This window comes from Passer domesticus, chromosome 21 (genome assembly GCF_036417665.1).
Source record: "Passer domesticus isolate bPasDom1 chromosome 21, bPasDom1.hap1, whole genome shotgun sequence".
In the NCBI taxonomy this organism is placed as follows: Eukaryota; Metazoa; Chordata; class Aves; order Passeriformes; family Passeridae; genus Passer; species Passer domesticus.
Window position 1 is genome coordinate 8,075,680 of NC_087494.1, and position 61,320 is coordinate 8,136,999.

The 61,320-nt window shown below is 48.0% G+C and overlaps 1 protein-coding gene and 1 long non-coding RNA gene across 2 annotated transcripts; both read right to left on the reverse strand.

Annotated features, from left to right (window-relative positions):
* Positions 1-22,990: 22,990 nt before the first annotated feature.
* Positions 22,991-24,063, reverse strand: LOC135284869 (uncharacterized). The gene is made up of 2 exons (XR_010349984.1): positions 23,770-24,063; positions 22,991-23,313 (listed from the first exon to the last, which is right to left on the reverse strand). It is a non-coding gene; the product is annotated as an uncharacterized LOC135284869 (long non-coding RNA).
* Positions 24,064-31,710, reverse strand: LOC135284536 (TOG array regulator of axonemal microtubules protein 2-like). Its single transcript, XM_064396090.1, has 7 exons — positions 31,605-31,710; positions 30,519-30,622; positions 28,943-29,147; positions 27,552-27,768; positions 26,381-26,467; positions 24,153-24,219; positions 24,064-24,067 (listed from the first exon to the last, which is right to left on the reverse strand). The coding sequence occupies exons 1-7, from the start codon at positions 31,704-31,706 to the stop codon at positions 24,064-24,066; spliced, it is 786 nt and encodes a 261-aa protein (XP_064252160.1). The 5' UTR covers positions 31,707-31,710.
* Positions 31,711-61,320: the final 29,610 nt, after the last annotated feature.

The window sequence follows — 61,320 nt, forward strand, 5'->3', positions numbered from 1 at the left end:
GCCATCCGTGTCCTCCTGGCCGTGTGCTGCTGGCTGCATTGCTGAGGGCTCCCAGGTGCCTCTGGCTGGGGCTCCTCTGGAGCTCCTGTGGGGCTGCGGCGCTGCTGCCGGGCAGCTTGGCCGGGCTGGGGGAGAGCCTGAGGGTCTGGGGCACTGGGAAGCCCTGAGCAATTGGGTGTCAGAGGCCATGAGCAGCCCCCTGGCAGCCGCCTTGTTCCTGACAGCCGGCTGCTCTGGCGCTTCCTCAGTGGGCGTTTGGAGGGAACCCCTGGCATCAGGTGTGGAACCCTGGTCCCGGCCTTTCAGGGCGGTGAGGCCAGGAGTTGTGGGGCTGGGCGTGTGCCCTCCCTGTGCTCGAGACTGGAGCCCACGGCCCCTCAGCCTTAGGCACTGAGCTCCAGTGCCTGCTTGCCGAGTCTTGTTCCTGTTGCCGTGGGGGAGGCCGAGCTCTCTGGCTTTAGGCAGGATTGAGCCAGAAGAGCAGCAACTCTGAGCCCAGAGGGGCTGAAGAAAGGCAAATAGAACAATTTTGGTGCCGACACTAAGGAAGCCTCTCCAAGTCCCGGGGAGATGGGTAGCCCTCGGGAAAGGAGCTCCCCACCACCAGACTTTTAAGTGGTCCTGAGACTAGACCAGTCTCCCTTGGAAAAGAGAGCCTTAATTCCAATAACGCATAAGCAAATTAGTTATTATGAGCGCGCAAATGAGTCTCCTATCAGAGTGGCGGCTTAGAGGAGAAAGGGAGTAGCCATATAAAACTTCTTTGTGCACCAAGACCCTCGTGAGGAAAGGAGGCTGTGAGTATCACGAGGTTTTGGGTCTGGGGGGCTGCTGTGTGCATGTGTGAGTGTGTGTGGAGTATCTGAGACGGAGGCTGGGCAGCCTTGGACCCCCAAAGTGAGTGGGAGCTGCCAGTACCGCGTTTGCGAGATCTCCGCCAGGAGACCGGCCGAGAAAGGAAGAAAGCAAGAAGAAGTGAACAAGGGAGGCCCCTGAGAGGGATTGACCAAGGAAGGAAGGGAGTCCCTGGTCCAAGAACCTGTGGGAAGGTCCTTGAGCAGGAGAGAGTGACTCAGTAAGGAGACTAAGAAGAAGAGTGATTGAATTAGTTCAATTTCCTTTGAAGAGTTGATAGCTAGAGGTTTAGTGTGTGATTAAATAGTGAGAAGAGGTAACCAGAAAAGTGTAAAATAAATGAAGAAAGGAAGGTAGAAATAGATTGAGAAAGAAGGAGAAAATTAAAAAAGAGAAGTTGAAATAGATTGAGAAAGAGAGAAAAATAAATAGGTGTAGAACAAGTAGTTTGAGAAGGTAGTGTGACAGAGGAATAAGTGAGGCAGTGGAACCATGGGGTGAGTGTGAGAAACCAAGATTCTCCTGCTACTGGAGTTTGGTGCCGCAAGGGTTAAGTCAGGGAAAAAGTAAGTGCCTAAACCCAGGGGTTGCGGATTGTGTGAAAAATTCGCAGGAATTTGGAGGATCTGAGGACAGTGAAGGAAATTCTCAAGAAGAGAGCATTCCTCAAGACAGCCCGCTGGGGATGATGATACAGTTTTAAGATGAATGAGAATCCCGAAGGGGAAAAAGTAAGCAGAAAATGATTAAGTATTGTATGTTTGAATAGACAAAGGAAATGATCCAGAAAAGTAATTTCTATTGGCCTAAGTTTGGATTATTTGAGGACTGGATTTTCCAGGCTCTAAATATATATGTGAATTCCAAAGAGCCTGTTAATCAGGAAGAGAGTGAGTATGCTGCCTTACAGATCCCTGAGGGGAGAAGTGGGTTTGTTGTTCAGAAGCAAGAAGGTAAGGGTTACCCGTTGTATCCTTTATTAAGCAAAGAGCAAGCGGTCAAAAGGAACAGGCAGGAGCCGTGAGACCCATTGAATCATCTCCCACCCCCCTATGGACAACCTAAGCAGCTAGCTCAGCCTCAAGTCCCTGAGGGTCCCCCTGTGAATCCACAGGCACCTCTTATTCAAGAGGAACCAGTGGCACACAGCACCAGAGGCAGGGGGAGGCAAGGGGAGGAGAATGATGGAGATGAGGGGGAAGAAAGGGAAAATCGATTATTACCCACATAGAGGCGTTCCAATGGCAAATGCAGGACAGGGACCACCTATTAGTTATGTGAGTGCTCCCCTAAATACAGGGGATGTCAGGGAGTCTAAGAAGGAGATGGGCGAGATGCAGAGGACCCCGTTGGAGTGGCAAAATAGTTGGATGAGGTTTTGGCACCAAACACATATACCCGGGTGGAGTTGCAGTCTATCCTAGGAATTTTGTTTACCAGAGAAGAAAGAGAGATGATCTGACAGACAGGGATGAGGATTTGGGACAGAGAACATCAGGGACCAGAGCGGGGTGATCAGAAATGGCCTGTGCAGGATCCAAATTGGAATAATCAGGATGTGGGGCATAAGCAGAATATGAGTGATCTTCGGTGGACAATTATTCGAGGAATTTGGGAGGCAGTGCCCAGGGGGCAAAATATGGGAAAAGCTTTGAGTGAGCATCAAAGAAAGGATGAGTCCCCGGCAGCATGGTTAGAGAGATGAAAGGAGGACTTGCAATTATATTCAGGTATAGATGCTGATTCTGCAGCTGGGCAGGTTCTTTTCAAACCTCGGTTTGTAGCGAAATCTTGGGGAGACATCAGAAAGAAGCTGGAGAAACGAGAAGATTGGCGGGACAGGGGGCTTCAGGAGTTCCTGAGAGAAGCACAAAAGGTGTATGTAAAGAGGGATGAGGAGAAGCAGAGGGCAGATGCAAGAACCTTGGTGGCAGCAGTTAAAGAAATGCAGGCAGCTTTGAATAGAGAAAAACCCTCAGGAAAGAACAAACAGCAGACGTCAGGTCCTCTTTTTAGAAACCCAGGACCCACGTGCTTTTTCTGCCACAAGAAGGGACACTTCCAAAATTCTTGCCCTGCCTTTATGTGTACAGGACCCACCTGTTTTTATTGTCATAAAAAGGGACACTCACAAAAAAGTTTTAGGAAACAGCAGCAAGATAAGGAAAATTTTCAGGAAGATTAGGGTGGTCAGGGGCTCTATTTAATGAAGGGGACTGAAACACAACCAGAAGAGCCCTTGATAAAGTTAAAAATAGGTCCCCAGAGTGAAGAAATTATATTTCTGGTGGACACGGGAGATTCTAGGTCAACAGTAAGGAAATTACCACAGGGATGTAAGATAAGTCAGGAGAAAATTCCAGTAATTGGAGTTAAGGGAGAGGCTTTTGCAGTTCCTGTATTTAAAGGGGTGCAAATAGAGACAGATGAGAGATTTGGAGCGAGTGACTTATTGTTGCTCCCGGAGGCTGAGAATAATTTGTTGGGCAGAGATTCAACAATAGCCTTGGGAATACAGATAAACCCCTGTGAAGGAAAACTCAAAATCTATTCTTTAAATGAAGAGGATAATCTGGAAATTAATAATACCTTTTGGCATTCAGGTGAAGTAGGGAGGTTGAACATTCCGCCCATTCAAGTTGAAATACAAAATCCAGAAATACCAATCTGAGTGAAGCAATATTCAATATCACTGGAGGAGCGGAGGGGATTAAAGCAAGTAACTGAAAATTTAATACGGCAAGGAATATTAGAACCTTGCATGCCACCCCATAATACTCCCATTTTACCGGTAAAGAAATCTGACGGGAGCTACAGACTGGTTCAAGATTTAAGGGCAATAAATCAAAGAACTATTCCTCATTTTCCCATAGTTGCTAACCCATATCCTTTGTTGAGTCAATTGCCCCCTAATTACACCTGGTACGGTGTAGTGGATTTGAAAGATGCCTTTTGGACTTGCCCTTTGGATGAGGGCAGTAGAGATTATTTTGCCTTTGAGTGGGAAGATCCGGATACAGGTAGAAGGGAACAGCTTGGGTGGACGGTGCTACCGCAAGGTTTCATGGAGTCACCCAATCTTTTTGGGAGAGCATTAGAAAATCTCTTGAAATCTTTTGAGTTGCCCAAAGGTATCTTCTTAGTCAGTGGGAATGGCCTAGAAGGGGGGGGCGGCCGATTCGTGGCCAGCTGATCCAGTTGACACCCCCTCTCTTGTGGCCATGGCCAGAGCTGGGTGGGATGGCCCTGGCAGGACGGTCTCCTAGGATTCCCACCGATCCAGGCTCTGACCATGGCTCTGTTCCTCTCCCTTCCAGCCCTTCAAGCCCTGAGGAGAGATGACAGCCCTTCCCCGGCATACATGTTAGTTCAACAGATAGTCAGTGGGAGACCTGCAGAACTGGCACAGAAGAACCAGAGTTTGTAGAAGACCTGCAAATGCCATGGAAGATGAGACTGCCTTGAGACCAGAAGAGACCAGCTGGAGCTCCAGGCACCGCTGATGATTGGCACAGCTGAGCCAATGGGAAACTTGCATGGCTTCAGCCCTCTCCCTGCTTATAGATAGCTCCCTCCCTCCAGCCCTCAGACTCTGCCCATCCCTTCTTTTTCCCTCCATTCTCCCTCCCTGTTCACGGCTCTTTCCCTCTAGTCCTCAGATCCTGCCCTTCCCCTTTTCCCCACCCAGCTCAACCCTTTGCTTCGCCTTCCATGAATAAACAGTTTGGCTTCTTCACTTTGCCTGCATCCCTGTGGAGCTGCAGCAGAACAAATCCAGGGCCCTGGGACACACAGGCCCCTGCTGCCGTTCTCTGCCACGCCGTGTTTTGTGCACAGACCCAGAGGAACGAGGGCAGCTCAGGCTGGCACGGTCCCTGTGCTGAAGGTGCAGTTCCACAACCCTGTGCAGGTACGGATCCTGCTGAGCACACGGAAGGCCAGCAGTGGCACAAGGAGCCTGTGTGTCAGGAGTGAAGTCGTGTCTAAGGCCCTGCCACATTTGATCCGCTGCTGTGCACGTCAGCAAGACAATGAAGAACAGACAGTGAAGGAAACCTTATGGTTGAACTGGTGGGAATGTGACCCTTGAGAGAAACAATGGATTGGTCAATTGATGGGAAGTTAACCTGTGAAAGAGGAACAGCACACAGTGGAGCTGTGGTTGGCATGGAGGTGGTATCAGAAGCCATTGCGGCCTCATCTGATGCACTGGCCAAGCGTGAGATGACGTCCTAAGTGGAAAAACTGCAGAGGAGGAGATGTCAGGCCTGGTTCTGGTGTGGAGGGATGAAAAGGCCAAAATGCACGCCCTGTTGATGCAGGGGATGCCCTGAAGGTGGGTGGCCTGCCTGCCCCTCCCACTGGAGCACCACGCTGAGATCCCCTGAGAGGAGCCCAGTGCTCCTTCCTCCTCTCTGCTGACACGTGAGCCTTTGTCTGGTTTCGGGGTGGCCCTAACTGTGTGAGGGGGGCTCCGTGGACACGAGACAGCCTGTCCTGTCCCGCTGGGTCCCAGCAGTGCCTGGCAGTTGTCCTGCATCCACGTCAGGATGCTGGCCAAGAGCAGTCCAGGAAGCTGAGGCACTGGTCAGGGCCCATGGTGTTCCCTCAGGATACAGCAGTCCCGAGGGGTCTCCCTAATTCAAAGAAATCTGCAGACAAATGCATTGTCCACGAAAAGCCCTTTTATTGAGCTGACGGGAGGGCAGGGGTCTGCACCCCACCAAAATGCTTCTCTGCCATGTATAAATTTCAGTGGGTTGATGTAGGAATTGTGTGAAAAATACCATCCATCTTTACCATGCTGAGGTGATTGCATAGGCAGGGGGTTAGAAATACATTCTGTCAGATTCCTGTACTTGAAGCTGATGTGCAGGCGCTGGCCAGAGCGGTCTCCATGCCCTAAAGCAGCACTTCTTCCTCATGGCTTCCCTGCACAGGGCTCATTGCCTACTTGCTCTTCCTTCTTCTGCTAGAATGTGTCTAAAGCTTTTTTCAAGTCCCTCTCCTGTCAAGTTAGGCCCGCCAGGTTTTTCTTATGCTAACTGCTGCTAAGTACTTCCCTGTGTCTGTGCTAAGTACTTGTTTGCTTATGTGAATTGCTTGTGCTTATGTCAAACAAAGGCCTTGTTTCATCCTCCCCTTCTCTTTACCCTGATGCAAATTCTTTTGCAAGATTCCCTCCACAGTCCACAGGACATATGTACTGTTATGCTGCTCTTTTAATTTTCTACCACATCCATAGGTTCATGATGGTTTAGAGGAGGGTTAATTTTTTTAAAAAGTAGAACGGGTTTTCTGAGGAAGCTAAAAATCTGAGGAGCTCTTGGTGATTGCAGATTTGTCCATCACAAGAAGACATCTGACTCATGATGTTCTATATCTTTCCCTATTTTGGTGATGATTTTGGTAACTTCTTTGATACCAATTTCAGTGTCCATAAGGCTCTGTGAGATGCATTTTTGACTTCTGCCACTGGCCATTCTATATTAGGCTGGTGCAGCATTTGTTTTAGAACATCAATGATCCTTCCAGTTTGGAATTTGGGTGCTTCATGATACACATCGTACACATTCTGCATAATCTCAAGAGAAGTTATTGTGTGGTGCAGCTCAAGTCACATCCACTTTTGGTTGTGAATTACAAATAGAGAAGGTAGTACCATTAGCAGTTTCATTTAATGAATCTGTTGTAATAGTTGTGCTAGCAGATCTCACACAGGCCAAAATTGGAATGACACAGTATTTTGTTGCATTCTTAATGGTTAATGTAAAAGACTGCAGGGTTCTGTTCATTCTATGTGAAACTGACCAATTGCCACCAAGTGTGGAAGTCTTTTTCAAACTCCTTTGTGGTTTCATTTTTAGGCATGATTTAGTTAATTCTCATGGTAATTTCCCCCAGCTCTCCTTTTTTTAAGTTTTCCTGAGATTACAGACTGTAGCCACAGCTGAGCTGGTCTACACTGAAATGCTAAAGAAATGTTACCCTGTAGTTTCCCCATAAAGCCAACAACTGCTGGAAACAATCCTGCTGTGTATTGTTGGCCAGGGTGGTTAATAGGTTAGCTGCCAGGCTGTGGGTTTGGGCAAGTGTTAGCAGGGCTGATCTGAGAGGAGTTTGTGTCTGTCCAATATAAGAACTCACAGTGCTTCATTTATTAAGACTTCTTGATCAATAGAATTTCATATTCCCAGTTCAGACCCAAACCGTCCCCTTAAGCCTTTTTTAGACCTATGATTTGGTATCTGGGAATGCATCCATGACTCCCAGCCTTTTAGGCTTTGCTGTATGAATGGGTAGTATTGCTGTTTAATTTTGGATCTATTAGCCTGTATCTTTACCTCCAGCATTTTCAGAGAGTACCTTGGATTTAGAAGCAACAATTGTTCATTTATTTTTCTTACCACAGAGTGAAAGACTATATTATTTCACACATGGGTCCCGTGCTATGCCATTGTTTGCTCATGTAAAGTTGTTTGTTTTAATTTTAAATGCCTGTTGTGTGACCCGTTCTGTTTCGCTCCTTGTCCAGTACCCAAGGCATGGTAACAGGTTTCTTCAGATACATTGCCTGCCTTTAGGCAAGCGTTTCAGAAACCTTCAGAAACCTTACACTGGCCCCTGGTAGTATTACAAAGGACACTTACTTTACTAAATTTCCCAGTACAAATGGCTGAGTATTCTGATAACCTCAGCCCATAAGAGGATGTAGTTGTGCTGTCAGGATTCCATTCATATCTGGGTTGCCATCCCACGGTCATGACATTGGGCATGATATACCCTAACAGGATGATTGTGCTTCCAGCTTCCCCTCCAACTTGATTGGTAACTATTTCTGATGGCCTGGAATAAGCCAAGAATGAAATTCAGTTCTCAAAAGCAGATCCTCTATGAGACCTGTTCCATGTACTAAGCATACCAACAGGACGATTTATTATTCTAGTGGCACAAGAGCTGCCTGCTGGAAACAATATTTGTTGGGTCGCATTCCTGGCAGGCTCAATTCCTGTATCTCTGTGTGATGATGGTCCTCCCAACCCACCTGTGCCCTGCAGAAGAAGGGAACTATCTTGTGCTAGGTTATAGTCTCCCATTTTAATTTGCATAGCACAAAAATCCTGATAGGAATCACATGAGAATGGATTCACATGCTGCTTTTTAGAAAGGTCATGGATGCGCATGGTCACTGTAGTAATCTCGTCTAAAAGAGGTTTGTGAGTTTCAAATTCACACGCCATAGAGGTCCTGCTTTCAGGTGGGACAAGAAAGGCTGGCATGGAGTCAGGTTTCCCTCAATCTTCAACTGCTCGGTCATTAATCCTTAAAATAGCATAAAGTGTTTTTACCTTATTATTCCCTTTTAGCCAATTAGGTCCCAAATATTTTTGAATGTTCCATCTAGCAGGATCTCGCAGGCCAAGGAGATCATGATGTCATGACAGTCACCTACTGTGGCTTGGATTCTGATCAGAAATATCGGGAAGATGATGATGGTGTGAAGCGCATCTTGGTTTCTTCTGTTCTTTCTGAGGTCCAGTTGGGGACTCCTCTTGCCTTTTGCAGAAGTCTTTTAATTCTGGAACAGTGTAGCAAGAGGTGAACGCTTCAAGCTTTAAAGGCTGTATAAGTGATTAAAAGTACCAAATAGAATCCTTTCCATTTTGGGATAAGAGGCTTTCCCCCAGGGGATTTGACATATACCTGGTCCCCAGGCTGGATTTGTGGAGAGGAGCATCCTCTTGCTCCTCTGCTCAAAATGTGTTGATTTATTTGATGCAGTGTCCTGGTTTAGGGCAAGTTTGGGAGATAACCCCCAAAGGGGCTTCTCTACAAAAGCAGATTCAATTGCCCCTCCCCCCTCCAACCGGTTTGGGAGAAAATATCTCCTTGGAGAAAAGTGGAAAGAAACCTGTTTATTAAACAATAGAAACCAAACAATATTAAACAATAAAACTTCTCACTGATCCAAGGAAAGCAAACTCAGAACAGTCCCCTCCCCGGGTTGCAGCTCGGCTCACTCAGTCTCTGATCAGTCTCTCTGTTGCTGGAAATGCTGCTGCCCAGGCCCAGCCAGGGGGGCCACAGGTGGAGCTGCCGGTGCTTTTCTGGGTGTTCAGTGCAGAGCAGGCTTGAACAGGTCCAAGAAAAAAGGACAAAATCACAATCCGGAGAACTTCTTTGCCTCAGCTAGCTAAAACTAACTAAAAGCAAGAAAAAGGGAAAAAAGGAGCTCTGTCCGTCTGTCTGTCCATCCGCAGACAACACAGTCCAGGAGCAGGAATGTGGAGGAGTGAGAGCAGTCTGAAAACAAACTGCCCGCTTCTTCCCTCCGCTCTTCACTCTCTGGAAGAGAGTCTTAAAGGTGTAAAACTTATTATTCAGTATAAACAGAACAAGACGATTGGGGATAAAAGCATTATATAGTCAACCCAGGACATTCCACCCCTTATCCCCATATCGTCACCTTACTACTAAAACTAATATATATATTCTAACTCTACAAACACATACATTATACATCTAATATACAGCTATACACAGACAATGGTGGCAACATTCAGCAAACAGTGATATTTATACATGGTTCTCACCCAACAATCAGATCTCCCTGAGGTACACATCGTGTTCTTCCATCTTTTTGCATTATCCACCATGTGCAACCTGGTCCCTGAGCAAAAACAACCCCGCAAATGGGTTTGTCTGTACTCGAGGCAGGATTGATCCAAACTGTCTTCCCTAACAAACCCCTGACATGTACCACTGGGACTTTGTCTCCATCTACTCTGTGCAAAGGCTCTGATTGGGCAGGGCCCACTTGGTTAGTAGAGCCTCGGGTATTAACTAACCAGGTGGCCTTTGCCAGATGCTGCTTCCAATTTTTGAAAGATCCCTCACCTAAGGCTTTTAAGGTGCTTTTTAGCAGCCCATTGTACCTTTCCACTTTGCCCGCAGCTGGTGCATGGTAGGGGATATGGTACACCCACTCAATGCCATGTTCTCTGGCCCAGGTGCTGATAAGGCTGTTCTTGAAATGAGTCCCGTTGTCTGACTCAATCCTCTCAGGGGTACCATGTCTCCACAGGACTTGCTTTTCAAGACACAGGATGGTGTTCTGGGCAGTAGCATGAGGCACAGGGTAGGTCTCCAACCACCCTGTGGTGGCTTCTACCATTGTGAGCACGTAGCGCTTGCCTTGGCGTGTCTGGGGCAGTGTGATGTAGTCAATCTGCCAGGCCTCGCCATACTTGTACTTGGACCACCGCCCACCATACCATAGGGGCTTCACCCTCTTGGCCTGTTTGATGGCAGCACACGTCTCACAGTCGTGGATAACCTGAGAAATACTGTCCATGGTTAAATCCACCCCTCGGTCTCGTGCCCACTTATAGGTGGCATCTCTACCCTGATGACCTGAGGCATCATGGGCCCCTCGAGCTAGGAATAACTCTCCCTTGTGCTCCCAATCTAGCTCTATCTTGGACACCCCTATCTTTGCAGCCTGGTCTACCTGCTCATTGTTTTGGTGCTCCTCATTGGCTCTAATCTTGGGGACATGGGCATCTACATGGCGGACCTTCACAGGTAGCCTCCCTACCCTGGTAGCGATGTCTTTCCACTCTTCAACAGCCCAAACTGGTTTTCCTCTACGCTGCCAATTAGCCTCTTTCCACCTCTCCAGCCATCCCCACAGAGCGTTGGCTGCCATCCATGAATCAGTGTAGAGGTAGAGCTTTGGCCACCTCTCTCTTTCAGCAATGTCCAAGGCCAGTTGAACAGCTTTGAGTTCAGCAAGTTGACTTGATCCACCTTCTCCTTCAGTGGCCTCTGCAACCTGCCGTGTGGGGCTCCATACAGCTGCTTTCCACTTCCGATTCATTCCTACCATGCGACAGGAACCATCAGTAAAAAGAGCATATTGTGTTTCTTCTGCTGGCAATTGGTTATATGGTGGAGCTTCTTCAGCACGTGTCACTTCTTGTTCCTCTTCATCAGTGAGACTGAAGTTTTCACCTTCTGGCCAGTTTGTAATTATTTCCAGAATCCCAGGACGACTCAGCTTTCCAATACGGGCGCGCTGTGTTATGAGAGCAATCCACTTACTCCATGTAGCACTGGTGGCATGGTGGGTAGAGGGAACCTTTGCTTTGAACATCCACCCCAGTACTTGTAGTCGGGGTGCCAGGAGGAGTTGTGCTTCGGTGCCTATTACCTCTGAGGCAGCTTGGACTCCTTCATAGGCTGCTAAAATTTCCTTCCTTGTTGGAATATGGTTGGCTTCAGACCCTCTATAGCTTTGACTCCAAAATCCCAGTGGTCATCCTTGAGTCTCCCCAGGCACCTTCTGCCACAGGCTCCAGGACAAACCATGGTTCCCGGCTGCAGAATAGAGCACATTCTTCACATCTGGTCCTGTCCTGACTGGGCCAAGGGCTACCGCGTGAGCGATCTCCTGCTTAATCTGGACGAAGGCTTGCTGCTGTTCAGGGCCCCAGTGGAAAGTGTTCATCTTACAGGTGACTAGATAGAGAGGGCTCACGATCTGACTGTACTCAGGAATGTGCATTCTCCGAAAACCAATGGCACCTAGGAAAGCTTGTGTTTCCTTCTTGTTGGATGGTGGAGACATTGCTGTGATCTTGTTGATGACACCAGTGGGAATTTGACGTCGTCCGTCTTGCCACTTCACTCCCAGAAACTGGATCTCTTGAACAGGTCCCTTGACTTTCCTCTTCTTGATGGCAAAGCCGACTTTCAGGAGAATCTGGATTATTTTCTCTCCTTTCTCAAACACTTCTGCTGCCGTCTTCCCCCATACAATGATGTCATCAATATATTGCAGATGTTCTGGAGCTTCATCCTTTTCTAGTGTATTCTGGATCAGTCCATGGCAGATGGTAGGACTGTGCTTCCACCCCTGGGGCAGCCGGTTCCAAGTGTACTGCACACCTCTCCAGGTGAAGGCAAACTGAGGCCTGCATTCTGCTGCCAGCGGAATGGAGAAAAATGCATTGGCAATATCAATAGTGGCATACCACTTCGCTGCCTTGGACTCAAGCTCGTACTGGAGCTCTAATATGTCTGGCACAGCAGCGCTCAGTGGTGGAGTCACTTCATTCAATGCACGGTAGTCCACCGTCAATCTCCTTTCTCCTTCAGATTTACGCACAGGCCAGATGGGGCTGTTGAAGGGTGAGTGGGTTTTGCTGACTACCCCTTGGCTCTCCAGCTTTCGGATCATCTTATGGATGGGAATCACAGCATCTCGAGTGGTTCTATACTGTCGACGATGCACTGTGGAAGTGGCAATTGGTATCTGTCGCTCTTTTCTCTTCAGAAGCTCTATTGTAGATGGATTCTCAGACAGTCTAGGCAAGGTATTCAATTGCTGGACGCCCTCTGTCACTACAGCTACTATCTTAAATGCCTACTTCAGTCTTTTTGGGTCTTTGAAATACCTACTTTGGAGATAATTTATACCCAAAATACATGGGGCTTCTGGGCCAGTCACAATAGGATGTTTCTTCTACTCATTTCTAGTCAAGCTCACATCAGCTTCCACCAAAGTGAAGTCTTGTGATCTCCCTGTTACACCAGCGATAGAAACGGATTCTGTCCTTACATGTCTTGACGGAATTAAGGTACACTGTGCACTAGTGTGGACTAAAGCTTTATACTCTTGTGGTTCTGATGTGCTAGGCTAACGAATCTACACTATCCAGAAAACACGATTTTCCTTAGCCTCTACCTGGTTAGAGGCAGGGCTCTTCTAAGCCTGGTTATCTTTCTTTTCTTGGGCATATATCTTAGAGGTTCTTTCAAGGGGATTGGACATGTCATCATCATTATTATACCTGGCAGTTCGGCTACGGGCAACTGGAGTTGCTTTTCTTGCGGTGGAACTTCTTCTCTGAGCTCTGTCTTCTTTCAATTCATGCACCTTTCGGGCCAGAGCAGCCGTGGATTTTCCATTCCACAGCCTCAAGTTTTTTCTATAATCGCGCAGGAAAAACCACAGCTCAGCTGGTGGGGTGTACTTTCTCTCTCTATCTGGGGAACGTCTGCGTTGGGTACCAGAACCTCTGATCTGTACTGCCGAGATTTGGAGAAGGTCTTCTTTAATCTCCTCTCTGAGCTTCTTATGATTCCCCTCTATCTTATCTTCTAATCTCTGCAGACGTGGTTCCACTGCTGCGATTCTGGCATGTGCTGGGCTATGTACAGCATCTGCATAAGCTCGGAGCTTCTTTGCCATGTCAAGCACGGTCTCATCCCTGTCATCCCACTTCATGACAGCTAAAGCAGAAGCATATTCATGTGGCCCAAGTCGTACCAGTTTTCGCCACATCACAGATGTGCATGGTACCAAGTCTGGATTCCTAGTTATTATGTCATCTGAGAAGATAATCTCAGCCACTGCCATTTCTCTCAGGCGTTGAATCCCTTGTTCTATGGTCTTCCAGTGTGTTTGCTGCATGTAGAGATCATCGGCACACAGGTATCTTTGTGCTACACTGTCCAAGACCCGTGCTCAGAGGCTGTGAGGGTTAGCCCCCCTCATCATGCCTTGGTCGATGACAGGATCATGTGACAGGGATCCCAAATGCCTCGCTTCAGTGCCATCCAGAATTGTAGCCTCGCCTGCAGCATCCCAAAGACAGACTAACCAGCTAATTATGGATTCATCAGATGGTCGGGTGTAATCCTTCCTTAGGCCACGCAGGTCCTTCAGGGAGAAGGACTCAATATTGGCTTCTGATCTTGTGCCAGTTGCTTTGACTCCTGATTTTATGTCAGGAAATGTTGATGGTCCTTCTCCTGCATCATCATCATCATCATCATCCACTGGTCGATCGGTCTTGTCTGTGCACTTCCCACTTCTAGTGCTAGTAGCAACAGCCATTGCTTGAGGCTTATTGTCTGGTTTAACTGCTGGCTTAGGCTCACTATGTGGTTTAGCTGCTGGCTTTGAGCCTGGGGTGTTGGCTGCAGCCTGAGTGACTACGATAGCTCTTGATGTATCTCCCTGCCCTCTTTCTTCTGTCTGCTGCCCTAGAGTATCTAGCAGTGTGCCATAAGCATATGCTAGGGCTTAGCTCACTGCAATGATCTTTTTCTCCTTAGGGTCATGATGATATTTCTCTTTCAGATATTTCTTCACCGTAGCTGGGTTCTGAATTTGTTCATGGGGAAAGTCCTAGACTATAGGGTCAGAGAATTCTTTCAGGATTTGGCCCATATTATCCCATTCTCTACCTTACTCAGGATTTTCTACAGTGGGTCAGGGGTCTCAGTAGCTCTTCTAGACATCTCAGCCTTCATTCTAGAGAAGCTGCAGACCATATAGAGGAAGCCTACTAGATTAAATACTAGAAAGATGGTGTCTTTAACATTCAGGGGAAACGGAACACTCTCTAAAAGTGACGTAACAGATTCAAAGGAGAAGAAGGAAAGGAAAGGCTGGAAAGCCTCATTCCCCGCTCCTCCTCTAACTAGCTGGGTGTAATTACTAATAAATTCTCAAAACATACTGTTAGAACTGGGATGCAGAGTAGGACAAAGAAACCATAAACCATAGAAATTATAAACAGACACCAGTATCTTTGTAAACGCCCTATAAATCATTTTCACCAAGGCCAGCACAATAGCTAATCTAATCCGTGTCTTTTTACTGCAAACACTACATGATAGGGACAATAATTTTAGTGACCAGAAAGGTATTGAAACGTCAAAAAGGTCTAGAGACCAGAGCCACATAAAGGCCTCCCCAAGAGACATTACAAATTCAAACAACATGGCTACTGGGTACTTTAACTTACTATGCAGCAAGCATAACCAACCTGCGATCAATAAAGGGTTTTTTTCTACTTTCTCAAGCCGCACGTTGGGCGCCACTAACTGTATTTGTCTTGGTTTAGGGCAAGTTTGGGAGATAACTCTTAAAGGGGCTTCTCTACAAAAGCAGATTCAATTGCCTTTCTTTTTTCTAACTGGTTCGGGAGAAAATATTTCTTTGGAGAAAAAGTGGAAAGAAACCTGTTTATTAAACAATAGAACCCAAACAATATTAAACAATAAAACTTCTCACTGATCCAAGGAAAGCAAACTCAGAACAGTCCCCTCCCCGGGTTGCAGCTCGGCTCACTCAGTCTTTGATCAGTCTCTCTGGTGCTGGAAACGCCGCGGCCCAGGCCCGACCAGGGGGGCCACAGGTGGAGCTGTTGGTGTTCTTTTGGGTGTTCAGTCTAGAGCAGGCTTGAACAGGTCCAAGAAAAAAGGAAAAAAAAAATACAGTCTAGGGAACTTCTTTGCCTCAGCTATCTAAAACTAACTAAAAGTAAAAAAAAAAAAAAAAAAAAAGGAAAAAGGAGTTCTGTCTGGTTGTTTGTCCATCTGGCGAAAACACAGTCCAGGAGCAGGAATGTGGAGGAGTGAGAGCAGTCTGAAAACAAACTGCGCGCTTCCTCCCTCCCCTCTTCACTGTCTGGGAGAGTCTTAAAGGTGTAAAACTTATTATTTGGTATAAACAGAACAAGATGATTGGGGATAAAAGCATTATATAGTCAACTCAGGACATGTAGTTAAAAACATTTTGTGGATTTTAATTGTAATTTTTTTTTGTTTTGCTTACATTTTCATGGTTTTTACGCTGTTGTAAAAAAGCCATGGGAGAAGCCTTTTTAATGAATAAAGGTAGTGGAGTTGTGAAGGCCAGTGGGCCAACAGGGAAAAGTCTACAACTGTCCCCTGGATGGAAAACCCCTCAAGCAATAACCACTCTTGTCAAGGTGAGAAGAAAGGCTTCTTCCAGCATGCCTTGCTGTGATATGCAGATTTAATGTATCCCATTGGCCCTTCCCACTCTCTCCACCCCTGTGCCCTCATCCCATTGGCCCTGGTGTACTGTCCCGCCCCTCAAGAACCCTATATAAAGCTGTGCTTTCCCTGCCTGAGTGGCTCCTAGTCCCCAGACTTTCCCGAAGAAGAAGCTGAATGAAGGCTCTCCTTGGAACCCCACACAAAGACCCCATCTCTCTCTGCGTCGCCTGGATCTCAGAAGAGCAGAAATCACCCTGCATGAGCGCAGTCGTGCCTTGTGCTCCTGAGGAGTCTTTTCCAAGACACTTCTTTGGGAAGGTACTCTAGACAGCCACCCACCACGACAAGTGGTGCCCAACCTGAGGCAGCAATGCTAAGGGCCCTGAGGCCCTGATGATCATTGATTGCCAGGGTACCAGACACGCTCCCCTTGGTAAGAAAGGAGAAGAGCTGAGCATCAGAGGCAGCAGAGAGCGGGTCAAGACCAACAGCCCCGTAAGTCTTTTTTTTTAAAGTGCTGTCAAGCTAGGACAATTTTATAAAGAAGACCCAGGTCTCATCCCCAAGAGCTTTCAGGCCAAGATTGCAGGAACCCCCAGTCCTAGTGTTGCGTGGGGGAAAGTTTACAGGGACAAAGATAAAGATGGGAACAATAATTACAAAGGAAGAACAGGTCATTTATAAACATTTTAATTTATTTTTAGATTCTTAAGGGACAGAGTTTTCTAAATGGGATCTGAAAAGAATTGTTTGGTGGCTTTACAACACTTTTCCTGGTGCATCTGCAAGACTCCATATTTACCATCAACTTTTGGGACCTAGTTTGTGTGAAGAACACTCACTATGGCACCTGAATTGCTGCCCATATCCTCTGCCATCCAAGAGACCTTACACCATCATGCAGCACATGGAGGCCTCCTGCCTTTGGTCACGTCTCCCATAAAACCCCTTCTAGCTTCTGTGAAGCTCCCCTTATTCTGCCCCTCTCTTATTTTCCCATACCCTCCCCAGTCCCTGATCTTGAGTAGTGTTGGCCATGCCATCCCAGACCCTCCTTTTCAAGATGGTAATGGTCACACCACCTTGAAACTGTTTTCCAGCTCTTCACCTTCTCTTCCTGGCTCTGATCTCGCCTCTGGCTCTGCCTCTTCTCCCGAATGCACCACCTCTGGAGGCTCTGACCGTTCCATCATAGGGCACGTCTCTTCTAGGGAAGATGGAACCAGAGACCCCGCTCCGGAAACCATTCTTTTTTTTACTCTGCCAAAATGGTGGCGCCCATAACCCCCCTACTGGACCCCCAGACAACTTGCTAGTTACCCAACATACAACATCAGGGCTTCTACTCCCTCTCCTGAGAGGGTCTCCCCCTTAGTTGCCTCCACCAGCACCATACAGCCCCTGTAAAGCCAGGCTGATCCATCAGACAGTTTGGGACATGTGTTCCAGTGTCGAGAGCCTCCTTTAAATGCAGCCATTGCCATCTGGACTCCCCAAAGAAACTTCATATTCAATGAATTTGTGCCTGCGCCAGTGATCACCGCCATGGATTGCAGTGGCAGGCATCTCCAGCATGCTGTGGCAAACTGCATTCAACAAAGTTTGACACCTAGAGCTCCCAAGCGCCGCCAGCAGAGGAGAAATCATCACCAAGCCTGCTCCAGACAGCAAATTAATGTAACTGTACAAGTTTTCTATAGAAATCATAACACTTCCCCTTTTATTCCTCCTTCCTGGTAAATATATTTTCAGTTGTATTTAGATAATTTTAAGTTTAACCAAGTTCTAGATCACCTTGAAGATATGTTTGTTTGATTAACCTTTTACAGCTCCCCAGTCTTCATTAAAAAGGAGTAACTTGATTTAATAGTATTAATTGAAGTGATGTAAGCTATTCAATACCAGTACTATTATTTTGTTGGTTAAAGTTGATTTAGTTTTTAGAGACTGTTATTATCTCTTTCAATTTTAATATATACAAAAATGTAAATAGTTCTCAACTAAAGTTACAAGAATTTAATATGACAGAAACAATCCTAACTCCCATTATTCATGTTAAATCTTTAAATGCCTCTATTTTAATTAATTGGAAAAATCGAGTTTTTAGAATGCACTCTTTATACCCTGTCTATTGTCCTTTCTGCAAGGAACCCCGCAGAAAGACAATATCATATTGTAAAAGTATGTGTCTGTCATAGGTTAAGAAGGAAGTGAGTTTTTTTGGGAAGCTGTGATTAAAGCAATCAGTGCTTAGATTTGAATATTGGCACTTAGTTTGGCCACTGAAGGTATGGAGTGCCTTTGAGAACACCAGGGGTGAAAAGAGCAGAGAACTCCTAAGAGAACTTTCTTGGTCCCAGTCCGTGAAGCAAGTCAGACCTTCCCTACCCAGCCAGGGCTGGGTGGGGGAGGCGAAGCCTTGCGGCTGGGTGAAGTAGGCCGGAGCTTCAGGCAAAGGAGGGGAGGTGAAGGCCTTGTAAGATGAAAAAGTGGAACAGCCCTGAAAAGCATTGAGCCACCCCCTACTCCCCAGGAGAGAGAGAGAGCCAGTGCCTGTGCTGCCTTAAAATTCAATATCACAGCCTGACAGCACAGCCAGCCAGAAGGAGAAGTAAGGGATGTGGCACAAAAATAGTGCTCAGCAGCCATGGGAGTTCTGATTGTAAGACAAGGAGTGATAGTATAGAGTACTTGAAAGACTGTAAAAGGGAAAAGAAAGAGGAAAAAAAGGAAAAAGAAAAGAGAGACAGTGAGAGTGAGAAAAAAGGACTAGTTTACTTAGATTAACGGCATTAAGTTGAGAACAAAGAAATGAAAGAAAAGACTTTCCTTAAGTGTTACTTTGATTATTACGTTAAACTTATTTTCTTACCTATACCTTTCAATCTTTACATATGTCAAAATTATTTTCTTGTATGTACCCCTTTCATGTTTAATCTTTCCATTAAGATTCTTTATTGTCTGAAGTTTAGCTAAAATTATCAGTTCTATAATTGTTATTGTCTTGTTAATAGTGTTTCACTGTTCATTATTATGTCCCCGGGAATCCCTTTATGAGTTGTCCTATTGCCTCTAGAAGTTACCCCATAAGTATGAAGGAATTTAAGTTGAAGAGTATTCTGGGGCCATAACTTAAAGATTGTTCTCCTGTTTCTAAAAGAAATAAAAAAGGGGGAGTTGTTTTGTGCCCCCGCCCCAGGTGGCAGGGATTCTACCCAGACAGACAGCATCGGTTGAGGGGTGTGATTTAAAGAAGATTCCACCCCTCCACCCTGTGGGGCATGTCCCTGGAAGTCCGGAAAAAGGCATTCCACTCCATCTTGTCAAAGAAGGAATGGCTCCAGAATGTTCTTCCTTTCCTGTACCCCCATTGGTTTCAATTCTACTGCAATGTCCTCACCTTAGTTTTTTCCATTGGCTGTCCTCCTCGATCCACCCATTTGCAGTCCCCTGCTCCTTCTGCTATTGGACCCTGACCCTAAATGCCACCCCTAGCCTGTCATATAAAACCCATGACTACCCCCTTGTTTCTTGTCTTGGTCGCTGGCACAATAAAGGATCGAGGCTTTTGCTAAAGCAAGAAGCATCCTGTTGTCTGCCTTTCCCTGTTGGTCATCGGTGCCTGCCTGAGGTCTGAGACTCCAGGGCCCAGGGGAGTTGTTGCAGCACAGTCCCCATCCCACTCAATTTGGAATTTTAGGAGGTGGCAGGCCATGGGGGGCCACAGGCCCCTGGGCTGGATGCAGGTCCCTGGACACGAACGCCAGCCGTTTTTCATGGGAAACAAAACTGACCAGGCCAGTTTCCTGATGTCCTTTCCAGGAGGTGCTTCCCACTGCCAGGGCAACCTGAGCTTTAGGTGGTACCAGGTTGCCTCTGGGAGACATCCTGCGCTGTCTGGGATTTCAGGAGGCAGCAGACTAGTTGGGGTCACAGGCCCCTTGGCTGAATGCAGGCCATTTTCCATTGGAAACAAAACTCACCACCCCAGTTTCATGGTGTCACTTTGCAAGAGGCACTTGGCACTGCCAGGGCAGCCCGAGTTGGAGGTGCTGGCAGCTTGGGTCTGGGAGACATCCTGTGGCATTTGGGATTTTAGGAGGCAGCAGCCCACTTGGGGTCACAGGCCTCTGGACATGAATGCCAGTGGAGGAAAGATATAATGTTAAAAGCATGGCCCAGGCAATGCTCCTTTGACAAGTTCTGCCCTGAGCTTTCCTCAGGAAGATCTGAAATGTTCAATGTCACCAGCAAAAGCTCCTGCAATGGCTGCTCGCCATCAGAGCAGGGCTGTCAGCTGTGAAACAAGTCCTGCCACAAGCAGCAGCTTACCCAGGGCAGCAAATCAAGAGCTAGGAAGGAGCTGATCTGAAGGCCAAACCTCCTTAGCTCCTTCTAAAAGAGCTGGAACAGTTCCTCATTCCAGTGCGGTGGAATGCTGAGCACCACAGCTCTAGGTGAGAACTGGGCACAAGTTTTCTCTCACTGAGTGCTGTGATGTTTTCTGCAGGAGCTCTGGGCTTCTGTGCGTGCTGGCCACAATGAGGAGAGAAGGAATCAAGTGCACTGACACACCTTTGCCTTGAGCATAACCCAGCCTGGACCAAACACACAGAAAGGTTTCCCCCTGTCTCCAAATGGCAGGTCCACTGTTTGACAACTCAGGTTGATTTGGTGTCAAGGAATTTCCCTGAGAAATACTCAGTTTGTCTTCCTCTGTGCCTTTCCCTCAGCAGCCTTGGGGATGCTCCTATGTGAAGCCATCTGTCTCACAGAGTTTGAGACAACTTAAAACAGGATACTGTGCAATAAGTCGTCTCCTCTAAACTGTTGCAACAATCCCTTTCCTGCAATAGGAAATTATTACTAATAGATGAAAGTGGAAAAAAACCCCAACATTTTATTAACAAACAGATCCCCCTATGACACGTGTTACCAGGAGCCGGGATCTCTCTCAGGAAGAACAGGAGCTGTCATGGAGTAGTTCTAGCAGCTGATGAAAGCTCGGTGGCTTGTCTGGCATAAACTTTCTGCCAGTGGCAGAGCTCCATGGAACAGTCACAGCAGGTGAAGCAGCTGGGCTGGAGCCCCTCAGTGCCTTTTCTCCCTGGCGTGGCTCAGCTCACAGACTCTTGGGCTGGGAGCGGGGCTGTTCCACTTCTGCCAGCACCATGTCCCTGGGCTTGGACAAACAGTTTTCTGCTAGGAGAGCCCTGCACTCTGTTCCACATCTCTTTCATAAAGGCCCACACCATCTCCAAACACTCAGTCTACAGCAGCTTTTCACAATGCGCTGCAGAAATCCAGGACTGCTGCAAGTGTTGGAAGGCTCTTGTCTTGTTCCTGCCAGCAGAATTCTCTGTGATTTTATGCAATTTTATTCAGATGCAACAGGAGAACTGAGGTTTTTTATTAAAATATTCCATAATGAGTAACAAGCCTCGGGAGCATGAGGTGCAGAACTGACATGTGAAAGCATGAGCATATCCTCCAAAGTGGTCAGTTTAATTGTCCATTTTATTACTCTTCTATTTACTCCACACTAATAAGGAGATGCAAGCTTTGCTTGGAGGCAAAGCAGGCATGGGATACACTAGGATCCCTCGCAGGCTCACCAGGGCTGGCAGTGACAAAGCAGACAGACTGCTTCACTGAGAACCACTACAGAGCTACATCCCTATGTGCTTTTAAGTAGCATGGTATTATTAAGAGCTCCTTTTCTGCATGAGATGCAAAAAGGAGGTACCAAATGATCTTCATGCAAGCATGCAGTAAAGACCTGATCCTGCTATCCTAATGAGGCTTTTGCTTTGGCAATTACACCCTTCCCATTCATCTTTTGAGGCAGACACTTGCGGTTTTCCCCTACACCCTTGCAAGGCTGGCAGTTGCTGCTTCCCATTTCCTGTTCTTCCCTAGAGACAGTACAGTGGCTGCTTTGAAACAAAAAGCCCTGAGATCTGGGTAGCTTGAAGGAGCATGAAATGCTAATTGAGTGTTCATGGTGGTAATACCCAGGTCTGCACTTCCCAGTGCTCTGAAGCAGCAGCAGGAGGACCGTGCATCATTCCTGTTGGTGGATGTTCATGTTTCTGGTGTGCAAGAGCAATGACTTGAGGAGGGACAAAAATGCCCCAATTCAAACAGTGGCTGTGCAAGGAGATGTGAAGTTTCACTGCCTTTTCTAGGATATTTTAGAAAGATGTAAGAGAATATTGAGGCATGGAGTAGGTACCTAATTTTGTCTCCAGAGAAATCCCCAAAGGCCACATTCACTCTGCTGGTGATGGCAACCCCAGAAGCTCACGGGCTAGTTTTCCCTGCAACATGCCACCCTGCCTGGGCTTTACTAGGCCAGGACTAGACCCATAGCTAAGCAAACACATGCAGCCAGGTGACATAGAATTTTTCTTTCAGAAGGCCTAATTAACACAGTCCCATGCCGTTTCTTCTGTAACATCAGAAGCTGGCAACCATGAGAACTTTGCTGGCAAAAGGTTACATTTTGCACTGGGCCTAGAAGTGTTTTTCCCTAAGGCAAAGCAAAGTGAAATGTGAAGTTCAAAAGCTTCAAATGCCTATAAAAGGAAACTGCGGAATAATTTCTGGAAAGGCAGCGTTGTCAATGATCATGCAGACCACCCACAGCTGGAGCTGCATCCAGAATTGCTTCTTCCACCTGTGCAGGAATTCATTTCAGTGGCAAACACTGTTCCATGATGAACAAATTGTCCCCTAGCTCTGGGCTGAATGGCACCCAGGCTGCAGTACAGATTTGAGGAACCCTTGTCACTTGTTATTGGCCTCCCAGTGCACTCATCCTTCTGCAAACAAGGTGCAAACAACACAGCTGGGCTGCTGTCCTGGGTAAATATACATACAGACGGTTTTTCCAAATCAGTGCATCTTTTCCCAGTGAAAGACACGAATTCTTCTTACCTATGAAATTGTGATTGAAGACACCTGTGAGCCAGATCTGTGTGAGACTGCAAAGGAGCAAAACTTTGGGGTTTGGACACACTTCTCTTTGTTTCTTTTCTCTGGCCTTTTCTGAGCACAGAACACACCTATGTAGAAAGCTTTTGACTATACAGGATCTTTTGGATCCATTGTCCCCCAAACAAGTCAACAGGTGGCCCTGTCGTAATGCCAAGTAGCAAAGAGCAGCACAAATGACAGCAAGAAAACATGGCCAAAGAGGAAGAGGAGAGGCCCAGTGAGGAGGAAAGGATGTGGTGAGACACCGGCTCATTGAGTGAGCTGCACTCCCATAATCTCTAGGCTAGCAGGACCTGGTCTCACATTCTTCTCCTGGTTTATTTAAATTTGATTTATTTATTTACTTTTTTTTCATCATCAGTATAAAATCTATACAATTAAAAATATGTAATCAAGATTTAAAGATACAATCAAAACACATTTATTCAAAACTACATCTAAGAATCAGAACATATATGCATCTGTAACTACGAAACCTAACACATAAATCCTATTCTTCAAACAATCTTCATACAGGCAGCAGCTTCTTCCTGAACTTGGAGAAAAGAGATCTCTGTACAGCAGGCAAGGACTTTGTGGGTAAGGCACCATGGGAATTGTCCAGAGGAACCTTCTCGGTAAGACTGTAACCAGTCCGATCTGCAAAATGGAGACACAAAATTTAACAGGGGCCACAATGCAAACCTAAAGCAGCTAAAGCTCCATATCTCATGGGACAGACTTCCTGCAAACTTCTAAACAGCTGCACAGGGAAACATGCTCCTGCTGGCAGATACTTGAGGCAGGCCAAGGGAAAACCCTGGCCCACTTCCACAGGGCTGCCACAGGAGCACCCTGGCCTCTGGGCTGCCCTGGGACAGCAGGGAGCCCAGAGCCCTGTGCTCTCCAGCAATGGCTCAGCTGCACATGCACCTTCCTGCTCCTCTGCCTGCCCCACAGCTGAGCAGCCCTCCAGCTCCACGGGGCACTGGCAGCAGCACAGCTCATTGCAGGGCCACATGCAGGGCACAGCTGTTCATTGGCAATGTGCACAGGCTTGCTGGGCTGCCACAAGACCCTTCCTCCCACCAGAGATTGGCCCAGTTCCCCCCTCACCTCTGTGTGAGGCTGAGCCATGATCAGCCTTCACCTTGTCCTCAGTCTGGAGTTGCTTCAGGCCCCCCATGCCATGACTAGGAAGGGCGATGGAGAGAGAGGGGGTAGGTGCACACCCTTCCTTAGCATTTGGTCTCTTTTGGCACAGCTAACAAGGCAGATCTGGAGGTGTCCAACTCAGCACGTTGTCATCTCTCTGGAGAACATCATGCCTTCACCAGCCCAACATTTTGGAGAGGTTTTCCCGCACATGTGGAGGTTGGTTGGCAGCACATCTCTTCAGCTTGGTGCCCATCACCTTGTGGAGGGCAGAGGCAAGCTTGGTGGCCACAGTGCAGACATTGGCGCTTCGCACCGGCAGCGCCTTGTTCTCCAGGAAGGACCAGAGCACGGGCAGGGCGTCGTGCTGGACCACTTCAGGGCTCCTGGCATAAACCCACTCCACAAGCACTGCCAGGAGAGAGACACAGCTTCTCAACCACCAGCCTCAATGCAAACAGGGATCTACCTCTGCTCTTGCTAACTGGAAGCCTTCTGGCTAAGATCAGCAAAATAGCACAGAGCCCCATGATCCAGAAACGGGCAAAGCAGCTGATCATCCTGGAAACAGAACCACCAACCCCTCAGGACTAATTTCTCCAACCACAGCCTTGTCCCTGTGGCAGACTTTGTCCCTTTACTAAATTATTTCACATTATCTTTCTGCATGAGCAATGAATGAAATGTCCAGTTGCTTTTTATTTCCATTAAGAAGTTGTCTAAACCCACACTGAAGATTCGGAAATGCACCGTGGACAGAAAATTGAGAGATTTCTAATAAAAGGGATGATTCCATTTTCATAACTTTGATGTCAAGTGCCAAACGTTTAATCTGGCTCTTCCCTTTGCTCAATGGCACACAGCAAAGGGCAGGATTAGAACACACCTCAAAACTCCTGCCCACCAGAGACGGCTGCTGCTTGGCAGTTGGATTGGAAACATCAGTGACTAGCTGGTGTCTTTGGCAGAATGCTTCTGGGGCTTCCAACAAGCAGCTGTTTCAAACCTCAGGGCGTCTTAGAGAATTAGCTAGACCCCATTGCTGTGGCATTTGAGCATCTCCACATTTTTAAGCCATTTCCCCTCCCAATCTTAATGGCATTTTTTCTTATAATGTCCACTGAAGTAGGGGCATAGAGAGAGCAAAATGCTACACAAGGGACTGAAATTCATCCAAAACACGAGTGTTTTCTCATATTGTCTCTGAAATCTGCTCTCTGCTCATTTTCTGAACCAAACTATATCACAGACAAAAATTTACTACCAACAGGCTCCTTGCATGGCAGATTTGGCTGAAAGATCAAATCCTGAAAAGCTCTGGAGACCATTCTTATTTTCTGATCAGGCAAAATGTTATCTAGTAGCCATTTATTACTCTGTGGTGGAAGAGACTTCATTTTCTCTAAGCTTTTAATCCACTGGCAGTCATCAATATTAAAACAGCTCCTGAAAGTACCCAAACCCCAATTGTGCTAAGCAGGAAAAGGGTTATGGTACCCATTTTAACATGGGAATTCACTTGAGTTTAAATACAATTAAAGATATTGGTGACTATTGAAGGTAAGGAACAGCTGTCTCTTCCTACTAAATCTCAGAGAGAACATCTACTTTTTCTAAAGTAGTCCTAATTTATGTTTCATTCCTTTATTTGAAAAAGAGATCAAAAGATCTGTAAAACTAAATTCCCTGTTGCTGGAGATCTACTTTTTTCAAAGCTCTTTAAAAGGCCTTTGACATTCCCAATTGCTGAACATGCCCTTTTGAGATTCCCAATGAAGACACAAAGTGTATTAAACCTTGCATTCAAAGATGTTGGCCTAATTAGCAGTGGCTTTAGCCCCAGATAAAGCAAGACTATCAATCGTCTGTTCTAGTATATATTGGGATTATAATTTTCCCATTCTTTGGCTATTGCTGACATAGCAAGCCCCTCTGAGGAATCAATTATCAGCTGCATTTGTAACATTTTGGACAGTGCTGACACAGGCAGACACTGTTTGCACACCCTGAAATGCTCAGTCCAGTGCCACTTTGATGGCACAGGCAGGGAGCCTCAGCACTCTGCTTCTGCCCCTCTGCCACCAAAGGCTGCCTTGCACTAAATCCCTGCCTCTAATACGTCTGTTGACTTTTGACCTAAGCTGTGACCCCAGGCTCTGCACAGTTCAGCCTCAAAGCTTTCCAAGAGAAAAACAAGAGTTCTGTGAGGACAAAACAAACTGGTCCCCTGAAACAGCATTTGCCACCATTTTCCCTAAAAGATGACAGATGTCCCTGAGCTTCCAAGAGAGGGGCCAGCTGGGGTATTTTGAGTCCCTCCCTTTCCTGGAGCTGGGTTCTGAGATGACCCAGTGGGAGCTCAGCCCCGAGGCCGAGCTCTGCCCCCATCTCAGATGCTGCACAGCTCTGCAGCAGCCAGGGAAACCTGCCAAATACACCTGCCTTGGGCACTGGGCAGGAGGGACAAGCTCAGCACCTCCTGGTTTGGAGGAGCTACTCTGCTGTCTGTTCACAGGCATTGCCTGTAAATACTCCCTGGGAAGACCTCTTGGCCTAGAAGGGGAGGCCATACCTGTGATACACTCCGTGACATCCAGCAGAGCTTGGCCACTCAGGTGATTCCACTGGTAGCTGAACTCTTTCAGCAGTGATACTTTATCTACAAGTGAAACACATGTTTCTGCTCACTTTTCTGAGACCATAGGAGAAAGGACAGTGCAGAGGGAAAGGGCAGGGGCAACCCCATTCTATAAAATAAAGTACATTTCTGCTGGTTTTTGAATCCTTTTCTTCATTCCTTCCAGCCTGCTTGGCAGGGTTTTAAATTGCAAAAGAAAAGCTCTCCTTTCACATTTGTAAATGCAAAGTTGTCTTCTGTATCAGGAGCTATGTTAAAACATTTCCCATCAGGGACCTCCAGAGTTCAGTCACATGTAAGTAGTGAAATGGTTTTGCATCCCAGAGCAAAAAGGAAGAACCCCATACTTGGGACACAGAAAGGCACCGAGTCAGGCAGTTCCTGAGTTCACAGAGCATCTGAGGAGGAGAAAGTGGCAACTCCCCTTGAAGACCTGCCTCTTCAACACTCCTATTTTCAGGCACATTTCCCCAGTGTGGCATTTTCGGAGCTGACATAAATCTGTGTGGCAAAGGAATTTAGAGCAGCCTTTGCCTATGTAGTTAACTGCTGTAGACATCTTGCCCCATGCAAAACAACATGTGGAACAAGGCACCATTGACAGCTGGGTTTATACCTATTTGTTATAAAGAAATGAACTTGGCAAATCCTAAGTTCCCCTTTGAAAATACAAGACAAAGAAGAAAAGGGGTAAATAGGCAGCTAATGCCTATCATGTAGAGCATTCCCGGTGGCTGCTCTGCAGGAGCTCTGATGGGTCAGTCTCCCTTCATGCCAAGAGCAAAGCTATTCATTTGGGAAGTCAAACGGGACCCAAGCAAACTCCAAACCCCCTTTGCCTCTGAACTGCAGCAAAGCTGTAGTCTGGGACTTGCTCTTCAGACAGGCAGCACAGAGCCAAGGGCTCCTGGGACTTTTGGGAAATGCTGATCACATTCAAGCCTGTTGGGGGACTGGTGCATAAGGACTGCACCTGCACAGCTTCTGGGGGATGCCAGCTGGAGCTTTCCACAGACAACAGCAGCTACCAAGGCACTCAGCACTCTCTTGTGTCAGAGAGACAGAGACACAGGTGAGGAGAGTCCATGCCAGGGCTCAGCCTTACCTAAATGAGCAATGGATTCTTCCAGCGCTTTCACAGCTGCGGCACGAACCCTGGGGTCCTTGGAGTTCAGGTTCTTCGTTATTCCTTCCACCAAATCAATGATCACCGGGTTCAAGGCATCTTTCAGGACGCCTGTGATTTCAGCCAGCACGTCCAGCGCCTTCTGCTTCACTTTCTTGTGGCTGTCAGATATTCTCAGGACAAAATATTCAAAAATCTGTGAAGAGAACAAACAACATGAAAGCTGAATTCACATGTCCTTGTTTGAAGAGTGGATGTAGCAGTCAGCAATGTAAAAGATGAGAGTGATCCTTTCTGTCAGGTCAGCACTTGCTTGCACAATTTCACTCTTTTCCTGTGGGCCACTCACTGGAATGGTGGTGCAACCTCATGCTGCTAGAAAGATTTTCTTCTGTTTTTAAGAGGTTTGGTTGGGGACAGAACAGTTCCTATGGTATTTCTCTCCATCTATAAATCATTAAATCCATTCCATTTCTTCATGCTAAAGACTACCTTTGCTTTAGAAGTATGGAAGCAGATGTTTGCCATGCCTGGTTTTCTATACAGTTGCCTCAAGTACTGAGGGCAATTAGGATTTTGCCAAAACTATGGCAGGAGGAGATCTAAGTTTTCTTTTGTTTGTCTCAGCAACAGTATCTGGAGAAGTGCAGGGCTCTGATCAACTCTTCCAGGATGCAGATCATTTCTCTAAGTAACAGGTAGACTTCTGGAATTTAATGAGCTGTACAGCCCTCATTAGAGCAGGTTCAGTCCCTTGACAGACACATCATCAGGCACCTTTTCTTGGAGAAAGGGGAATAGCAGCTACTGGGAGGAGACGGCAGATATGAGTCCTTAGCTGTTTTCCTCCTTTTCCAAACAGAAAAAAAGACCCCTCAAGAAGGGTGAGAACTGTCTTTACCAAGAGGAATAGGAACAAGGATGGAAATGAGAGCCAGAGTTGTGCCTGGGCAAGACTAGATGGAGTATATGGAAGTATTCTTAAAAAAACCCCTGGGTTTAAACCAACCCAGTCTGATCTTCTCTTCCCTAGGTAAACCCATTTTTGGTCTAGAGAATAATTGCCATGCTTTCAGTGGCTGGATTGCCTTCACTTAACCCAACAGGGAGTAGGAGAGAGCAACAGTCACACCAGCAGAAAATTCTGTCATCATCTGATGAACAGCATCAATAGGCTCCTGCCAGACGTATACAGCTGGACTGAAATAACTTGTCCTGAAGCCTGGACCTGCATTAAATTTGCCTGGGTAAGAGGGACCAGCATGTCCCAAACAGCCAGGATGGAGTGCCAAGACACACTGAATTAACTTTACTGCTACAGGCTTAGGAAAGGAGCTAAAGGAAAGGAGCAGTGAAGATACCCTACATACTTGGACAATGTTAGTGGAGATGAGCTGGGGGCTAGTTTTGCACAAGTCTTGGAGGAGTGACACTCCTTCCATGCGCGTCTGAAACCCCTTGGCCTCCAGGAGATTGTAAAGCTTCTGGAGCAGCTCCGTTTCTTCCTCAACCGGAGGTAACGTGACCTGGGCTTGTGCACGGTGTAGGAGGCATCCATCAGAGGTAGATTTCACTCTGGAAAATAAAACCAAATGAGGACCTGTTGGTGATAATACCTTCAGTTAATTGTGAGAAAAACATCTTCAGTAGCTTTTCTAATGATGTGATTTCAAACTGGAAAGTCATGAGGCTCTGAAAAACAACGTGGACCTAATGACAATCATTTTGGGAGACAATCTGTAAGGACATTCTTGCCAGTGCTCACTCAGGAAAAGCAAGGATGAGATGCATCTGATCTATCTTCAGATGGCTGCCAAGGCACAGAGGTCACATTGCTTTGTGGAGAAAGAGAGACACTACTTCCAAGTTTAAGTGGCTCCTCATATGGGATGTTTGTGTCTCATAATAAGGAAACTCATCACTCTGGAGAAGTGTCTCTACAACCAGGCATGACAATCTGCAAAAATAGCTCAGGTGCACCTGAACAGATGAACAGGGTCATATGTGAAGGATTCAGAAAATCAGTCACAGAGATAAAAACAGAAGCCAGACACCCCAGAACTATGCTCACATTTCATTTGCTTCCCTAGAGACTAGATCCACAGCTTAACAACCCCACTGGGAACAATTCTCCTGGATCAACCTGTCTCTTCCATGAGCATGGAAAGATGCTAGCTATGCTACTGAGGCATGTGGTCACTTTCCTGCCACTGCTGAGCGTGACAGAGCTAAATAAATCCCCTCTGTGATCAGAGGAGAACAGGTACAAGTAGCTCTGCAACTGCCGTGAAGAGACAGCAAGGACCAAATTCCTGTCTTAAATGCTGATTGCAGCACAGGATGAAATAAACCAAACATGCTGTCTCCATCAAGCAAATCATATGAAGGACAGGAATATCAAGACAAAAAGTCCACATTGAGACACCTGTTGCCTGAAGTTGATCAGGAATTGCATTGCTACTTACTACTCAAACTTGATACTGTTTCAGGGTAAGAAAACCATGATTCAGCCAGGCCAAACCACATGCATGAGAACTGCATCTTTGTGGAATGGCATCCTGCTTCTAGACTGAGACTTCTCATCAAAACACCCATCAGGAAAAGACTCCACTCAGATGAAAAAAAAAACCCTGGTTGAATTTCCTTGTCCCAAGTCAGGCAGCAGAAACTTGGCCCTGTCACAGCCTCCATACCACTGCCCTTGCCACTGCACTGGATCATCTGAGCTGCAACCAATGGGGTCTTTTTGTCTCTCAATTGTGAAAACCCCTCCAAAGAAGTTGTGTTCAGCCTAATGCAGAAGTAGACTTTTTTTTATCATAGAGCATTTGTAGGGAAAGAGAACAATCTGTGTCACTGGCCATCTCTGCCAGAAAGATTTTCCTGAGGAAGAGACATGTACAGCTTGTCATGTGCTTTGTCACATCTGAATAAAGTGCTCAGTACCGTTTGCTAGAAGACAATGTGGCCTGGGGCTTCTTGGAGCCATCGTTCCTCTTCTTCACCAGCTCCTTGACAGATGGGCGTTCAGCCTTCTGGTTTTCCATCCCCTACAAAGACATAGAGAAACCCCATCAATCTTTAGAGTATAAAATAGGAAATTCCCTGCTTAAAACACAAGTTAGAACCAGGATCACTGCTACCAAGGCTTAGGGAAACATTTCCTAACTTACAGATGGAAACAGCCCAGGGATTCAGTGATGCCAACTCTTTGTTTTCAATAGCCCAAGGCAGGTTATGGGTGCTACCAGACTGAGCAGCAGTCTAAAATCCCAAATTCATTAGTCTTGAGCATAAATGGGAATAATGCAAACTGGCAGACAACGAGTGTTCGTAAACAACAGAAGCAACAGAAAAAAATGGACTCTCTGGGGATTGGCCCATTGTGTTGGAAGGATTTGGTTCAACACTCACTCTCCCTGTGCCTGAACAAAGGCATGCTCCCTTCTGTAATGTCGATAAAAAAAATAAAATCCCCGCCCCCCCCCCCAAAAAAAAAAAAAAAAAAAAACAAAAACAAAGGGGTTTCCACTGGATGCTGCTGAATTCACCAAGATTTTTTCAGTTCCACAGAGCTTGACAGCAGGGCAGTATTCCCAAAAGACTGTAATTGTAGTAACTAGGATTGACTTGGCCATCTTTTGTAAATTTGGAAATTTTTAGTACTACTATTTCCAGTATCTTTTGCAAAGACTCTGTTCTCTTCAGAAGCACTATTCTCACTTAATTGCTTTACTGGGCAGAGGAGGGAGAGCATGGTGGGGCCTTACACTTAAATGTAAACCCATTTGCTCTCTTTCCCTTTCTTCTTTGTGAATGATATTGAAAATATTCCAAACCCCACTTTTTCCCTAATAACATCAATTTCTTTGTGGTCTGCAGATGAACAGGCTGAGGATTAACAGCTCATTCCCAGGAGAAAAATGATTCAGTAGTAGAGGAATGAGATCAAGACAGATTGGGGATGTTTGATCTCACATTAGCAGTGGCAATACTTGCACAAAGGAGACATTTCTCCTGCCAAGCACTTACTTTCTTCTTCATTCTTGTCAGAATATCCTCCAGGTCATGGGTGGAAAGAGATCGCTCCAAAAGCATTTTAAATTTTTGATGATTGAGCAACATCTTCACCATCTCCTGTCCATAATGCCTAAGGAAGGAAGGGAGGGAGGGAGGAAAGGAAAGAAAAGTGAACAAACAAAGGAAGAGTGTGAACAGAAGAGGCTTATACCTTAAATTCATCATGTGCAATCCTTGCACAGGAAGGCATTACCTACTCAGCAAAGAGGGAGATTTACCTCCACTTGACACTGCACAGTGCTGTCAGATGAACACAGGAGGCAAGAGGAGAATGTGGGCAACAGAAAAATACCATTTCACTCTGAAACTGTGGATGTGCTCCTGTGGGATCAAAGGATCCCAGAGAACAAGCAAAACACATCTGCTTTGTTGTCAGAGCCTATTAGCAGTGTCTTGCTGCCATTGCACAATAATTTGCCTTTCTTTAACTGGCAGGGAAGCCAGGACAAAACACCTCCTGCATCCTATTGATTATTCTATACTATATGCATGCACAGGGGCAGCTAGTTGCTCTGGTGTTCTTGGCAGCTATTAATGGGAATTTCATCATCAGAGTAAGGGGACTTTGGTGGTTTGGGTTGATTTTGCCACTAGGAAATCACAGTTTTCTTCAAGAAGAAATTTGGAGGTCATTGAGCCACAGAAAACAGCATTCTAGAAATCTGCAGACCAAGTTCAGAAAGACTGAATATGTTGGCTAAAGACCCCTGAAATATTTCTAAGAAAGTCTGAAGTTAAGGAGAAATGGATATTTGGGATCCTTCAGTGATAAATATTAGGCAACACTTTGGCTTTCTGTTGTGCACCCAAGGCCAAAGAAAACTGTTGGACTGGCTCATCTGAGCTCTTTTGATCTCAGTAAAGAATCCTTCAAGCCACAGGAAGTTGGCAATGCTCATTTCTGCTAGCCAACCTCAGGTTACCCAGTACAGCCATTTGCCCAGGCAAGCCAGAGCAATGGTCACAGCACCAAGGCTGACAGAGCTCCAGAAGCCTTTGTTGGACAATGCTCTCAAGCACATGCAGTGACTCCTGGGGTCACTGCACATGGCCGGGAGATGGACTCGATGACCCTGATGGGTCCCTTCCAACTCAGCATATTCCATGCTTCTATGAGCCTTATTCACACAGTGAGGGAACTTCATATTTCCATTAGTTTCCACTCTTATGGGGTTTTACCTTTATAGCCAGGCACAAAGGCTTTTCCTGTTTTAGGAGGTGAAATGAAGATCATTACCTTGTGTCCTGGTGACAGTCCTGAGCAAGCTTCCCTGCCACGTGTGCCAGCCTCTCAGCCCTGGCTGTGCCTGCCAGCTTTGTGACTCCAATTCTCTCCATCAGGGACAGGAGGAGCTCGGCCCCACACTTCCGCACCTGGGCGTGGCGGCTCCTGGGAAGGAGAGAGCAAACCCTGGGCCACAGGGAGAAGGAGCAGCAGCAGCACAGGCCTTGGCCAGAGCCTGCTCCCTGTCCTTGCTGGGGGAAGGAGGCCTGGCTTCTCCCTGCAACTTTAGACACCGCTAGAAGGTTCTGTCCTCAGGTAAACACAAAGCTAGCATTCTACAGAAGGACTGCCTGCAAGGCAGAGGGAGGAATTCAGTCTCCCTGCACTCTCTGATACTCAGCTCCTTTCACAGTATTTACTCTGAGAAAGATTAAGGAAATAGATTACACATTAATGATTTAGAAATTAAAGACACTTCATGCTGACCCATCAGAGGGCAGCCAGTACACAGAGCTGCAGCGGGATTGAGGCTCTTTCCACCCATGATCCCCAAATCTGCAGACCTTTGGAAAAAAACAAATGCAGGGAAAACATGTTGTGGGCCATGAAGTTGCAGAATATCCAGCAATGCAGCCTGTTTCTTCTGTGAGGCTTGGCAACGGATACATCTGAATGTTTTACCCTATTCCAAAGCTGAGGAAAGGAGGGACAGGCAGTTTAGCCAGGCTGTCCTGTTCTAGAGAGTGTCTCTTGGGAACTATCAGGCCCAGCACCAACATTTAAGGCAGCATGTGCTTCAACTGTCCCATGGCAGTCAGGCTGTGAAGGTGCCTTTAAAGTGATTCATCATCCCAAGGCTAACATGAAACATGAGTTTGAATAGAAAGTAGAGTTCTATGGCCGGGACAGTCATACAAGACTCCTTTTGGCAGGAGCTGCACCTGCTGTGCAGGCTGTGCCACACCCAGCAGATTGTCCCCCATGTGCTCCACACCCCAGCAAGTACCCTCCTCCTTTCTCAAGCTAATGGCATCATGAGGAGACATGGTTTTCCCAGGGCCCCTGTGGTTAGTGTTGTGAAATACCAAACACCACTCACAGCTGCAATTGCAATTGTCCCTCTTGCCACAAAAGCACAAGGCTCTATCCTCAGCCTTTGCAGGCACTTTCACTTCCCCACCAGTCACCACAGCTAGGAAAATCTGACAGCCTGGGAGAACTCCAGGAAGCAGCAGGAAGCTGAGTCAGAGGAGCTTTCATTTGGGTATCAGGAAAAAGGTTTTTCACCCTGAGGGTGGTTGGGCACTGGAACAGGCTCCCAGGGCAGTGGTCACAGCACCAAGCCTGACAGAGTTGAAGAAACATTTGGACAACAATCTCAGGCACTTGGTGTGACCCTTGGGTTGTTCTGTGCAAGGCCAGGAGTGGACTCAATGGTCCTAATGGGCCCCTTCCAACTCCCCATATTCTAAAGTTCTGGGATTCTGAGAACTAATAGGCTGCAGGAGGGCAGAAACAGGTGACAAGAAGAGAGAAATGATGTTGATTGGAGAATGAAGTCAGTGAGTTCACAGAAGATGCAGCATACAGGACCCTTCCCTCCCACCGTTCCCATTCTCTGTCTCATCCCTTCTCCCTCCCACACACTAGAAGGTGAAGAATATCACTAAAAGAAGAACAACCTACTTGACTCCCATGTCCATGAGAGCAGTCATTGCTCGTGCAGGAGTCACATTCTCCACCATGATCCCCAGGGTCTGACTGGCTGCTTTCTGAACAAATTCTGGGGAGTTGGACACCATCTGCAGAAGGACCCGAGCAACCTCATCCACCTCAGAGTCCATGTTCTTCTTCAAGGTCACAAAGAGCTCTCCCAGAGTGACAATTGCAGAGTAGGACACCTTGGAACGGAGGTTGGCCACCTGGACAAGTAATGAGGGGAAACATAAGAATCACCTTGAAAAGAAAACCAGTTGCCTTCAACAGAAGTCCCAGAAAATGACAACACATCCCACTGTGTCCAGAGAAACATCAAAGTACAGTAAGAGCAGGAGAGCACAAGCACAGAAAGGCTTTTACTCTGGCACCAATTTCTGGTCTCAGACCTGCTTACTGCAGGCCTAAAAAAATATTTCATTAAAGTGTTCTACTTAACCCTTCTAAAATGTTCATAGCTTTGATTTTAAGCCCTTTGACTAGAAAACTGAAGCAAGGGCTGCTTTCAAATCATAAAAGCACAAATAATAAAGATAGAAGAGTCAGGTGCTCCTGTTCAAAAAACAACACCAGCAGCTGAAGCACTCAGCCAGGAAACAGAAAACACAGGCACACACCCAGAGACCAATTTGCAGTGTTGAATTACAGCTTGGGCAGAGACTGGGACTCTGGCAAATAACCTCATTAGTGTCTCAGTTTCTGCATTTGCACATTGCATTATAAATGCACCACACTCAAAGACAAGTGTCAGATACCCAACTTACCAGTAAATACAGCTACATGTACCCACAGATCCTACAGATAGCTGACAGAAATTAGAAATAGAAGGTCTAAAAGCAGAAATGAAGGCAGACCCTGAGCACACATGGAGATGAACAAGCACATACCTACTCTACACACCATGTATGAAGTATGTGGGACAATTCAGAACAATGTTCTCACCTCGTTGGTAACTGCCAAGCAAATGTCATGAAGTCTGGAAAGCAGGACCTCTGAATGGGACCCAGCCAGGTGTTTGATGTTGTAGAGTCCCTCCTCCTTCAGCTCCCTGAAAGGCAGAAGATTATTTTTTTCTCTCCACCAAGGCAGCACCTGCTGAGATTATCAGGCTGGCAGCTCAGTCAAACAATGGGAGGTGCTTTTCAAGGAGTACTTAATTTAGTTATGGAAAAGGTTGCCACAGGATGATGTGGCTGTCAAAAGCCTACACAAATCCAAGAGGTGAATAGAGGGGTTTCAGAGTGGCCATTTAAGCAGACAGCCTTTCTGAAATCTCTGGCACATGATGCCCCCCTGGCACTGCTTCCTAGAAGCTGTAGACCAGACCAAGCTGCTGTTTCTTGTCACCTCCCTGTGCCTGTCCCTGAGACACAGTCCCACTGAGCTGTTATTGGGGCATTTTCCTTTTTTGTCAGCCCCAGCAGGCAGTTCAGCACTGAGAGTCTGCACTGGCACTCTGGAGCTGAGTTTCCCCTCTGCCATCTAGGCCTCTCTGTCACCCCCTCCACTCCACCTCACACATTCCTCAAAAAAGCAGCAGGATGTCCCAGAAGATTCCACCCCTGAGCAAGAACTGTTGAAACTCTGGCTTTTCCCAAAACCCCCTACCTAAAACAACCCCCACAACAGCAACATGTTATTTAAAAGGTGCAAACGACTCTGTCTCTCAGCACTTTGTGCAGGGCCTCAGCTACAGGCAGGAATGTGAGGCATCAGGGCTGCAGCACAGGGCTGGCGACTGATCCCACTGGCACCCCTGAGCATCATCTGGACCCCCTACACCTGCAGAAGCTCTCTGCACCTCACAGGGCACCCATGAGAAAGGACAAAACAAAGGTGACTGCACAAGGAGATGCATTGTGGCAGATTTTTCATGCTCATCCCAGTGTGAATGGAGTCCTTACCCCTGTGTGAATGAAGTATCTACCGGGGAGTGATCAAAAGGACATTAAAAAGAAAACCAATATCACCTAACATTTGTAGGGTTATCACCTCTGGGCCTCCTTCTGCCTGTGTATAATTTTGGGACACATGGTGAGTATTGACAAAACATCTCAGGCCCATATATTAAGCAGTGAGAAGGAAAAAGTTGAATTCCAAAAGTGCAAGATTCCTAGAGGATTTAATTTCTTTTTCCTTCACTTCTGCCATGAGCCCTTCAGGAGTAATGAGAGGCTGAGGGACTGGACAGCACAAGTCCCTGGAGGAACTCCCTGCAGCTGCTTCTGGGACTCCCATGCAGGAGGTCACAGGGAGACGCTGTCACCTGCCATTGCTGTCAGCAGTGGGGGCAGAGAGGAATCTCACTCAGTCCCACTGGGCCAGTGGCCCAAGGCACCCAAATCTCTACACTCAAAACTTCTGCCATCCCCTCAAGGTTTCCTTTGCAGCTCCATGGAACAACAGGCAAAGCGAGGAAACAGCACGGAGCTGCTGCAGCTGGAGCAGTGCTGCAGAGCAAGGCCAAGAAAAGGCTGCTCTCAAATCTTTATCCTCTCACTGCTCTGGAGTGCCCTTTGTCCACTCCGGGCTCTCAGGGGCTCAGAGGCACTAGCAAGACACAATTCTAACCTACCTTAATGCCAAGAGGGACACAGAGTGAACAAGGCCTTTCTTACCAGTCATCGCTGCCGAGCAAGGAGAGTGCCTCCAGCAAGGAGTGCTGTGGGTCTGGAGAGGCTCTGTCCTTCTGCCCATGCCCACGGAGCGGCTCCTCTCGGCACGGGGCACCAGTGGCCGTCTGCGAGGTCACTGCAAGGAGAGGGTCGGCCATGGGCGCTGCGGCCCGGGCAAGGCACCCCGCCATGGAGCGGCCTGCAGCCCCATCTCCCAGCCAGGGTTCCCTGTGGTGCCAGCTGGCACTGGCTCAGAGACTTCCCTGCTCTCTGGCTCCTGGGGCTCCTTGCTTTCTCACAGCCCCCCAGCTGGGCACAGCTCCAGGCTAAACCTGACAATTGCCCCGCAGCCCCAGCTCCCCAGGGCCACAGGTGCCACGGCCAGCGGCAGGTTCCTGCGGCCGCAGAGCTCCCGCTCCCTGCCAGACAGTGCTGAGCAGCAGCACTCGCTACCCAGGAGGGAACCCCTCAGTGCCCCTCTTGTCTCAGCACCCTGATTTCCCCAGCCCTGAGGACAGGGGCCCTCTGCAGCTCTCTGAGGAGAGACCTGCAGCTGCCTGGAGACAGCACCAAGCCAAGCCTGAACAGGCCAGCCCTGCTGGGCCCGGCTCAATCCTCACGGAGCAGCTACCAGGGAACAGCCATACCTGACCCTTCCCACCTGACAGCGCCTCTGTTCCCACGGACTGCAAATATTCTAGACAGCGGGCAGCTGAGTGCACATACATTTTAGTATCCCCACTATTGGGAAGGGAGTACTTTATGGATGTTGTTCTTTCCAAACATCATCAATCTGTACTCTTTCAGAGGTGCACACTGCCTGTATTTCAAAGATGCTGAGGTGAAATTTCTCATCTAATGGATGTGTTTGCAAACTCAGCAGGTTCTAAGCTTTCTCTTGTGGAAAAATATACTTTCCTGACTAGACAGTTGATTAAAAAGGTTTCCAAATGCACTCTGAGGATAAAAATATGCAAATACAGATCCGCTTTGTTGGCAGACACACTCTCTTGTTGATCAGTTGACCTGGGTTTGCCTTAATTAAATTTTATGGTAAGGAAAAAAACTTAGAGGGTATGAAGAAAATCAGATGATAAATGCATTTCTTAGGAAACCCATTTGTCATCAAAAGCACTGTCAATCAAAAATTTCATGTTGTGCACTAAAAAGCTCCTTTTCTAATGTGTAGATGAAAGCATTTGAGCTGTCTGCAATGATGGAGTATAAATATTGCACAGAATCTAGATGAACTGCTCTAGACTTTATAGGGTTTTTGTGCTACCTTGCATGCTCTCACAAAGTATGGAGGAACCATAACAAGAAAAATATTCAGACAGGAGCTAATCTGGATGTCACTGAGGTACCCCAGCCACTGACACCAGTGATGTCACTGCAGAAGTCTGTAGACATACACATCTGCATTCAGTATGAATGGAGAGCCACCTCAGGCTAGTTCTGGTCAATTCTGGGCATGGAAGCAGCATCACTAGGAAACAGCATTGAAGTATCACTCCTAGCTGCCTTCTTCTTATCTCACCCTGCTTGGGATCACAGCACAGGCAGGCTGCCCACAAAGGAGAGAAAAGAGCCACTAGGGACTGTCTGCTGTGTATTTCCTGCAGGCAGCAAACAGCCTGGGAGCAGCAGGCAGCCCCTCCTGGTGTCATCGGCTGCACATGGCTGCTGTATTTGCTGGGTGACACAGGAGGCACTGCTTGTTCCCTCTTGGCACTGCAGACTGTGGGATGGCAGCAGCGAGGAGCCTTCAGGCACTTCTGGGAGCAGCAGCAGCACGACTGCACCAAGCTGCTGACTGCCCTGCAGAGACAGCCCTTGCTGGGATAGCAGAAAAGCTGGCTGCAGAACTGGACAGCAGCACAGGCAGAGGGCCAGATGGTGAGTGAGCAACTGATGGTGGTGGTTCTCGCAGGTGCACGGTGAGCACACCCTGGCAGACTGCCCTGCAGCTCACCCTGCAGCCACCAGTGCTGCCTCCTGGCACCAGTGCTGTAGTTTGGACTATCAGGATGGGCAAAAGCCAGAGCTCAAGCCTTTACACTACTTGATTCAGCTCAACTTTCCAACAGAGCTCTAAGAACCACTGCTCCAGCACTACCAAGCTGGAGTAACTCAAAAGTAGATTTGCTGCTCATTCTCAGGACAGACTATGGACCCAGGATCCCAGCTGTGCTGCCTGAGGCAGGAGGCAGTTTGTGCTCCTTGTGCAAGGAAAAACCTGTGTGGAGAAAGCTGCCATGGAGCAGGCTTACCTGAGGAGCTGCATGGGAAGCTGCCATCCCCATGGATGATGGGCCTATTGGGCAGTAAGGACACATTGTCCTGCTTCTTCAAGACCTTCTTCTTCAAGGCACTACCAGGGTGTTTTCTCTGCACTCTAGAAGCTGTGCCATCAACAGGTGGTAGGCTAAAGCCTGCAGGGACCAAAGAGGAGCTTCTAAGTGGAAGGCACTAGACAGGGTGATGATGGAAAGGGTGAGAAAACTTGCCAGAGCTGGGTAACATCTCTTTGTTATCCCAAAGAACTTCAAGTATAACAATGGCACACTAATATGGGAAAAAGAATCACAGATTCCTAGAAGAGTTTGGGTTGGGTTGGAAGGCACCTTTAGGCACCATCTAGTCCAACACCTGTGAGCAGGGACATCTTCATCCTGATCCGGTTCCCCAGGGCCCCATGTAAGCTGGCCTTGAACACCTTCAAGGATGGACCAACAACAACTTCTCTGGGAAAACCCTTCCAGCTTTTCAACCCTTTCGTTTAAAAAATAACCCTATAATATCTAATGTAAATCTACTCTCTTCTAGCTTCAAACCAAATTGCAGCAATGCTTCCCCTAAGAAACAAGGAAACCCTGTACTGCTTTGCTTTTGTTTTCCTGTTCCAGAGGCTGGCAGGGGAAGTTACCAGAGAAAGTGCAGATAACCTTGCGTGCTGCCCTGGGGCTGAGTGCTGCCTCCTGAGGGCCCTGCTGCCGCCCTCGGGCAGCGCTCACAGCCCTGCAGGCAGAGCCCCTCGGCCGGGATTCAGTCGGGAACGCTGCTTGCTCCCAGGGCTACAGCAGAAGCACTGCCTGGGGGCTTCAGCACAGCTCTACAGCACCAGCTCCTCAGCAGAGAGTGGCAGGAGAAGGATCTCTGGTGCCTTCATGAGAAGGAGTTGCATTTTGTTTTTTCCCGGTTGCACACTGGTTGAAAAGCATTCTTTTGGACTCACCTTGCCTGGAGGCTGCTCTCCAGGAGAGAGTCTGAAGCTCTAGTGTGCTTTGCAAGACAGAATTTTCTACTCTGAAAGACTTCAGAGGTGAAGGGGGGAAACTAATATTCTGTTACTGACTCACTGAGGCCATGGGCAAGACACTTCATGCTCCTGTATTTTTCTTTCAGAAACAGAATTAAATCCCAAGCAAGCTTCCACTCAAATGCAAGTGGAACGGTCCCCCAGTCTGATTGCAACACTGTGCAAAGGGCAAGCAAGTGGTCAAAAAGGACCACCACAAGTGTAGCCACCACTTACTTGCTTCAGCTTCATCCCCGGGCTCAACTGTCTCCAGAATGGGCTGCAAGGATGTTTTCCTTTGCCTCCTTTTCTTCATCTCTCTCTCCAAATGCTCTGCGTCCTTCTGCTCTAAGTTCTTTTGAGCCAACATGCACAATGCAGCACGGATCTAGGTGCAATGGAAATGCATCATAGACTGTAAGGAGAGACACATCAACCAGACACAACATCTCCTCAGGAGCACAGAGTCCAGAGTCCACAGAGTGCCATAGGTTTCAATGCAGCTCCATATCCATTCCAATAGTTTCAGAGGAATGTCTCCCGTCCTCACCTTGGCAATTGCACACAGCCAGGTGGAACACTTCCGTGCCACAACCTTACACTGCTCCAACTGCAGCCTATGTCAGGAAGCCCTGCTTGAAGCATGAAGGTCATAGGAGTGCTCCAAGACAGAGGAAGAGCTGACACGGCCGGTGAGCAGGCAGTTCAGTTCCTACAGGCCATGGCAGGAGAATGAAAACCATGTGCAATATCCAGCAAGGAGGGGTAATTAGCTGTTGCTTAACACTCATGGCCAGGAATTGCAGCTGTTTCTCACTTCCTGGCTTCTGAAGGACTCAGCTCTGAAGGACTCTGAAGGACTTGGTCTCTGACATCAGGAGACCAAAACGAGGAATCATATGAAAACAAGCTGCAGAAACACTGATATTAATGAGCAGAAAACTTGAGAATGAGAGGGCTGTGACATACAGCCAGAACGGTAACCAGGAAAAATCAAACTCTCCCATTTTCTTTTGCAGACTTGCTTACACACAACATTAGAATCTTTGCTTCTCTGCTTCCGAGGATGCACTTTGCTCACTTTCACTGATGTGTAGCTTGTTCTGTCATTCAGAACTTCTCTAAAACAGCCTTTGCACATAAAGAATGCTTCTGGCATGACCTTAGCACCATCTGCAAACGAAGCACCTTGGCACCACTGGAAATAGCCAAGCAATTGCTCTCTAGTTGTCAAATATATTCCCAAGAGAATCCACATTGCCCAGGAGAGGATGATTATGATTTTCAGTGACATTTTGGGCCAAGCACTAAACCGCCACTGGAAAGGAATTCTGCTCATCTCTGTCCTTCTCTCTTACCTTTCCAAAACCTTCCCTCAGGTCTGTGTCACTCGTAAGACCAGGATCGGTGTGATGATCCATCTCCTTGGCCTGGCTCAGTGGGAGGCCTGGAAATGAAAGCAAAGGTTCATGTAAATCACTGGCAGATGTCAAGCCCCCAAAACCACAATGCTGGGCAACAGGCAAGACAGGTTCCAGATTGCAGAGCCCTCAGAAGACACAGAGACTGTGACTGAGAGCAGCAAGGTACAATGCCTAGAGCCTCTCCCAAGGGATGGGCTACTGGCAGCAGACATGACATTACTCTGCTGGCCAGCAGACTGAAACCTGCTGCATGATGAAGGCCCCAGCCCCTGGATGCTGGAGAGCCTCTGTGTCTGACAGAGAGGGGCAGAGATGGAGATTGCTCTTGACAGCAATTCTTATCTGCTCTTATTCATGCTGATATTAGTAAACATCTTCTTTTGGTTCCTAAAAGTCCCAGGTTCTAATACCTGGATGCATTTAGATCAACATTTTCTTCTCTTTGTTGGAATATTTTAGAGGACATTCAAAGAAAACTTGGCATTGTAGGAGTGTTACCCAAACATGAACTGTGTTCTTGGCACCAGATAATTCATTTTCCCCGAGGGTTTCCTTCTGAACTGTATGAGACTGGGCCAATTTTGGGCCAGCCTGATTAAAGGCTGGTTTTCTAATTGCAAGAAGAACAATGGAGCTCATTCTGAAATACTCTCCAACAGAGCTGTTGGAGCTAAGAGAACTAATTCTTTACATGGTTTCACAGAGGGTAAATTCATACAGCAGCCAAGCAGTTTGAGAGGAATCCCTGTCCTAAAATGGGATTCCTTCACCCTGTAGAATGCTTCAGTCAGTAATAAAAGTGAGACAGCTAAGGATTAATGTCATAAGTCATTTCTAGGCCAGAATGAGTCCAGAAAAAAAGTCACCTTCCTTACTGAGCAATACTTCCCCCTAGCTGCATTAAGCATTCCAGCTGCACATCAGCAATTAAGGAGTCATTCCAAAGGGGCTGTACCCAGGATTTGCCAGAACTAACCCTGAGCAAAGGGACCAGGTCATCTGACCCCTTTTTCTGCATCAGCAGAATTATTTCTTCAAGTCTTATCTGTCCCATCATGACACAGCCAGAGATGGCAGAGGAACAACAACAGTGTCATTGGGGCTTTCAACTTGAAAGCATTGGCTGAGCCAGAGGCACCAGAGACCGCATTTTGTCTGGCACAATTCCACTTGTCAGGGATCAGGCAAGGCAGGGAGGGAGGACAAGGCAGAAGGCATCTCCTCCCCCAGCCTCAGCCTGCAACACTGACACAGGCAGAGAGAGCCAGGGAAGAGATTTGTCATGATGAACCTGCCATAGGTGGCTTTGGGCTTGTGCTGTCACAGGATGACAAACTCAGACCCTGCATAGCATGCATCCATTTGGAAGGCTCCTTCTCCCTGACAGGAAAATTTATAGGGACATTGTGTCAGAGGAGGTTTCTCTATTTCTGCCAATACAAAATCAGGCAATGTCCATTAATGTCCATCCCGTCTCAAAGGGTTCAGCTCAGAAAGTGCCCCAAGGAAAGGTTTTCTGCTACAAAAGCAGGAGGAAGAAGGGGGAACATTTCTCATTTTGTGCTAAATGCCTTGTTTTCCTTACTAATTGTGACATTAGGAAGGCTGCAGGGAGATAAAAGGCATGTGCAGAATGGAGAGGAATATTTCCTTTTCCTGCACTGCATTTCCAGGGCCACGAGGTACCACTCCAGCTCCTGCCACTCAACACTTCAGACTGCAGGAATTTTCACTGCACTGCCAGAGAACATTCCCAGTGACTGGACTCTGAGAGAGTCCACTGAGCCCGTCAAGCAATTGAATGCATTTAAAGAAATTTTTAAAAGAATGCGTTTTAATCAAGCTTTCCAAATGTCACCTCTGAGTCAAGACCACAATGGTCATTTTAGGACAGACATGCCCTGTACCTACCTGCATGTTCAGAGTTCTCCTCCTTGCTTCTGCTGCTGGATCTTGGCCTGCAGAAAATGGAGGACAATGAACATGTGAGGAAGTAGAAAGAGAAAGGAGGGAATGGCTGTACCATGAAAGAAGGAAAACCGCCAGAGCATGGGCACTCTGATGAAGGAGGAAATGCAGCACAGAAACACACCAGGATGCAAAAATGATTAATTGTCCTTAAGCTTTCCATTGCGGGAATCACAGAGAGCTGGCCAAGCTCTGTGTGAAACAATAACCAAGTCCAGCAGAGGACCCATCTTGAGGTGCTTTGAAACCCTGCCTCCTCTTCCCCACCACCACCTCTGCTCTTGGCACATTGGTGCTGGCTTTGACATTGTGCTGGATCATCACAGATGGGCAAAATGCCTAAATACATGGGACACCTGGCTGTGCAAAATAACCACACTTTGGGATGGGAACACAGAGATGAACAGCACACTGCAGCAGCAGCAGACACCTTGGCTCACCTCATCTCCTGGGACTCCTGGGATTGCAGCTGCGGAGAGCATTGCAGAGAGCCCGCAGCACTGCCAAGAGGGGGAATTACTGCCTTGCCTATGGGGGGGATCAGAGGTGGTCCCAATGACCCCTTCTTCATATCCCCTCCACTGGAATACAGCAAGGAAGCCTGCAAAGAGTAGAACACAGTGCTCAGATCAAGCATGCAGCCTTGTCCCTATTCATGCCTCAAGACATTTAGATGTGCATTTAACTGTGACCTGGCAGGAAAAGACAAGGCAAACTGATGGAGCAGCTTGGCCTAGGATGGGGAATGTTGACCTAGGAAAGGGAAGTGGTGAGGGAGATCCCAGGGCACACATTTGGCACCTCTCCCCTTGTGCTCAGTTTTCTACATTCCCAGCTGGCATTCACATATTTGACATCAAAATGTTCTGAGGTGCCACTGCCTCCACCTGGAAGATAGGGTGTCATGGGAATGGGTTTAGATCACTATTCTCCCCCTGTCCCTAAGGTACCTCACAGCCAGTGCTGATCTCCAGTCATGTCCCCACAAAGCCATTCTGCAGGAGGCCAAAACCTGCTCTTCTCAAGCCCCTCATTTCTTCTGCTGCTGCCCTTCCCTCCTACACTTCCCCAGCAGCCTTTGAGCCCAGATGCTGCTGCTGAGCTCGCAGGATGCTCACTGTTCTCCAACCCCAACACATCCACCATCTCAGCCTCACTGGCTTTCAGGATGTTCAGCAGAGCTCCCTGCCCTGCTGCTCTCTGCAAGGTCTCTGCCTGCCCAAGTTCCTCCAGGGCCCCCATGCCATGGCCAGGAATGGGAATGGAGGCAGCAGGGGCAGATGCACACCCTTTGTTTGTATCCCATCATTTTTGGGCCAGCTAAAGAACCAAATCAAGACCTGTTCAGCTTCAGTGAGAGGGACAGTTCCTGTCAGGGAGACACTGGACCTTTCTCAGCAAGGCTGAAATCAAGTATCCAAGCCTTTGATTGGACATTTTGTCTACCAAAACTCTTGTTCATCTGCCTCCTCCTGCACCCCATGGCAAACCCAAAACAACTGCAGCTCCTGGTCCTGCTGCCAAGGCAATTGTGTGCCTGGGCTCTGGGCTGCTCTCCCCATGGCCACCTCCCATCCCTTCCCTCTGGACAAAGCCATGCCACAGCACACAGCTGCCCAGAAGCTGATGAAGTCTAGAAATAGCAGCAGAGGGCATGGCTGTACAAGTCAAAAGCTGAGACAACCTGGAACTGACTTTGCAGGACTGCCTGCTCCAGCAAAGACCTTGTTCCATCCCAACCAGACACAGCTGACAAAAAACACCACCAAGACATAGACATGGCTCACAGATACCCATAGGTTACTAAATCTAGAAGGACAGCTTCTCCAGATTGGACAACTTTAGCTGCTCTGACTGCTTGTTGGTGTTTTCTCAGCCATGAGCCAGAGGAGGAACCACAACAGAGCCCAGAAACCATTCAAAGACCTCTCCTGTTATTGACACATGCTGAGGATATGAAGTCTGCACTCCACAGCCACTGCAGAGACAGCCTGAAGCACAGTGTCCAGCTAAGATCTTCTTTGGCTCAGCTGCTTCCCTGAGGTCACACCACAGGAAAAGATCTCCAATCTCTGCCTCCATCACATAAACTGAAAATCTACTGCACAGGACGTAGTTTCGTCTCCTTACCTTATAACATTTTTCTTCTGAACTCTGCTCCTGGTGTTTTCTACTGTCATTATCATAGCCAGTGCCAATGTCCTTGTTCTCTTTCTCCATGCTGTACATTTTATTGTTGTTAGAAGAAGGAGAGCTGATCCTGATGGGAGGCAATGGCTTTGAGGGAAGGAGCGAAGAGGGACATGGCCGGAAAGACTTGGAGAAAATGAACCTAGTCACGCCTGCAAAGTGGAGGAATTTTCACTGCACCACCACAGAACACTCCCAGTGACTGGGCTCTGGGAGAGTCCACTGAGCCCATCAAAAAACTGAAATGCATTTAAAGAAATTTTTAAAGGAATGGGTTTTAATAAAGTGTTCCAAATGTCACCTCTGAGTCAAGACCACAATGGTCATTTTAGGACAGACATGCCCTGTACCTACCTGCATGTTCAGAGTTCTCCTCCTTGCTTCTGCTGCTGGATCTTGGCCTGCAGAAAATGGAGGACAATGAACACGTGAGGAGGTAGAAAGAGAAGGGAGGGAATGCCTGTACCATGAAAGGATGTAAACATTCTTAGCGTGGGCACTCTGATGAATGAGGAAATGCAGCACAGAAACACACCAGGATGCAAAGCTGATTAATTTTCCTTAAGCTTTCCATTGCGGGAGTCACAGAGAGCTGGCCAAGCTCTCTGTGAAACAATAGCCAAGTCCAGCAGAAGACTCATCTTGAGGTGCTTTGAAGCCCTGCCTCCTCTTCCTCACCACCATCAGTCATTCCTCAACTTGCATCCTAACTCCCCAATTCTGCTGTCTCTCCTTTTGGAGCCAACTGGCTCCTACAGCCACACTGAAGCAGCAAGAGCTGCTCAGCTGAGACATGAGACTGTATGGAGGGCAGCTACTTTTGTACAGGTGCCAAAGCTTGACTTTGCCTGCTCGTGCCTAAACCTGGTGACAGTCTCATGCTACATGTGGTCAGAGCACTGCTGTCTCCCGAGAATGCTATGACACCTCCTGGCTCTTTCAAGAACAAAAAGGCTTTTTCCAACTCAGCTGCTAGGGGAGGATATTCAGATTGCACTTTAAAAGCCCTCCCAAAGATTTCCAATTCAAATGATACTTCTGTGTCTCCTTCTTTATTGTTATCACTCGGATAAGCTTGACAGCTACCTTTTCTCTCACATATCCAAGCCAATATCTTTCCATCAGGTACGGTCCTATAACTCTTGTCTACCACCTTGCCCTCTTTGATCTTAAGCCCAGATCAAAATATTAAACATTGATCAGATTATACATCTATACCCCAAAACTTCTCTGGCATCTCATTTCACAGTGGAGGCCCAGGCACAGAGAAATTATTCCTGATGTTTACAGAAGCAGCACCTGAATTTGCAGACCCCTCTCCAGTAGCCAGTATTGGCCCATACATAATCTCATGGGTGCAGAAGTTAACAGTCAAGAATGACAGCATTCAAATATCTGCAGGACCCAGACCCATGCAATTCACTTCCCAAAAAAGAGCACAACCATTACAAAGGGAATCAATAGCCAAGTCCAGCAGAGGACCCATCTTGAGGTGCTTTGAAGCCCTGCCTCCTCTTCCCCACCACCACCTCTGCTCTTGGCACATTGGTGTTGGCTTTGACATTGTGCTGGGTCATCATAGATGGGCAAAATGGGGAATACACAGAGGTTTGCCTAAATACATGGGACATCTGGCTGTGCAAAATAACCACACTTTGGGATGGGAACACACAGGTGAACAGCACACTGCAGCAGCAGCAGACACCTTGGCTCACCTCATCTCCTGGGACTCCTGGGATTCCAGCTGCGGAGAGCATTGCAGAGAGTCCGCAGCACTGCCAAGAGAGGGACTTACTGCCTTGCCTATGGGGGGGATCAGAGGTGGTCCCAATGGCCCCTTCTTCATATCCCCTCCACTGGAATACAGCAAGGAAGCCTGCAAAGAGTAGAACACAGTGCTCAGATCAAGCATGCAGCCTTGTCCCTATTCATGCCTCAAGACATTTAGATGTGCATTTAACTGTGTCCTGGCAGGAAAAGACAAGGCAAACTGATGGAGCAGCTTGGCCCAGGATGGGGAATGGAAAGGGAGATGATGAGGGAGAGACCATGGCACACATTTGCCACCTCTCTCCTTGTGCTCACTCTTCTCCAAGAGTGGCTACATTCCCAGCTGGTATTCACATATTTGACATCAAGGTGTTCTGAGGTGTCACTGCCTCCACGGGCATTTTGGATGTCACGGGAGAGGCTTTAGATCTCCCTGCCCCTAAGGTGAGGGATCAGCCAGTGCTGATCTCCATTCATGTCCCCACAAAGCCATTCTGCAGGAGGCCAAAACCTGCTCTTCTCAAGCCCCTCATTTCTTCTGCTGCTGCCCTTCCCTCCTACACTTCCCCAGCAGCCTTTGAGCCCAGATGCTGCTGCTGAGCTCTCAGGATGCTCGCTGCTCTCCAGCCCCCACACATCCACCATCTCAGCCTCACTGGCTTTTAGGATGTTCAGCAGAGCTCCCTGCCCTGCTGCTCTCTGCAAGGTCTCTGCCTGCCCAAGTTCCTCCAGGGCCCCCATGCCATGGCTAGGAATGGGAATGGAGGCAGCAGGGGCAGATGCACACTCTTTGTTTGTATCCCATCATTTCTGGGCCAGCTAAAGAACCAAATCAGGACCTGTTCAACTTCAGTGAAAGGAACAGTTCCAGTCAGGGAAAAGGTCTGAGAGCTCTGCTGACAGCACAGAAACTGAAAATTGACCACACTGCACTTAGCTTGGTCTCCTTACCTTATGTCCTTGTCCCTCTGAACTCAGCTCCTCTTCTTTTCTCCTGCCCTCAGCATAGCCAATGCCATCTTTCCCATTCCCCTGCTCTCCGCTGCATATCAGGCTTGGCTTGGTAGAAGGAGAGCTCTTCTGGATGGGAGGCAATGGCTTGGAGGGAAGGAGCATAGAGGGACTTGCCAGGAAAAACCTCTTGGCAAGAGGGTAGCCAGACAGGCCTGCAAAGTGGAGACACAAAATATAAGAGAAACCAAAATGCAAACCCAAAGCATCTGAAGCTCCATATCTCATGGGATACATTCCCTGCAAACTTCTAATTAGCTGCCCAGGGAAACATTCCCTTGCTGGCCGACACTGGAGGCAGGACAAGGGAAAACCCTGGCCCACTTCCACAGAGCCACCACAGGAACACCCTGGCCTCTGGGCTGCCCTGGGACAGCAGGGAGCCCAGAGCCCTGTGCTCTCCAGCAATGGCTCAGCTGCACATGCACCCTCCTGCTCCTCTGCCTGCCCCACAGCTGAGCAGCCCTCCAGCTCCACAGGCACTGGCAGCAGCACAGCTCATTGCAGGGCCACATGCAGGGCACAGCTGTTCCCTGGCAATGTGCACAGGCTCTCTGGGCTGCCACAAGACCCTTCCTCCCACCAGAGATTGGCCCAGCTCCCCCTCACCTCTGTGTGAGGCTGAGCCATGCTCATAAGGGAAGAAGTGAGTTAGGTCAATTCCCACCTTTATCATTAACACATCTAATGGGTGTGGCACTCAAGGGGAAGAATTTTTAATTGTAGAGAAAATTTATTTGGGTTCATTTTTCATGGAACTAGCCTGCATTTAATTCCTATGAACAGTATGGAGCTGGCAAGTCTGAAGGGAAAAGGCGAAGGTTCCAATGATAAGAGGAGAAAATATTCCTTCTTCAGTCTGGCCTGTGAATCCACAGGAAAAACCCACACAGCTGTTACTGCTATTTCTGTAAACCACCAAGTCCTGTCAGCAACAGGCAGGCCTTATTGGTGTTTCTGTAGCACTGTAATACCATCCTCAGGGTTGGACCTGACCAGCAAGCAGAGGAAGAACGGGAAATTTATCTGTAGTGAGACCTGACATTGATGGCAAGGAAAGCAACAGGACTTGCGTCTCATGACCATGTCCAATCTGTGCTCAGCTGTGGCCACAGTCCCTGTCCTGGCTGACAGTATGAGTGATTTGGCTGCTGTCAAAAAGGAGAAAGCAGAGTAAAGTAATGACAGAATGTTGTGATGCCATGGGCGTCCTTGCAGGATCATCTGTATCTGTCAGCCACCTACTCTGACCCAGAGCCAGCACTAAGCACCATGGAGCAGTTTTCCCTGAAATATGGTGGGATTGTTTTTCCATTTGGCTTCAGCCTTTCAGCTCCTTCCTATGCTCACCTTTTCCTTCAGAGGTTTTTCCTTTTCCAGTAAACTCCATCTTTGAACCCGTGCTTCTGCCTGGCAGAAGGATCTGGGTTTGAATTTGGGAGCACTCTCAGTGTAGCCAGCGACAGGAGCTTGGTGCCCAGCCTCAGAACAAGGCCGGGTGACTCCGATCGCCAGCGCTCGGCACAGAGAGGCAGAACCAGACGCGTCTGCTGCCGCTGCGGCCGTGCCAGCCACAACCTTCACAGCCTTCACAGCCCCAGCGTGGGGCTGCCCCTTTGTGACACAATAGCCCATGGGGCTGCCCCTTTGTGATGCAATAGCCCGTGGTTCTCTCATTTCCATGGCTGCAAAACCCCACCCCAACTCCATCCCTTTCCCTTCCCTTCCCAAGGGCAGCCAGCCTTAAGCCCAGCCTGGCCACGCCTGAGGGTTTCACACTGTCTAGGAAGTAAACCCTCTCCAAAGCTACTTTTCAATCCTTTATTTCTGGAATTCCCACTCAGTTCTGGGTTGCAGCTGGTTGGTGTGGGAATTGGTTAATTTCTCTTCACATCAAACAAAGTGCTGGGACACAAACAATGGCACCATGCTGTGGAAGTTAAAGCAGCTCTGCACTCCCCAGTAGATGAGCCCACAATTCAGCTGGCCGATAGCTTTAGGGAACAAATTGACCATCCAAACATTCCACTTTTGCTCTGCTTCATTGTTCCAGTGGTTTATTTCCTGCTTTCTTGATTGCAGAGAAACCCAAACCCAACATAAACATCATCTTCCTCAAAACATTTCTGACCCTGGCAGCTCCTGACAATTCAAAATTTTCTTCATAGAAATAGCACTTGGCAGGTCATTCTAAAATACTCTCCAACAGAGCAGATAAAACTAATCATCCTTGAGTTGGCAGAACTAAGCCTAACCCACGGGACACGTGTGTCTGATCCCTTCTTCAGCATCTGCAAAATTATTCTTCAAGTCTCATCTCTCTTATCTATTCAAAGATCTCTGCATTAGATGCCCCCAGTGTTCAGTGGGCTGACATGATCAGTGTATCTGTAGAGTGTAAATTGGCCATGCAAAGTTCTCCATTGTTGTGCAAGGGGTTTATTCCTGCTTTCTTTCCTGCAGACACACCCAAACCCAACATTACAACACCTGCCTCAAAACAATTCTCATTTGGACTGTCCCTGAAAATTCAAACCTATACTCAGAGTGTTTCCCTGTCCCCAGGGACAGGCTCCAACGCTGGGCTCTCACCTGCATGGAATGAAGAAGAGCTGCTGCCCTTGCCAGTGGCTCCGGGGTCTGGTGATTAGGGCTTTGAATGCAGCTTTTGTACACACACTGCCTCTCTGGGCCAAGCAGCATTCCTGGACATTGGCACCACCTCTGCAGGCCAACATCCTCCAGGCACAGTTGCAGCAAGGAGATTGCAGCAAGTGCTGGCTGAAGGAGTCTCCAGGCTGCAGCAGCCCTTCACCTGCAGCGGAATCATCTTGTGCTGCCGTGGGAGAAAGCAAAGGGGGTGACGGGCTCTTTGCAGATGAGGGTCTCCTCCATGTGCTGCTGCTCGCTGGGCTGATACAGCTGCTGGTGCCCTCCCCTGCAGATGTACCAGGAGTCTGTCTGGAAAAATAACACTGCCAGTGCCAGTGCCAGCCACCCATCCCTGCCATGGCCCTGCCCGCAGGGCGTCCTGCCTACCAAACTGCTCCAGTCAGGTGATGTCAGACACCATCAAAATACATTCAAGCTATGCATTTTACACATTCTTTCCAAATCATGGCCATGCAGTCCACATGCTGGAGGCAGACTGCTCTTGGCAGAATGGGGGAAGCCCCAGCAGCTGCTCTCCCCATGGCTGGATGGCCATGGCAGCAGAGCCAAGTCTCTCACCGTGCCCACTGCTGTTGGGACCCAGTGCTTTGGACATGTTCTCACTGAACTCAGGCTTCTGCTACAGCAGTATTGTGCCTTCACACATTTGATAACAAAGAGTTGGAATGGCAAGGACTCATTACAAGAGCTACCAAATAAAAGGGGAGGGAGGGGGTGAGTGAGTTAGAATAGTTTGCTCCTTTTTAATACAGGCATACATGGATTGAAGCAGGGACACTGGGCTAATCGTACTGGGGACTGGTTTGTAAGCCTTGTCTCTAGCAATTCCCACCAGTCTGCAAGCATTTTTTAGTAGAAAGGGGTAGATAAATTTTACTGCACATCCATGAGTAAGTTGAAGCCAGAACTCCAAGTACAAAACAAATACTCCCAAATTGGCCACCCATGGGGAAAGGAAGAAGAAAAGCAGGTGAAACAAGTGCCACTGCAACTGAATTGCCTGCATTCATCCCATGGTCCAGCCTTTGTGGACAAAAGCACTTCAATTCAAACACACAGCTTAAGAGCAAGGAATTCAAGTGTTTTGAGAGCATTTAAAACCTGATTCCTATTACTTTCAAGGAAAGGTAGATGCTAAATTCCTTAAAAACACAAATATGTGTCTATTTGGGACTGCATCCTTCAAAGCAGGAATGGAAGTTCAGAATTGCAGAACTGTTTCCATTGGAAAAGGCCTTTAAGATCATAGAGTCTTCCCAATAACCTGACATCACTAACACTGCCAAGGCAACCACAAAAGCATATCCCAGGAAATGTTGGGAGATGAGACATCTTTCTTGTCTCCTTTGTCTCCCCAGGAGCCCCTTGGCAGGAGAAATGCACACATGGGCTTTATCTGACTCCTTTCTAACCAGCCTTTCCCTCACTCCCAGGTCGCATTTGCTCTGCAGGCTTCACTAGCTCGCTCAACCCAGAGGAGCACTCAGAGGAGAAAATGCTGCCTGGCGTGGGGCTGTCTGATCCCTGTCCCATCTTGATTCCATCTGCCCCCTTCCCTCTCCCATCAAAGAGACCGAAGGATCCCCCACAACCCCACGGTACTGCAGCAGATCCCTGGCACGTTCCCTCCTCCGCTCCTTGGTGGCCCTGGGGAGGCTCCAGAGCCCTCCCTGTGTGCGGGACAGCTGCTGCAGCACCGCTGCGCCTGCGGGCCAGCAGCGCCCAAGGAGCAGCTGCGCAAGTTCAGAGTCTGAAACAGAATCCTCAGCGCACACAAATGACAACTGGCATTTCCGGGGCTGGCAGGAGAAGCTAAATCCATCTGCTCGCTGCCCCTGCTAGACATAGCCACGGTGATGCAACTGGAAGAATTGCCCCTGCCCAGGAAGCTCTCAGGTAGAAGAGAGGAGCAAAAGCCACGCGTTTCTGAGCTGCTAGCTCCCAGTGCCTCAGGTTTTCCTTCCAATTTCTAAAGGGTTTGGGCTATTTTTACTGTTTCAACCCTTGTTGTGCACCCCTGTGAGTGAGTGAGCACCACAAACCCTCTCCCTCAAAGTCTTGAGGTAGTGACAAAGCAGAACTTGTTCTGGTGATTTTCTCACTTCTAAAAGAACTTCTAAAAGAACTAAAAGAACTCACTTCTAAAAGAACTAAAAGAACTAAAAGAACTAAAAGAACTTTTCTCCTGGTGATTTTACAATCCCGTGCAGACTCTGACAGCAAACCCATGCTGTAGAGGAAAGATTGACCTTGGAATTGTAGGGCACTTTCTGGGTGGGTGTTTGTCTTGGTTTGACCCGGAAGTGAGTTTTTGGAAGGGTTATGGTCAAACCAATCAGTGGCCAGATTTGAAATTGGCACCTGGTGTGGCCACTGGGATTTGGATACACCTCTGAGAACACACAGTGGTTAAAAGCAGAGCATTCGGAGAGAAACTCCGTCTTTGGAGTCCGGCAGGCAGGTGAGCAGGTCTGACCTCTTCCCCCTGCCCAGCTGCGTCTGGGTGGTGGAGGGGAAGGCCATGCCTGTGGGGAGAGAGGCTGGAGCCCCTGCAAGAGGCAGGGGTGGAGGAGAACTGGGACGGTTTGGGCAGCCCCCCCGGGGAGAGAGTGATAGAGTCTGTGCTGGCTTGGAATTTGATATCTCCTGCCGGCACCACGGCCAGGAGGAGAAGCGCAGGGGCGCAAGGTGCCCAGCCGCTGGGAGACCGGGCTGAGCTTTTAACTCTTTTAGTATTGAAACAATGGAAGCTGTAAAAACACTGATCCTCCCCAGCTGTGAGTTTAGAGAGGACGGAGGATAAGAAAGAAGAAAGGATTTGAGTAGTTGAAGAAAATGCCAGCAGATACGAGTACCTTAGATGGAAGAGATGATTGGAGTGGCTTTATCTGAACTTTTCTCTCACATAGCCACGAGCGAAACAAATTTCTTCCAATAATGCAGAGACTGCACCTTGAGAGAGGCAGTTGGCCGGAAGCCAAGAATGATAAGGCCGCGAAGAGAAATAGAGAGAACAAAGACAAAGGGGGAAAGTGTGGTGGAGCCCTCTGCCTTCAGCGAAAGATCTCTGTTCCTGAGACCCAGACCCCAAGAGAATAAAAATATAGGGGGGACAGGTGTCCCAAATGGTAAGAGGCGGCCACTTCTTAAAACTGGGTGATGCATTCTTAAAAGGACCTAAGGAGCAGTTTGGATCCATGGCCGGTGGTGAGAGCGCTGGACATAGGAAGAAAATGGTCACCACAGCAGATTCTCTCGGGGCGGCTGCCACGTGTGACACAGAAGCACAAGAAGTTCCAACTGTGTTTCCGAGAAAGGACCATGGTGCTAGAGGGAGACTCGTCTCCCCGGATGAACTGGGGGAGCATGTGTGAAGGAGGGTATTGGACTGAGATTTGAATGTTAGAGGACTAGGGGGAGGAGGAGTGTTTTGGGAGTGTTGTGTCTGTTTTTTTCTTTTTCCCTTATGTTTCTGTGTTGTAGATTATTCAAGTGTTGTGTTTTTCCCTCCATCCCCAGGTGGGAGCCTGCTTTGTTCTGTTTCCGGGTCACATCTCACAGTAACCATTTTGGAAATACACCTTTCATGGGGGCCCTGGCATTGTGCCAGGGTCAAACCATGACAGGCATAAAGGCGTCACCTCTTGTTCTTCAATGAAGTACTGCTCAAGTTCATTACTCAGAGCTCTAATTTGCATTCCCTTTAAAACCTGCTTAATTAGCTGCTATTCTCTGTTATTTTACCAAATGTCCCTTTTTTCTTGAGACTGTGTCTTTTTTTTTTAGACAAGTCTCAGTACTCCATTTCCAGCAAAAGGTGTCACAACAACTCTAACATGGAATCATGACACACCAAGTGCTGCAATGATGACAGTGACTGCCACAAATTCATTTCACAGCAGCCTCCAATTTGGGAGCCAATCCCACCAGGAAGAATTTTCTCCTTTCTGCCTCTCTCCTCCTGATCTTTCTATCAAGGAGATTCCTGATGGTTGGATATCAAACCCAGCACTGCCAGACATTCCTGTAACATTCCTGCCCTAGAATAGCCCAGGTTCCTCCCTGGCCAGCAAGCAGATAATCCAAGGCTGTGTGGTTCTGCAGAGCCTCATTTGTGTTGGTTGGAGCTCACAGTATGTGCTATTGGACATTTTCACTGCATCACTTATTATTTCTTGTAATAATTGATTTAGCTCTAATATAAATTGGGGGCAGCCATGTACAGCCAGGGGTTTCCGTTTCCCCAGTGGGCCATTGTTAAGGGCTTGGAGCACACCTGGGAGATGGGTTCTCCATGGGGACAGGTTCCCATCTCCTCATTTTGTCAACTGCTCTTTTAACAACCCCTTCACCTGTTCAATCAATCCTGCAGCTTGTGGATTGTCTAGCACATGAAAAACCCAGAAGTCTTAATGTCTTTATTTCTCACAGTAATAGAAAAAGCACTCTGCATCACAGTATCAGCAAACCCTATAAAAATACCCAATTTCATCCCGTCCTCCTTTATTCATTACACACAATATACAAAGTTTACCACTGACATTTGGGTCGTGGCCAGTCCTTTTCTGTAGGGTATTTAGTGTTACAGTGAGCAGCCAAAGCTAACAAATTACAGTTTTCAACATTATTTCACATTATCCATTTTTTATGGGAAGAGGAAAACAACTTGTGTTTTTGGGAAGACGAGGGTGAATTTTGTTAATGACACATTGGAAACAACACCAACAGAAGGAAAAACTGTTGTTGGAACACTCCCACATGAAGTGACAGAAAAAGGTTGGTGTCTTGAGCTCAGGTTTGTTTGTGTGATATAATAATATTAATATTAATAGTAAATAGTTTCACTTGCACAAATGAACCTGACCTCAAGATTTAAACTTTCCTCTGTCCCTCTATGTGGGAGCATTCCAAAACCAATTCTTCCTTCAGTTGGTGCTGTTTCCAATGTGCAGTTAACAAAATTAATCTTCGTCTTCCCAAACCCACAAGTTCTTTTCCTTTTTGCATATGCAATTTTTGGATGCATTTTAATACATCTGGCATTAAAAGACTTTTAAGTGCTTGCTCACTGCTCCAATCTCTTTTTAGGGCATGGTTTCTGTTTTACCAAGAAAAAAAAGGAAAAAGAAAAGAAAACCAGGAATTTCTTGCAGGACTGATTCCTCATATTTACATTTCACAAGTGACATTTTGCTCTGATCTGGCCAGACTCTGCCAGTTTTGTTTTACCAGTGGGCAGAGTCAGCACCAAAGACACAGACTCCAACTGAAGGAATCAGTGTCATTTACTGCAGCTCAAAGCAGCAAAGGATCACAAAAGGAGCAGCTCAGCAATGCACTCAATCATCAGAACCAAAGATTGCCTGCAGTGATTAAGAAAGATCCAGCACCTGTTACCCTCAGCCTTTACCATCCCCCAGATCCACACAGCAGCTGGGGGAAGCTGTCCCAGCCAAGGGCTGCAGAGCCACTCCTGGACACTGGGAATTCCTGCAGGTGCCTCCAGCCACAGGTGAGGCTCCAGCCTCGCTGTGAGAGGGCCCAGCTCTGACAGTGCTGAATGAACAAACTGACAGCATTTCCAGTGTGGGAACATCTGGTTTCATCCTCCTCTTGGGTCCCTCCCAAAGCCTGGCCAGGGCTCAAGGAGGAACCAAGGGAGCTGACTTTGATCCTACAGCCCCAAACAAGGCCAGATGTCAGATTTCATGGCCTTGTCCAGCTTCGAAATACAGAAAGGTCAATACATATTTCACTAATAAGTGGCTACATCTATCACAGTGCTAATGACCATGCATATTTCATCAGTGAGCAGATACAAAGATAACCTTTGGTTGGAAGGTTCATCCAGAGGTCACCTTTGGCTCAGGGCCTGCTGCTCAGGCCTCACTCAGGGCTGTTATTCAGGCCTTGGCACTTCAGGGACATGGTTTAGTGCTGGGCTTGACACTGCTGGGTGAACAGCTGGACTGGATGAGCTCAGAGGTCTTTTCCAACAGAAATGATGCTGTGATTCCATTATTCTATCCGCTGCATTTAGCTAGGTCTATTTGAGCAGCATTACTTTGCTCTAAAAGTTCCCTCTTGCTCAGCTCCTGTGGCCTATGGCGGCAGCTCCTTCAGCTCCTGGTGCTAAGCTGCTCATGCTGAACGAGACGACTCGGAGAGTTGAATACAGTCCATGCAATTCCTTCTGGGACACAGAGAGGGGAGGGTGTGGAAACAGGAGCATTGTTTGGTGAGGCCTCCTCTCTGCCCTTCATGCCTTTCAGCGCTGTGAACCAGCCAAGAGCTTTCTCCAAGAGTGCAGTGAAGCAGCTGTTCCTGCTGCTGGCTCTGGCTCTCTCCAGTCTCTGACCTCGCCTGGTTTTGTCCCTCTTGCTGTGCCCTCTCTTCCCCCAAGGCTCAGTGGCTGCTGCCCAGGACTCTGGGACTGGCTCAGATCCAGTGGTCGAGACTCTCCTTTCTTTGCCCTTGGAGCTGCCTGGGCACAGCAGCCTTTTCCATCTGGAAGCTCCCCATGGACTGGGAGTCCCCAGCTCCGTTCCTTGCACAACCTCCAGGAGCCCAGGGCTGCCATCTCAAGTCCCTGCTGGCACTGGGGGCTCCCAGGTGCCTCAGGCTGCTGTGACACCGCTGCACACAGGAGGGAAGAGTGGCAGGGGCTGTCCTGAAAGTCAGCTCCATGTGCTGCTGCTGCTGCTGCTGCTGTGGGGTCATTTGTCCAGCCCTGGCCCAGAGTCAGGGATCAGATCCAGGCCCTGCTGCTGCTCCCTCGGGATCAGTCCCAGTTTGGGTGTTGCTGTCAGGGCCAGCAGGAGCGGTGGCTGGAGCAGCAGGTGCTGACAGTACCCCAAGCCCTGGGGCTGGAGGGGTCCCTGGGCTGGGCTGGGAGGGAGCTGCCCCTTGTTCTCCCTCTGCCCCAGGCAGAGCTGGGCTGGGCACAAGTGGGGCAGCACAGCCACCATGGAGCCTGCAAGTCTCTTCCAGCCCTGGCTGCTCAGAGTTTGGGCCTTGGAGCCTCAGGTGGCCAAAGGCAGCTGCTCCTGGTGCCTCTGGGTGTGCCCGTGTTCAGCAGTGCTGCTCCATCAGTCTGTGCCCAGCAGTGGGGAAAAGCCTCAGCCCTGCAGGGCCAGGAGCTGCCGGGCTCTGCCTGAGCAGCTCAGCCAGCGGGAAGGGAGCTGCTCCATACGGGAACCAGGAGCAAAGGGCTGCAGCACCTCGTGCTGGGGCAGAGCCCAAATTCTGAGAGGGAATAACAGAGTTATTCATGTGCATTGGTGTGTCAGCACTGCAGGTGCTGTGCCTGCAAACACAAGGTTCGAGATCTGCAAAAGAATTCTGCAGCTCTTGACTGGATCAGGATGTCAGCAGTGCTGAACTCCAGCACAGTCCAAATGAAACACTTCACACCTCTGCTCATATCTGCTAGATATTTTTCTTCAGGGTATCCATAGAAAAGGAAACAGAGGAGGAGCCTACATTTTCATTGTTTATCAGAAATATTTCTCATTTTGCTGTACATTCCTTTCGTAGGACGAGTTCTCTGTTAAAAACACTGGACAAAAAAGGAAAGAAAAAAATATGAAAGATAAAACCAAAAATACAAATGTGTACTGAAAATCATCAGTAACTTTGGATTAAGAGGCAACTGATCTTTTCAAGAAGAGAAATCAGTTACTCTGTAAATGTTCTGATGGCATGGATTCATCTTACTGACCTCAGCATCCCTTTTTTAAAACATTCAGGGTTTTGTTTGCAATATTATGTTATTTTAAATTGTGATTGCATCAATAGGAAATTGAAAGATCTATTATGCATTTATGCATTACTGTGTCTTGAGTGTAAAAATATTGCAGTTTGAAATTTGGATTTAAAGTGTTGCAAATGAAAGTTATAAATCCCAATAGATTGTCTGACAGCAGCTTTTCCTAGAGGAAGTGCAGCACTCTAAGGACTTCATCAGTGGGGTTGGGGGTACTTGGACCTTTGTCCTGTGCCACTCTGAGAATGTCATAGAATGCAACTTCACCTGCCACCAGCCCAGGTCACCCTCTGCCACCAAAGCTCCTTGGACCTTGTGTCCCCCAGGCAAGCACAAAGTGTTTGAGCTGCACCCCCTTTTGCACAAACCCACAGAGAGCTGGGATTTTTCCAAGTCTCATGTCTGCATTGGGCCATATTCCTAGAGAAGCAGCAGCCCATCCCAATGAATATGGCGAGTTATGTGGATGGTTGTGAGCTCCACTTCCGGCGTAGAAATCCTGAATCTGCTTCTGAATGCTGCTCCTTCAGCTCTTGGACGCCTTCTCCCACAGAGTAGGGAAAAAATCCCTTGGCCACCAGTTAAATGGTGAGTTATGCTAAAGTTACTGCTCTGTGGGAAATCCCTATCCATCCATATCCTATTAATATATCCATACCTGGGGGTGTGCATGGTTTTGTCTTGTGTACAAAGGAAGGAGTGTGCAAGCAACATGACTGACACTTTCACTGTCCATGTTCATCCCATACCCATGGGTACAGAGACATTATGGAAACCCTGGCACAGACAGAGCCTTCTGTCCATGGATGCACAGACATCCAAGAGCCCCTGGCACACACAGACCCTTCTGTCCATGGATACAGAGACATCCAAGAGCCCCTGGCACACACAGACCCTTCTGTCCATGGATACAGAGACATCCAAGAGCCCCTGGCACACACAGACCCTTCTGTCCCTGGAGGATGGAGCGTGGCAGGTGGGGGCGGTTGATGGGCAGCGAGTCCCGGACAGCAGGCCAGACCTGGCTCCAGCCCTGCCAGGCCCTGCCAAGACTCAGTGCCAGCTCCTCTGGAATGGGAAAGCCCTTCAGCATTGTCCCTGCCCAGAGGGGCAGTGCTGGCCTGGCAGCACAGGTTGTTTTCCCCTCAGGCTGCAGGAGATGAGAACACAACACTTGCTAGCACTGAGTGCGAGGCACAGCTGCGGGTGCTCCCCATGAACCTCAGCTCTGGGAGCACTGTCTGTCCCAAGCTCCAGGGGCTGCAGTGGGAGCCCGGCTGGGCTCTGCCCTGGGGCCATCCTGCAGGGACAGCTGGAAACAGGGAGCATTCAGCTGCCACAAACAGCCAAGCCAGGGCTGCAGGGCAGCTGCTCCAGCCTGGACTGCACTGCTGTGTGCTGTGCTCTGGGGCTGGGGCTCCCCAAACAGGGGACTGGACTGGTGTGCCAGAGGAGACAGAGAAGCTTCAGCTTCAGCCTCACTGAGGTGGCTGCGTGGGCTGGGAAGAGTGGGGAGGCTCAAGGGGATTCACAGAGCTCATCCTGCTGCAAGGATGAAGAAAAGGGAGTGGGAACTCAGCAGTGAGGAGAGCTGAGGGCTGGAGAGTGGCTCTGAATGACACTAAAATCCCACTGGACTTCTGAGACATTGCTGCTCCTCAGCCAGTGACAGCACGAGTCCCTAAGCCTGGGGCTCGGCCTTCCTTGTGGTCAGGGGCAACACGGAAGGCCAGCAAGTGATGGAGACTGCAATGGGCTGGGAATTCACTGGGGGAAAAAAGGGAGCAGTTGAAAAGTAAAAGGCAGGTGGGGGAGAGAACTGTTCAGAGAAGGGCTGAGCTACATCTTGAGCAAGCTGAAAAATGTCATTTGGAGTCATCCCAGATTGATTTGTTTTCAAAAGGTATTGAACAATTTTAATTTTTGGGAGGTGTCATGTTTTCCCTTGGAGGTGTCCACGCTGCAAACTTGAGCTGCGTTGTCAAAATGCTCAAGCAAGTCTGTGCTGCAGGT

Bases quoted from the DNA above. Each gene is read 5' to 3' on its own strand.
- LOC135284536 (XM_064396090.1), bottom strand. From the start codon at position 31,706: ATGGTGAAGATGTTGCTCAATCATCAAAAATTTAAAATGCTTTTGGAG. The intron at 29,148-30,518 runs GTACTGAGCACT...TTTATTTTCCAG, and splicing joins ACATTGTCTTCTAGCAAACG to AGTGAAATCTACCTCTGATG. The intron at 24,220-26,380 runs GTATGGCCTCCC...CTCTCCTGGCAG, and splicing joins TGTCACGGAGTGTATCACAG to TGCTTGTGGAGTGGGTTTAT.